At 39.4% G+C, this 72,089-nt stretch overlaps 1 pseudogene; it reads right to left on the reverse strand.

The window, feature by feature from the left end:
- Positions 1–42,754: 42,754 nt before the first annotated feature.
- LOC102431533 lies at positions 42,755–51,643 on the reverse strand (annotated as a pseudogene).
- Positions 51,644–72,089: the final 20,446 nt, after the last annotated feature.

The raw sequence follows: 72,089 nt of genomic DNA on the forward strand, positions 1-72,089 counted from the left end.
GGGGAGAAGGTATTTTTGAGACATAGCACAGGCACCGCAAATAGAAGTCGTGAAGTTGCCAAAAAAAAAAAAAAGCAGGTCTGCTGCCAAACGCCTCCTCCCTTCCCCCCCTCCCCGCCAGCCCCGCCCTTGATCAGCCTGCCCCACCACAATAGGCCTACAGCCCTTCCCTGCGGCTGCCTGCCCCTGATCGTACCCCTCACCTATAGGGGGCAGGGCTGGCCAGCCAATCTCTGCAGCCCCTCCCCCTGCCCGGCCCCACCCTAGATCCACCCCCCCCAATCCTATCATGGGCAGGACTGGCTGGCCAACCTCTCATGGCTTCTCCCCCAAGCCGCTGGCCCCCGATTGGCACCCTCTACCCCATTTGGGGGCGTGGCCGGCCGGCCCACCATCCACAGCCCCTCCCCATGGCTGGCCCCGCCCCCAACAGCCCCCCAACCTCAATCAGGCTGGCAGGGGGCAGTTGATGGCAATCAGGCCAGCAGGGGGGAGGCAGTTGGGGGTGATCAAGCCAGCAGTTGGGGGTGATCAGGCTGGCAGGCAGAGTGGTTGGGGCAATCAGGCATGCAGGCAAGTGAGCAGTTAGGAGCCAGTGGTCCCGAATTGCAAGAGGGATTCCAACTGTTGGTGCGGGATCAAGCCTAAACCTGCAGTCTGACATCCCCCAAGGGGTCCCTGATTGGAGAGGGTGCAGGCCTGGCTGAGGGCCCCCCCCATGCACAGATTTCATGCATTGGGCCTCTAGTTAATATATAAAATAATTAGCTTTCTAAATATAAGTTCCATTTAATAAATGTAAGAGAATTTTCCACATGAAATAAAACAAAAAGATATAATAAAAAACATGAATCTTAATGTAAATTATACTAACATTTCCATCCTCTGCAACAAATCAGGAAATACAAAAAGTCTGCTTTTATTACTTCTATTCAGTATTTCAGTGTTGGTCCTAATCATTATTGAGAGAAACTAAAGATCTAAATAAGTTGACGTATACACTACATCATGGAAAGGAAAAGTCAATGATATAATAAAGCTATAGATTCATTACATTCCCACTCAAAATTACAGTTTAGAGAAATTGATAAGCTGATTTGAAAAATGTAAATGGAAACAAAAATGACCTAGAATACTAAAAAGGTTCTAAAGAAAAAAATTAGGATAACTTGCACTAGCAGAAGTAATGGCAATAGGGATTAAAAATACTGAGAAGACAGAAAAAAAGCTAGGTAGATAGTGGCTGAAGGGACCATGGGAAGGGAAAGTAAAACCCAAGAACCCAACTAGGTGGAGTTACTAAGACACCCCAACTGGGCGGGGAAAGAAGGGTGCACAAGAGAGGCATGAACTTTAAAATATATGGATATTGCTAAGACAGACAGCATGCAGATAAACAGTCACAAGGCAGTAAGGTATATAAACCAATCCCAAGGATGTTGCTAAGGCAAATAAGGAGCTAGTAAGGCTATCTCCACCCAATAAATTAAAAGGTGTGTGCTTCCTTTTGCTGTCTCTCTTCTCCCTGTCATGCAATGGGTTCCTGACATTGGTTCTTGTGGCCCGGGAGCACATCCCTGTGCCCATGTGGCTTATGGTCATGTGGGTCTCTACACATAGACTATTAGACTTTAATTAGCTTGGGTACTAATCTACTCCTGACTGTAACATGTAAAGGAAAGGAAAGGAAGTTCTGGACACTAGCCTGCTCCTGAAACCCCAGGTACACCTTTTCTAGGACTGGCTTCTCTCAATAAACTTTGGTTCCATTAATCTTTTTTGCCCGCGTCTTCATTCTTCAATTTTGTGAGATAAGCACTCAGACTCAAACACCCACATTTTGGTTTCAACACAAAGCTTAATTCTTTCTGTTGAAAACTAAGAGAAGACACCTTTCCTTCTTTCCTTTCCCTTCAGAATTTCCATCTCTGTTTTTTCACATGTATGTGAATCTTTATAATGGCTAAATAAGATTCTTAACTCAGGAATATTTTCACCAGGACCAGAAAGCCAATATTTTGAAATGCAAATATTAAAGTAGATTGTGTCTCTATCTCATAGTTCCTGCAGAAGGGTAAGAGCCTAACTCTGGTAGGTACCTTGGTCCAATTTAAAAATCTATTTCCTGTTGTAAATATATAGATAGAAGTTGTTTCTCCTGGTAATAAAGCCAGTTAACTTTATGGTAATTAGGTGGTCTCTGTAATTACCATAATAAAGTTAGTATAAATTATATGTGACAAGGTGCTGTCAAGTTCTTAATTGAGGACTGTTGATTATCTTAAAAACATATATGTAATGGGTTATATTTGCTTGGCCATATATGGAAGTCAGATTCCTTTTGTTTTAAGCCGTGGGAATGGCACCAGGTGTCTGATCCATGGGGTCAGACTAAAACCTGGGTTCATCAACCTTTGTACTTGAGTTCTGGCTAGGAAAGAATTCACAGTCCAGACCCAAACTTAAGAGAACACTTATTTGGTAAATTACAGAGGTAGCAGAAGTAATTCTTAGAAGAAATGGGCTTAGGAAACAAGTTATAGAGGCAAAGGAAGGGCCCTTGGAGCTTGGGGGTGAGGAAGCTAATGGTAATGTACTTGGAGCAGGGAGGGGAAAGGAAAAGGGAAAGGCATGGGCCTGCTCCCAGGAGGGAAAGTGTACTAGGTCCTCCATCCTAAGGGTTTTAAAGGTGAATATCTTAGGGGAGGTCCCAGGGAGGATATCAATAGAATATTCAGCAGTTTTCCAGGTTCCTTCTTTCAGAGTTATGGTCTCTGCTGATTGATTGTCCTGCACTAGGGCAGGGGGTCATTATTCAATGTAGTTGGTCCTGACATCAGTGGCTGTTTTTGTTGTTTATCTGGGCTGGAGTTGAAATACAACTGAGGCATAGATGTTATCTTTAGGGAGGAAAGGTCAGGGGGGTCCAAACCACATGACAGAAATGCTAGGGGAGGAAATGTCACCCTGGGGCTTGACAGGAAAAAAAGCTTAGAACCACCCTACAATTGATTGTCCCTTGTCAAGCACCTGAGGCCTCCCACCCTGGTGACCTTCTGTACCTGGCCTATCATCCTTACTCTTCTCATGTCTGTCTAACTGCCTATCACAGGTCAGTCCAGTAACATGCAAGATAGTATTTGGAAAAGAGTTGTGGGGGAATCTCTCTTGGAGTCAGGTACTTATCAAACACTAAATTCAGAAACTATTTTTTAAAGCAAGCACAAATTGATTCAGTTTGTTGAGCAATGTATGCCCTAGGGCAGTGGTCAGCAAACTCATTAGTCAACAGAGCCAAATATCAACAGTACAACGATTGAAATTTCTTTTGAGAGCCAAATTTTTTAAACTTAAACTATATAGGTAGGTACATCTGCCCACAAGTTCCTTTAATAATTTTGTGATGTAATTCTGGAGTTGCCACCCTCTTTCTTTGATCTCTTGACTAAGGGAAATTTTCCCCAACACATACATAATTGAATACATTGTTGCTATCGTTATTTCCACCGATATGCTATCAATTAGATTAAGAATAAGAAAATTTTTTTTAATTTTCTTTACTTATCCCTTCTTTGTTGTTCTTTTCTTATGTAGATCCATGTTTTCTTTATTTTAAAGAACTTCTTTTAGAATTTATTGCAAAGCAGGTCTAACAGCAACAAATTTCATAGTTTTTGTTTGTCTAAGAAAATCTATTTTTTTGCCCTAGGTGGTTTGGCTCAGTGGATAGAGCATCTGCCTGTGGACTGAAGGGTCCATCCAGGTTTTGATTCCCACCAAGAGCACATGCCCAGGTTTCAGGCTCAATCTCCAGGAGGGGGCGTGCAGGAGGCAGCCAATCAATGATTCTCTCTCATCATTGATGTTGCTATCTCTCGCTCCCCCTCCCTTCCTCTCTGAAATTAATAAAAATATATTTTAAAAAAGAAAATCTATTTTTTCTTCACTTTTGAAACAAATTTCGCAAGGTATGAAATTCTATGTTGGTGGATTTTTTCTCTCAACATTTTAAATATTTCTCTGCATGCCCTTCTTTGCAGGGTTTCTGAAGATGTTAGATGTTATTCTTACTGGTATTTTTATTTCTCTATAGATAAGGTGTTCGCCCCCATTGCTTCTTTAAGAGATTTTCCTTTCTATTTGATTTTCTGAGGTCAGTCTCTGTTAAAAAGAATTGAGTGCTGTGGTATATTTCAAATAGTTCCTTTTCCCCTCCACCTGTTGGAAGATATTTACCTGTGTGAATATTGTTGAACTCCTAGAGATAAATCTCACAATATTGTGAGGGTTCCATATGACTGAGTCCCCCAGAAATTGTCCAGTTACATTTCAGGCTTTCCTACCCTTCAGCTGGTTCCTATGGCATTTCAGCTCATGAGTCTTTGTTCTGGGAAGCTGTGACTCTATATACACCTGTTTTTCTCTCTAATCTTAGGACAGCAATCTCCCTTTTCTTAAGGATCCAAGAAGAGTTGGTAGTTCTTCAATCTGTTCAGCTTTTTACTTGTTATTAGGACTTACAAGCTCCTTACATTAATATGAAATCCTTCACTTTTTAAATTTTTGAACTTTAATTTAGTCATGATCTCACTCCAACATATTCATCTTGTTAATGCCATGGATGTTTCCATGGAAACCTTTGCAAATACAAAAATGTCATTTGAACAATAAATATTGACCTTTTAAAATACAATGCTGTTGCATTTGTGGAATATAAAGAACATTATAAACGGATGAACAAAATAGATAGAGTCACAGAAGCATCAACAGACTGGTCAAACTACAGCGGGAAGGCAGGGGAAGGTTGACGGGGGTAGCGGGGTAAGAGATCAACTGAAGGACTTGTATGCATGCATATAAGCATAACCAATGGATGCAGGACACTGCGGGGGGGGTGGGGTGGAGTGAGGGCATGTGCCTGGGGGTAGGGGAGGCCAGGGGGAAGTCAATGGGTAAAAAAAAGAGTCATATGTACTACTAATTGTAATACTTTAAACAATAAAATAAAATTTAAAAATAAAAATAAATAAAAAATAAAATTCAGTGCTGATGGGTCTATTTTTTTCTGTACAATCTCATATATATTAGTACTTCGCTATAGTGAAATCCAAAGTTCACTATACTAGAGGGATTCTGAAATTCCAGGCTATTTCTTAGACTGTAGGCTGAATGGCCTCAGTTTGTCATACTTGATGAGGGTTGCCCAAATGACAGACCTAAAGCTGCATCAGCAAAAGTGCTAAGAGAAGAACACTTTTCTTCTAACTGGGGCTTCTGAGTGAGAGATACTGATATAGACAGTGGAAAGAACAGTCATATATTTCCTCCTCATCAGTAAAACTGTACATTTGCATGGTTTGCTCTATGGTATAGGCATCAGGGAATAAAGCAGGAACTGAGAGGCCTCCAGCCTCTCTAACTGAGGATCTTGCATTTGAACATCACTTGTGGGACTGTCAGTGATGACATAGTCCCGTGCCAAATTGGAAGGGCCTATAGCAGTGGTTCCCAAACTTATTTGGCCTACCGCCCCCTTTCCAGAAAAAATATTACTCAGCGCCCCCTGGAAATTAATTTTGTTTAAATTTTAATAGCAATTAAACAGAAAGATATATGTATTAATGTTTCTACCTTTTTCATAAAATATAGTAAAGAAAGGTGTAAATTAGAAACATTGAGCTTTGAAATTATGAAACTATTTATTGAACTCAGAATAGAAAGGTAATACAAAAAAAGTTAAAACAAATGCACCTGTTGCCATCACCGCCCCCCTAGATCGCTGCAGCGCCCACCAGGGGGCGGTAGCGCCCACTTTGGGAATCACTGGCCTATAGGCTGAGGTGGAAGGGAGCTATGGGAATCTGAAACTACAGTTGAAAAAGAATAAGGACTGGTTGATGCTATGGGTGAGGTGAGCACTTCTTGACTGGAAGAATCTGATTTGGTTGCTTTTGTAATAGCTGCTGCTGCTTCCTCAATTTGACTTGTCAATTCTTGAACCAAGTCTTTATTGTTGACTCCGGTAGGTTGAGTTTCAAGGCAAGTTACTTCTGGATAATTTTATCTGGAAACATGGTGTAGCTAAATTGAGCCTCCAGCTGTTAGTGCTTTATATGCATGAATGAGGTACGTTTTGGCTACTTTTTCAATGTTGTGGGAACAGCTGGATTCTGTGGTATCAAGTTCATGCTGGAATCATCCATGTGGTTAAAAAGGTCTGGATGGGGATTCTCTGGAGCCATTTTGTTCATCACAGGTACTGACATCTGGGAAGAAAAGCTGTGATCAACTTTGTTTTGCTGTAGCATGTCAATGCTGCATTCACTCCTGTAGACAAAAGAGTAGGTCTGAGGAGTCCCAGGGGCTCCTTTGTTCATCTGGGCACCAGAGGGCTGCATTGGTAGGTCTGTCATGAATCCCCTTGGAGTACCCATTTTCAAGCCTGCTGGATGTGCCTCTCGACAGTTCTACTTACCTTAAGATTATTTTCAAAGTTTTTAGTGTTGTTGTTTTTTGTAATGTTGAGGATTATCTTTCCTAGTGAAATCTCTATTTCTTTATATAGTATCCATAGGAAACATCTGGGTTTATAAATCATAGAGCTTGATGAGCCTACATAATTAAATCCAGAGACTAAGAGCTGGCTGCATTGATTTGTTCAGTTTAGATACGATAATGAAATTAGGTCTCAATAAAAAATACACACATACACACTCACACACTCACACACAGTTTTCTCTCTTTCCATGCCTAATTTTCATTTTTTTTCTAAAGTTGCAGTAGATTGTATTATTTAAAAATATGATTTAAATATTTTATTTAAATTTTATAATCAAATAATATTGAAAGGGCATTTTCTTAAATTTTTGGATCTGTTCATTGACGAAAATTAAAAAGTAATGAATTGATCATGTTAAATCATAAATTGAATTGAGAGGACTACTGGATTACTTTCTAATAAAAGGCAAAACTTAGTGCTTTATACTTGTTCAAATTGACTCATCTCATAATAATAAATGATAACCAAAATTTAATGAGTGCTGCTTATGCCACTCATAATGTCAAACATCTTAATTAGAGCATCTCATTTAATATTTTCAACAACTCTGTGAGGTATTACTATTTCTTTAGATAACTAAACTGAGATTCAAAAATATTTTCAAAGATCCAAAGTTATACAAATTTTGCGTGGGAAAACTAAGAATTCAGGGAAGGCTGACAGCTCTTAAGGGTGGAGTGGAGCTGGGGAGGTAGAGAGATTGAGCAAAAAATTTTTAAAAAAGAAAGAACTCATGGACATGAACAACAGTGTGGTGACTGGGTGTGGGAGTGAGTGGGTGGAGGTTGAAGAGAGTATAAGGGGGATAAATGGTGATGGAAAAAATAAAATAAAATAAAATAAAATAAAATAAAGGAGGAAAAAAAAAGAATTCAGGGAAGATTTCCTAATTAGAAAGACCAGGTTTGCAATGATCATATTATACTACTTCAATGAGCACATAAACTTTAGAAAGACATTCCTGAGTATAAGTTAATTTTATACTGCACCCTACTTTAGTACCAGACACAATTGTAAAGAAAACTTTTTTAATGTTATATATAATTTATTACTCTCAATATTAATTTAATAGTTTTAATATGTTGTAAAACATTATTTAGGTAGCAATTAAAATGCTAATCAGCATTTCTATAAGTTGCTGTTTTAATCTGATAAAACTAGCAAACACAGTCAAAATAAGTTACTATTTTTTTTACTTTAAATTAACAATTTCCTTATTACTGGCATTTATTTTTAAAGTAAAGCTAAAATATATACTTTTTTAATGAAAAAAAATAATTTAAATTTATGCCAAAAACTGTTTCCAAATACAGGTTCTGTTAAATTTTCTTCTCTTTCTTTCCTAGCTGGCTATTTTTCTAGCATTGCCTTCCTCCTTACATCTTTGTTTCTTCTTCTTTTCTCTCCTTTTTTCTATCTTTATGTCCTATCAATAATTTTTGGTGTTTGAGATTTTGGTAATGTCATGATAGCATTATCCTACATAATCCTATCTAATAATAGACAAACATGGTAATTGACCATACCTTCGCTACACCTCCCATGGGCTAAACAGCTTGATATGCAAATTAACTGCCAACAAAGATGGCGGCTAATTTGCATACTGCAGGCAAATCCCACTGCGTAGCCCTGCCTGGGGCTGGCGGCAGCGCAATCCCTAGCTGCTGGCTGCCCCAGCATGTGATCCTGGCCTGCCATGTGCGGCCCAGGGCGGACGGCAGCACAATCCTGAGCCTCCGCCTGCCCCAGCATGGGATCCGAGCCTGCTGTGTGTGGGGCGGGGCGGGCGGGGCGGGTGTCAGCACTATCTGAGCAGCCGCTGGACCCAGCTTTGGGATCCGGGCCTGCCATCTGTAACCGGGGGAGACGGGGCAGACACCGTGAGATCGGGCGTGCCATCTGCCACCAGGGGAGCGGGCCTAAGCCACCAGGTGGTTATCTCCCAAGGGGTCCCAGACTGTGAGAGGGCAGTCTGGGCTGAGGGACCCCCCCACCCCCCCGCCAGTGCACAAATTTTTGTGCACAGGGCTTCTAGTCCTATATAATAAAAGCATAATATGCAAATCAACCAAACAGCTGAACGACTGGTCGCTATGATGTGCACTGACCACCAGGGGTCAGATGCTCAACACAGAAGCTGGGCTCTGGCTGGGAGCACAGTGGCAGTGTCAGGAGCCTCTCCCGCCTCTGCTGCAGGCAGGTGATAAGGGGTAAGGGGTTCTAGACTGCGAGAGTTTTGGACTGTGAGAGGGATGTCTGTCTGCCAGCTTAGGCAGGTGGACATCCCCTGAGGGGTCCTGGACTGTGAGAGGGTGCAGGCCGGTCTGAGGGCCACCCCCCCACCCCCATGCACCAATCTCATGCACTGGGCCTCTAGTATTTATAATAAAATGCTACGTTCAGAAATAGATATATGCCAGAGGTATATAGTTTTGCTTCATAATATCCCTTAATAACATTAGTATAAACATATTAGTAGTAGTATTCTATCAGATGCTATGAACATGAATATATCATTGCTCTTAAAATTAAATAATAATGCTGCTTACTGTATAGGTAGTTTATGTGCTGTATGAGGCTTACAATATTTCTTACATCAGGACAATGAAAAGGTTTGTTTATGAATAAATAAGGTTGAAAAATATACATTGAATTAAGGACAATAGTTCTTTAAAGGACTATATATCTACTAAAAGTAGTTTATTATTAAGAAAATTTTATAAAGTAATTTCAGTAATTTCTTCATATATCCCTAAGTGTCTGAGATCTGAATTTACAGGCCTATTTTGCTATATTGTATTCCTTTTATCTATATCTGTCATTAAATCTCTTTTCTTAAGCTGTGTTTTTTTTAACTCATCTTTTTCAAAGCTGCAGTCAACCTAATGAAGGCAATATGCCAGCTGATACTTATTCATAGAGCTACTAGAAAAATCATTTAATTGTGTAGCAATAATGCTACTTATGATCTGTCTCCCCAATAGTACTATTCTGAAGCAAAACTAATTACTGACTCTAAATTTCTTGAATAGATGTGATTTCCCAGTACACAAGAAAGTAATACTTGATCCAAAATCAAAAGTCAGCAGCAATTCATTTTTGTAATTATTTGGTTGACACACTTTATAAAATATAGAATTCATTTTTCCAAAAACCTGTCTGTGTGAAAGAATCCCAATAAGTCAGCATCCAAATGCTTCTCTTAGCCTAACTTGATGGCACATTTCAAAAAATAAGATATTTTATTTGAGTATTACTTTTTGGTCTTGAGACAGATCTTTTTAGTTCACAAAGAAGGCACACACACTTTTGATTAACTCTATTTTTGCAATGATTTGTATCTTTTTAGAAGCTAGCTCTACATATCAGAGAAGTTGCATTGGAATTGACACATGCAAAGTTTACTATTAATTACTATTTTGTCTGATTATTTTCAATCAATTACCTAGTAAAGGCTCCTGCATATCTCCATTTGTGGGAAATATTGAAATTATCAAATGCCTTGTGAGTTACAAATCAAACAACTCAACTTGCTTATGGAACAATTTTCAACATAAATAACCTATTTTGTGGTTACACATAAAGAATACTCTATTTTCAGTTTGATGTAAATTTAAATATTTGATAGAAATCACATTTATTAATGGAAATATCACCTTATTCATATATAATCTAATGGTACATATTCTGTTAATTCTAACATTAATGAGAAACATCCTGTGAGATATAAGCTCTGGATCAGACTGCCTTGAAATAATTCCTTGATATTCTATTTTCTAACTTTAAGACCAAAGGTAAGTTACTTAACCTCTCAATGGCTCAGTTTTCTTTTGTATAGAATGGGGATAATAATATTAACCTACTTCATGAGGTTGTTTTGAGGCATGAAAATATTTCTATGCATAATGCACTGGAACAGTGCCTAATATATATTAGGTAGCCATGCATTTGCAATTAGTTATACAGATGGAAATGATCCTATATAATAAGACCCTAATATGCAAATTGACCAAATGGCAGAATGACTGGTTGTTATGATGTGCACTGACCACCAGGGGGCAGATGCTAAATGCAGGAGCTGCTCCCTGGTGGTCAGTGTACTCCCATAGGGGAAGCGCCGCTCAGCCAGAAGCTGGGTTCACAGCTGGTGAGCCTAGCAGCGGTGGCAGGATCCTCTCCCGCCTCCACAGTAGCTCTAAGGACCCCTAGGGGGATGTCTGTCTGCTGAGGGAAGCGGGCTTAAGCCAGCAGGTGGACATTCCCCGAGGGGTCCTGGACTGCAAGAGGGCGCAGGTTGGGCTGAGCCCGCCCCCCATGCACAAATGCCATCCACCAGGCCTCTAGTAAATAATAAGAGTGATTGATCTAGTCAATGGCATCAGGCTACAGTGCCTGACATACAATAAGGGCCACATACTATTTGCTAAATAAAAAATAATTTTGGGAAATGACAAAAAAGTCACCTTAGAAGTAAGAAGCCAATTTTTAGAGAAATGACGCAAGTGTTAATGGCAATGATAAGGAAAAGGTCCTGATCACAACATGAAAGACTAAATTGATAGAATAAACCTAGTTATAAGATCACTAAGAAAGGTATGTAGACAACCAGGAGTCATTATGAGAATCATCATTATGATGATGAAATGGTGTGGGGTAGAAGGAAGACAAGAAATGCAAAGAAGGAGAAGGGCTGTGTATTTAGTTATTGCCATTTTATTTCTCAAAACTGATTTGGAATATCATGTAACTTTATATTTCTCACTCTGAGATGCACTTGTTAGTGCTGAGGTATTACGTTATTGCAGCTATAATGCCAACATCATGTTGAAGCATGAGCAAGGTGCACACTAGAATTAGTTGGGCAAATACAGGGTGGGGCAAAAGTAGGTTTATAGCTGTTTGTATGGAAAATAATACACTAATAAATAAAACAAGAATAAATTCTGGCTTTCACATACTGACTGTAAACCTACTTTTGCCCCACCCTGTATATGGTGATTCTATATCCAGTTAGTTCATGACCAATCAGACCAAAAAAGACAAATAGTAACCTTGCTCTGAAACCAGTTTATTTACAGGATATGATAAGCAAAAAAAATGAAAACAAAAATAAATACACCAGTAAACAATACAAATAGCATTCTTCAATAAAATCCTGACTCATGCTTATAAACTGGGTTTACTTTCCTCGGTGAAGTGTATTTTGTAACTTGAGAAATTACTCCTCTACAGCTCAGAATTCGAAGCAAATGTGAATTGCTGACATTTACCTTTAAATTGCTCTATCAAACAAAGTCACCATTTGACAAATTTACACGGCCTAAACATGTTTAAGAGATTCCCTTTCTGTCCTAGCTGGTTTGGCTTAGTGGACAGAACATTGGGGTCCCGGGTTCAATTCCAGTCAAGGGCACATGCCCAGGTTGCAGGCTCGATCCTCAGTAGGGTGCGTGCAGAAGGCAGCCAATCAATGATTCTCTCTTATCATTGATGTTTCTATCTCTCCCTCTCCCTTCCTCTCTGAAATCAATAAAAAATATTAAAAAAGAGATTCTCTCTGTGAATTATTTATTCTAAAAACAATATATTAAATGCAATAATTCTTCTATCCTCCATCAAAAAAAGGAGGGGGCGAGTTAGTAGAGTGATTGTTTATATCAGCCACAACCATAGTAGATGACAAGGGCAAATCATAAATGCTCTAAGTATATAAAGATAACTATTTGGTAGATACCTTTACATTAAATGGGATTTACTGTGTTGAAGACTCTAACACTGAAAAATATGTAATGTCTGCTTACTAGACTAATCAGCTTTAATTTTCTCAAAAATATTATTTTTCAGAACTATAAAGTAAACCCTCACTCTCTGATATTTTTTAAAAAGTCCATATAAGCATAAACCTGTGTATACATAATCAATATTGATACAGGAAGAGCTTTCTATAAATCAGTTAGCAAGCCAAAGCTGTAAGCTTTGATCAGCTACCATTTTTGCTACATACACTGCCAAAATCCTGTTGCAAAGCCTATCTTTTGACTGGTGGGCAGGATGATCTGCAAACTGAGATACCAGGGGTAGAGTGGGGGACACATGCAAGTAATACTGTATCCCTGCTGTGCTTGGTGTAGAATTTACAGTTCTTGTAATTCTATCCTGTTGGAAAATAGAAGACATTTTATTCTCTATATATTGAATACTCTAATCTTCCTGATTATAATTGGGAGATGATAGTTCAAGGTTTCAGGGAAAAAATGTAAATCACACAAAGTTAATAATGTGTATGTGTGTCAACCATGATTTTTCAATTACTGCTCTCTGCTGGGACAAAAAGCCATCAATCGACTGTGTTCTAATCCAAGAATTAATCCTTTTGCAAATGTTGCTTATTTTCACTAAAGCTTTAAATTACTGGCTATGCTACTAAATTAAAAAATGTTACCATAGTACATAAATTTGTTGCTATTTGTTGCTGTCACAGTAAAGGCAGTTTAAATCATACCAAAAACACATAATTTTAAGTTGTTTATTTAGTTTGATGTTTTCCTTTTGAAGATTCCGTTTACTGGCATTGAGCATCAGACAAAAAATGAATTAAAGTCTTCCTACCAACCAATTATCCATTAGTTCACGCCTTAACAGTACATCTATATCTAAAGATAATTATCCAAACTTCCTAGATCAATGATATTTAAACTTGAAATTTTATACAAATCACCTAGGAATCTGGTTAAAAGGTGGATTCTGATTCACTAGGTCTAGGGTAAGACCTGAGATTCTGTTTGTCTAACAAACTCCTAGGGGACATCAATGCTCCTGGTACTTGAACACACTTTGCTAACCAGTGCCCTAATCCAGATGAAGAAAACATTTGACCATTCTTTTCTAGTAGAATTGGTTAAGGGAGAATGAATATTTTTCTGTGGGGATTTGTTGAAGTCCTAACCCCTAGTGCCTGTGAATGTGACCTTATTTGAAAATAGGATCTTTGCAGACAAAACCAAATTAAGATGAGGCCATTAGGGTGTCTTTATAAGAAGAAGAAAAGCCCATGTGAAGACAGAGACAAAGACTGAAGTGATACAGCTGCAAGCCACAGAACACCAAGGATGCCAGCCATCACCAGCAGCTAGGAAACAGGTATGGAACAGAGTCTCCCTCACGGTGCTCAGAAGAAACCTATACTACTGACACTTTGATCTTGGAATTCTAGCCTTCAGAACTGTGATACAATAAATTTCCATTGTAAGATTAAAATTAATTAATTAATTAAAATACTGGAATTAAGTTTCATCTGGAAAAGATGGCATAGATTCCTTTCTCCTTGTTTCTTTTCATTAGGTGGAAATATTAACCCTGGAAATAATGCAAGACACAATGAAAGGAAAACTCTTAAAGAGGGATTATAGACCAAATTGTATCCCCTGAATATTTGTGTGTGAAACCCTAATCTCCCATCCTATATAATAAAGAGGTAATATGCAAATTAACTCTCATGCCCTCACAAGATGGCTGCCTATGACCAGGCCTGCAGGGGGGTTAGTGAGGTATGACCACACGACTGAACAAGCAGGCTGCATGGGGTGACCAGGCCGGCAGGGGGGTTCATGAGGGGAGCCCAGGCTGGCGGGGGGGGGGGGCAGTAAGGGGCAATCAGGCCAGCATGCAGAAACAGTGAGGGGAAATCGGGCCGGTGGTGGCAGGGGGGGGGAGTTAGGGGTGACCAGGCAGGCAGGTGAGCAATTAGGAGCTAGTGGTCCCGGATTGTGAGAGGGATGTCTGACTGCTGCTGGTTTAGGTACGATCCTGGGGATCAGGCTTAAACTGGCAGTCAGACATCCTCTGAGGGGTCCCGGATTGGAGAGGGTGCAGGCTGGGCTGAGGGGACACCCCCCCCCCACACACACACACTGTGCAGGAATTTCATGCACTGGGCCTCTAGTGTGATTATATTTAGAAATAAGGCATTTAAAGAGGTAAAGTTAAATAACGTTATAAGTTTGAGGACCCAGACTGAAAGTGAACAGGGGAAATCTTCTTCTGAGTGTTTTCCTCCCCCACCAATAGATTTCAGCACTGCCAGGCAACAGTGGCAAAAGGAACCCACAAAAAGTGGCCTTGCCCCATAAACCTTAGTTCTCATGGGCTTGAGAGTACCATCCCATTGAGACATATGAGGATAAGTTCCATCCCAGAAGAGACTGGCTTGTAAGTTGATCTCCTTCCTATAACTTGAGAATCCTCTCCCCGACTTACAGACATCAGGTGGCTGAGAGGAACCAGCAAAGAGGATCACTCCACATAAAGAAATGTGATTTCTTCCTTTCCAATCTGTACGCATTTAAATTTTTACCATTGAATATGATGTTTTTCTGTGGGCTTGTCTTATATGGCCTTTATTAAGTTGAAGAACATTCCTTCTATATTAATTTGTTGACAAATTTTATCATAAAAGATGTTGAATTTTGTCAACTGTACTTTTCTGCTTCTATGAAAACAATCATTACTTTTATCTTATATTGTGCTAATGTGGTATATTAAATTTATTTCTTTGCATATCTTGAACAATCCTTGCATCCTGGTCTAGCATTCTGGCACACAGTGTAGTAGTAGAGCCAGGATCCTGGGATAAAGCAGATGTGTAACTACCACAGTGCCTGTGTCCTGGGGCACTGGCCTACTTGCTGTGGCTGTGGCATCGGTATCTCTGGTGTGGACATGAGCATATTTCCTGTGGAAGCAGGACCTGTATCAGGGGCTTATCATAATGACTACAGCTGTTGGGGGTGGTACATAGCAGCAGCACTAACCTTGGGATGACAAGGGGGAAGTAGTGGCTTGGTCCCAGGAAGTAAGTTTAAGTAGCAGCCTAGGGATTGTGTGTCAAAGTCTCAACTCTGACCCCTTGGGCCAGTCACAGGTCAGCAAAAGCATGACCCCAGTCCTGGTCAGTTAAAGCCACATGTTAGGACTTGGGGAGCTTGGCTCAGAGCAGTGGCAGCACTCCAGGGCAAAGATACTTCAGAGTCATGTCTTGGGACCAGGGGTGGATCTCAGAACAGTAACAGCATGACCTGGCATTAATGGCTCAGATTAGTGACCTAAGACACAGCTGGCTAATGATGGTTTATAGTCACAACCTAGAATAAAGATTGCAACAGCTCAGACAGCAACAATATGGCTGGTTAAAGTGGTAAAAGTGTGACCTGGGACAGGGGCAGGTGGGGCTCAGGGAAGTGAAGATGGCCTAGCAATAGTAGGACAAAGCTGTGATCTGGGGTCAGAGGTGTGGTACAGAGTAGTGGCAACTTTGGTCCCATATATGATATGGTACTACGGCTTCTGATCCCAGAAAGTGGGACAAAGCAGCAACTGTGGCCCCTGAACACAAGCTTCACTACAGTAACAGCTCCAAGTCCAAGTTGTAAGCGCAGTGATGGAGTCTATGTGGTAACTTGGTGAGCTGGTGAGCTGGTATCAGTGTTGGTTAAGACTGGGAGACCTCTGTAGTAAAGGAAGCGAATCAGTCATAGTGGTCAGGTGTGATGGTGTTCTTCTGCTGATTTTTTTACTTTTTGGGTGAAATTCCTATGACAGGATCGCAGCTCGTGCCAAGTCTCTCTTGGCTGGGGGATGGAGTGATGCAGGTTATATGCTTCCTGTACTTCCTATGCAGCCATCATCAATTTTTAAACTCCGCAGGGGTTCTGCTGCTTCTTTGTTGTCCAGAGGTTTCCATGAGCTATTTTCTTTAGTTTTTAGTTATTTGCTTTTTTGTGTATGCATGTGGGAGAGATGAATGTTGGTGCCTCCTAGCGTTTCATATTATTTCTAAGGTTGTGGGCATTTCCTTCTCAATTTGTAAAAGTTCTCACTACATTAATAATATTAAATTTTGTCCATGGTACAAACATTATAATATGTTCATTTGACATTACATTGGAGAGAGAGAGAGAGAGAGAGAGAGAGAGAGAGAGAGAGAGAGAGAGAGAGAGAGAGAGAGAGAGAAAAGCAGGAGAAGTAAATAATAAAGGTTAAAATGAAAATTTTAAAAAAATAGAGAAGAATCAGTGAGGACTCCTGGTTTCTACAGTGAGGCACTTGGAAGTAACCACTCCATTCTAACAAGTATAAAGCTAAACAGACTTAAAATAAACAACTTTTCTTGGATTCATAAGAGAGGGGAGGACACAGTACACACTATTTTCCCCAAGATTGGAGACGCAGACACTATAAGGAGTTGTAGCTTCACAGAGCAGAACCACAAATGGAAACTGCCAAGGGAACTAAAGCCAAGGTAGGAAACCTGAACTGTAATTGATAAATTTTTGGAGGTTTGGTGTGAAGAAATCTGAAAGACAAAAACTTCAAGGGGACCAACTCATACAGGGAGAGAGTCATACAGGAGGTATCAACATTCATCTCTCCCACAATCTATAATAATAAAAGCATCCTATGCTAATTAGACCGGAGAGCTGAACGACCTTCCGGACAACCTTCCAGACAAAGCTGGGGCTGCGAGAGCCAAGCCCTTTGAACGAACTTCATGCATTGGGCCTCTAGTATTTTTATATTTACCTCTAGGAGTTCAGCCAAGTTTCCACAGTAAATATTAGAGAAAAATTCCCTTATGTTTCTGGAAGGTGGAGAGGAAAATATAAATCATTTTGAAATATGCCAGAGTACTCTGTTCTGCTTAACTAGGACTGTACTCAGGGAAAACTAGTTAACTAGAACCTATTTGCTGGAATATTATCAGAGCTTAATTGACCTAGATGACAAGAAATAAACAATTTCAGCTAGGTCTAGGCATACATTTGGGAGCAATAAAATATTCAATTCCAGCCCACAATAGTATCCTTGTCTGATCTAAGGAGGGGAGGATGAGAACCCCAATTTAAGTTCATAGTCCAGATGTATAGACTCAATAAAATATCCTATATAATAAAAGCCCAGTGACCATAATGGCAAAATGACCAGAACAACTGCTCAACCAGTCACTATGAGGTACACTGATCACCTCTTGGTCACTTTCCCCAGCCAGCAGAATCCAATCACCTGATGTGAACAGGGACCCAGGGGTGGGGGGGGGATGCGGGTGGCACCAGGCCAAGGCCCCTGCCCCCCACTGGTCGCACCACATACAGAGGGTGATGTGGTGGGGGTGGGGCTGGCAAGTGGATGGAATGGCCAACCTTTCAGTCCCTCCCCCCAGCTGTCAGGCTCCCATCACCCAATGGCAAATGGGGAACCGGGGTGGGTGGTGGTGGGTGGAACAGCAAAACTCTTGGTTCTTTCCCCCAGCCAGTATGCTCCGATCACCCGATGGTGAATGGGGACCTGGGGGTGGGTGGCAGGGAATGCGGCGGCACCATGCCAAAGCCCCTACACCCTGCTGGTCGCCCCAAACACAGAGGGCAATGTGGTGGGGGTGGGGCAGGTGAGCAAATGGAAGGGCCAACCTCTTGGTCCCTCTCCCTGGCCATCAGGCTCCCATCATCTGATGGTGAATGGGGAACTGGAGTAGGTGGCGGCGGAGGGCGGGGCCAGCTGCTGGCAGCCAGGGAAGATGGCCCTGATTGCAGACTAGGCCTAGGGACCATACCCGTGCACGAATTTTGTGCACTGGGCCTCTAGTAGAGACATAATCATAGAACTATAGAATACCATGCCCTTCTTCCATAAATCACCATCACATTAGTAAAGGCCTATTTATAAACATTCCTTTTACCCAGTAACTGATGTTCGTCTATCAAAAAATAAATAACAAGGATACCAAAAGGCAAAAATAAATAAATATAGATAGATAGATATAGATAGATAGATAGATAGATAGATAAGATATTATAAGCATCAGAACTATACATGCCATAGATGTTGGAATTATCAGACTAGAAATTTAAAACAACTATGATTGCAATACTAAGAATTCATAAAATAGACAGCATGCAAGAATATCTAGGCAATGTAAGAAAAGTTATGAAAAAACCTAAGAAAAATAAATAAATTCTAGAGATAAAAGCACTCTAACTGTAATAGTAATAAATAATGCGTTTGATTGCTTATTATTGTACAGGATATGGCTGAGCTAAGAATCTCTAAGCTAGAGAATATATGAACAGAATCCTCAAAAACCAAAAGGAAAATAACAAATAGTGAATAAAAACAGAATGAAATATTCAAGAACTGAGTGGGACAACTATAAATGTCTAACATATGCATGATAGGAATACCAAAAGGAAAAGAGAGAAAAAAGCAGATGACTGAGAGTTTTCCCAAATTAATGTTAGACATCAAACTACAAATCCAGGAAGTTCAGAGAACACCAAGCAGTGTAAATGACAAAAGCAAACAAACCAAATAAGTAAGTAAGTAAGTAAGTAAGTAAATAAATAAATATACCTGGGTATATTTCCAAAGTACAAAAAATCAAAGATAATATAAAAATATTGAAAGAAACCAGAGATGTGAAAGCATGCTAATTCTATTGCAAAAAATCTTTTAAACTGTTTTTTTTTTTAGAAAAAAGAAAAATATAAGTCAGAAACTTATGTGTTCATAAATTAAGGAAGAACATCAATGAAGGGGTATGTGAAGGTATAACAAATACTTTTTTCTTATTTTAATTTATCTGAGAGAAGTTTGTTCAAAATATTATTAAAAATCTAAGTGAAGTAAATGACAGCAATAATATAATGAATGAAAGAAAATAATTAGAATTTTTTAATTTTTATTTTAAGAAACTTACAGTACCTGTAAAGTGGTATAGTGTTATTTTAAAAATGACTTGGATAAGCTGTAAAAATAAATTGCAAATACTAGAGTAACCAATGAAAAAGAAAAAAAATAGAACTGTTATGCCAAGAAAGAAGAGAAAATTAAATCACATAAAATGCTTAATTGAAAGCTCAGTAGAAGACAATACAAAGAACAGGGACAACAAATACCCAATTGAACTGGGTGGAGGGTGGCAATGGGGGGAAAGCCTGGGGATCTTTAATGCTCTCAACAGTAAAGATTGACAAAACAAATACAAAAAAAGTAGCAATTATGCTAACTATTAATTAAATTATATCACTAATCATTTTGTTCAATGGCCTAAATGCACCATTAAAATCAGATACTATCAGAGAGGATTAAAAAACAATACTGAAATATATGTTGACTCAAAGAAACTTACTTTAAATATAATAATAATGCATATTAAAAGTCAATGCATGGGGAAAATATATCATGTTAACACTAATCAAAAGAAGCAGGAGTAACTATATCAATTTCAGAGAGAGTAGACTTCAAAGGAAGAAAAGTTATTAGAGATAACGAAATACATTACATATTTAGAAAGTGGTCAATTTTCTAAGAAGACAACAATTTGTAATGTGTATACACTTAATAATAGAGCATGAAACTATGTGAAACAAAAACTAATAGAATTGCTAAGAGAAATAGATGAATTCACTATCATAATTGGAGAATTTAACAACCCTCGATCAAAATTGGACAGATCCAGCAGGTATAAATTCAACAAGGACATAGTTGAACTCAATAACATCATCAATCAAATGGATGTAATTGACATCTATAGACTACTTTATCCCAAACCAGCAGCATACACATTTTTCTCAAGCTCAAATGGAATGTCTACAGAGACCGCATTCTCGGCAATAAAACACACCTTAACAGGTTAAAAATAATGGCAAACACACAGTATCTGTCTTTAGACCATAATGAAAGTAAACTAGAAATCAATAACAGAAAGATAATTGGAAAATACAAAAATACTTATAAATAATGCATCGTTTGAAGAGGAAATCTCAAGAGAACTTTTAAAATACTTGAACTAGCCTTGGAACCAAGATGGTGGCATAGGTAAATGCCTGTACTCACCACCTGCCACAACCACATCAAAATTACAACTAAAATATAGAACAACCGTCATTAAGAACCACCTAAAGCTGGCTGAATGGGAAGTCCTACAACTACAGAAGTGAAGAAGAAAGCACATTGAGATTGGTAAGAGGGACGGAAGCAGGGAATGTGGCTGGTCTGACATACATGTGTGCCATTTTTTTTTAATAGGGAGGGAGATAGTCCCTGCAGATGCTGCCTGTGAGGAGCAGAGGGTCCCAGCCCCACAACAGATCCCCAGAGCTGGGAAGAGAAGTCCCCGTAATTTGGGGCTTTAAAACCAGTGGGAATTGTGGCTGAGTGACAGGGAGGCTGTTGGAGACCCAGGTGTCCCTCTTAAGGGGCCAGCACATGAACTTACTTGGACTCACTTCCTCTGCACTCCAGCCCCAGGAGGTGTTGGGTGACCCAGACACATATGGAGAGGAACTGGATTGTCTAGAATTGGGGCAGGAACTCAAGGGTGGCTTTCTTCAAGACAGAGGTGCTCACAGAGGTCATTGTTCTCACACTAGGTCCTCCCCTGTCACAAGATGGAGCCTTATCTGAGACTTCATCAACATGGTGTACACTATTTGCTCCACCCTGGGGATTCCTGAGACAAGACTATGCACCTAGAGTGCCCAGCCCAGGTGACAGGGGAGGCTGAGCCACTGGACCTTACAGGACACCTACAGCACAAGGCCACTCTACCAACTCCAGGAGACATAGAAGTTCTACCCAATACATAGAAACAAACACAAGGAAGCAACCAAAATGTGGAGACAAAGAAACATGTCACAAATGAAAGACATGAAAAAAGCAAACTACTGGATACAGAGTTCAACACCATGATTATAAGGTTACTCAGGGATCTTCATGAGAGCTTCAAGGACTTAGTGAGACTTTCAAGGATCATAGTGAGAATGTCAAAGACATGAAAAAGGACCAGTCAGAAATTAATCATACACTAACTGAAATAATGAATAATTTACAGGGATTCAACAGTAGAGTAAAGGATGCCAAGAATCAAATCCATAATTTGAGATATGAGGAACCAAAAACCATGCAATCAGAAGATCAAAAAGAAAAATAATAATCCAAAAATGTGAAGATAGTGTAAGGAGCTGCTGGGACAACTTCATGCATACCAACATTCTCATTATAAGGATGCCAGAATGAGAAGAGAGAGAGCAAGATAATGAAAACCTATTTGAAGAAATAATGACAGAAAACTTCCCCTACCTGGTGAAAGAAATAGACTTACAAGTCCAGGAAGCACAGAGAGTCCCAAACAAGAATCCAAAGAGGACCACAACTACACAAATCATAATTAAAATGCCAAAGGTTAAAGACAAAGAAAGAATCTTAAAAGGAGTAAGAGAAAAGCATTTAGTACCTACAAGGGAGCACCCATACGACCGTCAGCTGATTTCTCAATGGAAATTTTGCAGGCCAGAAGGGAGGGGCAAGAAATATTCAAAGTGATGAATAGCAAGGATCTACCACCAAGATTATTCTACCCAGCAAAGCTAACTTTTAGAATTGAAAGTGAAATAAAGAGCTTCACCACCAAGATTACTCTACCCAGGAAAGCTAATGTTTAGAGTTGAAGGTCAGATAAAGACAAGAAAAATCTAAAAGGAGTTCTCCACCAAACCAGTATTACATGAAATGTTGAAGTGTATTCCTTAAGAAGAGGAAGAAAAAGAAGAAAAAAAGATAAATATGCCAATAAAATGCCAATAAATACATATCTATCGATAATTGAAACGAAAAATCAAAATAAATGAACAAGAAATCTAGTGAACAAAATAAACTGGTGAATACAATAGAATATGAGGCATGGAAACAGGGAACAGAATGACGAACTCAGAAGGATGCAGTGAGGGGGAGGGTGGGAAGAGATTAACCAAAGATCTTATATCTATCTATCTATCTATCTATCTATCTATCTATCTATCTATCAATAAGTAATATGCAAATGAGGTCAGGACTCCATAAGGATCACGACCAGCTCAGGAGGTGGGGCCTGGCACAGCCCCAAGCCTGAGAGAACAACTCACAGGTGCAGCCAGAGCCTGAGAGATCAACACAGAGGGGCGCCTGCTCCGAACCTCTGAGGCTACCTGCAGCTGGGGACAGGCTCCAAGTGGACACACACACACACACACACACACACACACACACACACACGGCACCTGCTCCGAGCCTCCAAGGGCAGACTGCAGCTTAGGCCTGCTTCCCACGGGGAGCATGCCTAAGCCGTCAGTAGGACATCTCCTCAGGGCTCCCAGACTGTGAGAGGGTGAAGGCTGGGCTGAGTGACCCCCACCCCCCAGTGTATGAATTTCATGTACTGGGCCTCTAGTACTAGTATATGCATTATCTATCAACACAGACAATAGGGTGGTGAAGGTCTGGGGCAGGGGAGAGGGGTGGGAATCATGTAGAGGGGGACAATAGGGTGGAAAAAGAAGGACATATGTAATACTCTCAACAATAAAGATTTTAAAAATAATAAAAATTTGATCTAAATAAAAATGTAAAAAAAATATCAAAGTTTGTGAGATGCAGCAAGAACAGTGTTTAGAGAAAAACATAGAATTTGATGTATTTATTAGAAAGGAATAAAGCTCTAAAATTAATAATCTAGGTTTTCAGGTTAGGAATCTAGGAAAAGATGAGCAAACTAAATTCAAAGTAAGTAGAAAAAATTAAAGCAGAAAGCAATGGTATTGAAGAAAGGAAATAAATAGGTAAAATCAATGAAATTAAAAGTGGTTCTTTAACAAAGATCAATGAAGTTGATAAGCTTCTAGGCAGGATAAACTAGAAAAAAAGAGAAAATACACAAATTACCAATACAGAAAAAAAAAGAATAGACGTCACTACAGATCATATGGACATTAAAACAACAATAAAACAATGCTATCAATATTTCTATGTCCACAATTTTTTTAAATTATATCTTTATTGTTGAAAGTATTACATTTGTCCTCCTTTTTCCCTAATTGACCCCTTCTAGCCCCGCCACCATTCCCCACCAAGGCCTTCACCATCCTATTGTTTATGTCCATGGGTTATGTATATATGCATACAGGTTCTTTAGTAGATCACTTCCCATCCACCCTCTCCTGCCTTCCTTCTGAGATTCCACAATCTGTTCCACAGTTCTATGTCTCTGGATCCATTTTATTAATCAGCTTACTTTGTTTATTAGATTCCACATATGAGTGAGAGAATGTGATACTTGTCTTTCTCTGCCTGACTTACTTCACTTAGCATAATATTCTCCAGATCCGTCCATGCTATCGCAAAAGGGTAAGAGATCATTCCATTTTACTGCTGCCTAGTATTCTATGGTATAAATGTACCACAGCTTTTTTATCCACTCATCTGCTGATGGACACTTGTGCTGTTTCCAGATCTTAGCTATTGTAAAGTATGCTGATCTGAACATAGGAGTGCATACATTCTTTCTGACTAGTGTTTCAGGTTTCTTAAGATATATTTCTAGATGTGGGATCACTGGGTCAAATGGTAGTTCCATATTTAACTTTTTGAGGAAACTCCATACTGTTTTCCATAATGGCTACAACAGTCTGCATTCCCACCAGCAGTGTACTAGGTTCACTTTTCTCCACATCTTGGCCTGTACTTGTCATTTGTAGATTTGGTAATGGTAGTCATTCTAAAAAGAGTGAGGTGATACCTGCATGTCATTTTAATTTTCATCTCCCTGAAGATAAGTGACTTTTAGCATTTTTTCATATGGTTCTTGGCCATCTGCATGTCCACTTTGGAACAGTGTCTATTTATACCCCTTTCCCATTTTTTAATTGGATTATTTGTCTTCCTTTTGTTAAGTTGTATGAGTTCCTTATATATTTTGGATATCAACCCCTTATCAGATGTATCATTGCCAAATATGTTCTCCCATACAGTGGGCTTCCTTTTTGTTTGATGGTTTCTTTTGCTGTGCAGAAGTTTTATTTTGATGTAGTCCCATTTTTTATTTTTCCTTAATTTTCTTTGCACTAGGAGATATATCTGTAAACATATTGCTATAAGTGATATCTGAGATTTTGCTGCTTATGGTTTCTTCTAGGATTTTTTTAAAATATATTTTATTGATTTTTTACAGAGAGGAAGGGAGAGAGATAGAGAGTCAGAAACATCGATGAGAGAGAAACATCGATCAGCCGCCTCCTGCATATCTCCTACTGGAGATGTGCCCGCAACCCAGGTACATGCCCTTGACCGGAATCGAACCTGGGACCTTCCAGTCCGCAGGCCGACGCTCTATCCACTGAGCAAAACCGGTTTCGGCATCTTCTAGGATTTTTATGGTTTCATGTCTTACATTTAAGTCTTTTATCCATTTTGAGTTTATTATTGTGTATGGTGTAACTTGATATCTGGTATTGTGATCCCTCTAACTTTGTTCTTCTTTCTAAAGATTGCTGCAGCTATTTGGGGTCTTTTTTGGTTCCATATAAATTTTGAGAGTATTTGTTCTAGATCTGTGAAATATGCTGTTGTCATTTTGATAGAGATTGCATTGAATCTGTATATTGCTTTGGGTAGTATGGACATTTTAATGAAGGTAATTCTACCTATTCAAGAAGAGGATGTAGTCTTCCACTTGTTTGTATCTTCCTCTATCTCTTTTTTCAACATCCTGTTGTATTCTGAGTATAAGTCTTTTACCTTCTTGGTTAAGTTTATTCCTAAGTATCTTATTTTTTGTTGTTGCAATGGTAAATGGGATTATTTGTTTAGTTTCTCTTTCTGAGAGTTGATTATTGGTGTATAAAAATTCAATTGACTTCTAGATGGTAAGTTTGTATCTGGCTACATTGAAAAATTCATTTATTAAATCTAGTAGCTTTTTGGTGGAATCTTTGAGGTTTTCTATGTACAATATTATGTCATCTGCAAAGAATAAGAGGTTTACTTCCTCCTTCCTATTTTGATGCCTTTTATTTCTTCTTCTTGTCTGATCTCTGTGGCTAGGATTTCCAGTACTATGTTTAATAAGAGTGGTAAAAGCAGATATCACTGTCTTGTTCCTGTTTTTAGGGGAAATGGTTTTAGTTTGTGCCCATTGAGTATGATGTTGGCTGTAGGATTGTCATTTATGACTTTTATTATGTTGAGGTATGATCCTTTTATTCCCACTTTGCTGAGAGATTTTATTGAAAATGGGTATTGGATTTTTTCAAATGCTTTTCTGCATCTATTGATATGATCATGTGGTTTTTGTCTCTCAATTTGTTTATGTGATGTATCATGTGTATTGATTTGCAGATATTGTACCAGCCTTGCATTTCTGGAATAAATCCCACTTGGTCATGGTGTATGATCTTGTACATATATTGTTGGATCTGGTTTGCTAATATTTGTTTGGGATTTTAACATCTAGGTTCATCAGGGTTGTTGGCCCATAAATCTCTTTCTTTGTAGTGTCTTTATCTTATTTTGGAATCAGGATAATACTGGCCTCATCAGCAGAGCTTGGAAGTGTTTCTTCCTATTGGATTTTTTTTTGAATAGTTTGAGGACTATAGGTGTTAGTTCTTCTTTGAATGTTTGGTTTAACTTCCCTATGAAGCCATCTGTGCCTAGGCTGTTGTTTGTTTGGAGTTTTTTGATTACTGCTTCTGTTTCATCAGTTGTTATTGGCCTATTTAGGTTTTCTGATTCTTCCTGATTTAGTTTTGGGAGATTGCATTTTTCTAGGAATTTGTCCATTTCATCCACATTGTCCAGCTTGTTGGCATATAGTTGTTCATAGTATTTTGGTGGTGTCAATTGTTCTTTCACTGCTTTCATATCTGATTTTATTTATTTGTGTCTTCTCCCTTTGTTTCTTGATAAGTCTGGCTAACAGCTCATCAATCTTATTTATCTGTTCAAAGAAACAACTCTTGTTTCTTTGATGTTTTGTATTTTTAAGCCTCTTTTGAGGAGGCTAAAAGGTTAATTCCAATGTAATCCTGATATTGGGGGTGGGTGGGCTATCAATCTGAATCCATGCCAGCAAGCTCAGTGTACATTCTTGATAACCTATAATTAAGTCACTAACTCTTTCCCAGAAACTGGTCTTGCAGAACCTGTTCATGAGGCCATAAAACTGTGAAAAATGCACTGCCCTGGAGGTAGGATTATTAATGCTGGCACCAGGCCAGACCATCAGATATGGCCTGGAGACCCCCAATACCTGGGGGCCTTCTTGCAAGGCCCGCAGAAAGGACAGGAAGCATAATCCATATTTTTAGGACAAAGACCCCAGGAAGATATAAAAGAGAAGCCCCCTGCATGTTACTTTACTCAGATTTGGAAAGTTATTCCCTGAGTCCACTGGCGTAAATAAACAGTGTCACTCCTTTTCTCTAAAACGTTGCTTGGTTTTTCTCTGGTCTTCTGCAACACTATGACGTTTATTGCTACGCTAATCTTTATTATTTCCTTCTTTCACTTTGTGCTTTTCTTGTTTGTCTCTTTATGATTCTCTAAGTTGTAGGGTTAAATAGTTTATTATTAATTTTTCTTGTTCTTTTTGAGGTAGGCCTGTACTGTAGTGCTGTGAACTTCCCTCTCAGGACTGCTTTTGCTGTGCCCAGATATTTTGGGTTGTTGTGCATTCATTTTCATTTGTTTCCAGGAAGTTTTATATTTCCTTCTTGATCTTGTTGTAACCCATTCATTGTTTAATAACATGCTATTTAGCCTCTATGTGTTTGAGTGTTTTTACTGTATTTGATTTCTAATTTTATTCCATTGTGATCTGAGAAGATGTTTGATATGATTTCAATTTTCTTCAACTTGTAGAGACTTTTTGCAACCTAACTTGTGGTCTACATTTGTGAATTACCATGTACACTCAAGAAGAATGTATATTCTGCAGCAACTTTGACATGAAATGTTCTATAAATGTCAATTAAATTCATCTGATCCAGTGTGTCATTTAGAATCACTATTTTCTTGTTAATTTCTTTTCTGGAATATCTATCCAGTGAAGTCAGTGGTAAAGTCTTATAAAATGTTTAAATATACTTAGGTGCTCCTATATTGTGTGCATATATGTTTACCAGGGTTATATCCTCTTGTTGGATCAATACCATTAGTATTATGTAGTGACTTTTGTTGTCTCTTGTAATGGCCTTCATTTTGAAGTCTATTTTGTCAGATATGAGTATTGCTACCCCAGATTTTTTCTATTCTATTTGCATGGACATTTTTTTTCCATTCCTTCACTCTTATCCTGTGTGAGTCTTTTGACATGGGTCTCTTGTAGACAGCATATAATTGGATCATTTTTTTGTATCCATTCAGCGACCCTATGTTTTTTGCTTGGAGCATTTAATCCATTTACATTTGAGGTTACTATTGATAGGTACTTATTTATTGTCATTTTATTTCTTTATATCCATGTTTCTTTCTATATATATTTCCTCTTGTCATTATAGCAGTCCCTTTATCAAAAATGGGTGTTGGATTTTGTCAAATGCTTTTTCTGCATCAATTGATATGACCATGTGTTTTTTTTCTTTCAATTTGTTTATGTGATGTATCACGTTTATTGATTTGCGTATATTGTACCATCCTTGCATCCCTGGGATAAATCCTACTTGATCATGGTGTATGATCTTTCTGATGTACTGCTGGATCCGATTTGCTAAGATTTTGTTGAGGATTTTGGCATCTATGTTCATGAGGGATACTGGCCTGTAATTCTCTTTCATTGTGTTGTCTTTACCTGGTTTTGGTATTAGGGTGATGCTGGCTTCATAGAATGAGCTTGGAAGTGTTCCTTCCTCTTGAATTTTTTGTAGTAGTCTGAGGAGGGTAGGTTTTAGTTCTTCCTTGAATGTTTGGTAAAACTCCCCTGTGAAGCCGTCTGGCCCTGGGCTTTTGTTTGCTGGAAGCTTTTTGATGACTGCTTCAATTTCTTCCATAGTTATTGGCCTGTTGAGATTTTTAGATTCTTCCTGATTGAGTTTTGGAATGTTGTATTTTTCTAGGAATTTGTCCATTTCCTCCAGGTTGTCTAGTTTGTTGGAGTAGAGCTGTCCATAGTATTTTTTAACAATCCTTTGTATTTCTGTGGGGTCTGTTGTTATTTTGCGTCTATCGTTTCTGATTTTGTTTATTTGGGTCCTCTCTCTTTGCTTCTTGGTGAGCCTGGCTAGAGGTTTGTCAATCTTGTTTATCCTTTCAAAGAACCAGCTCTTGGTTTCATTGATTTTCTGTATTATCTTTTTGGTCTCTATGTCATTTATTTCTGCTCTAATCTTTGTTATCTCCTTCCTTCTGCTCACTCTGGGCTTTTCTTATTGCTCTCTTTCTAATTCTTTGAGTTGTAGAGTTAGATGATTTACTACCATTTTTTCTTGCTTTTTGAGATAGGCCTGTAGAGCTATAAACTTCCCTCTCAGGACTGCTTTCATTGTGTCCCATAGGTTTTGGATTGTTGTGTTTTCATTGTCATTAGTTTCCAGGATGTTTTTAATTTCTTCTTTGATCTCATTGGTAACCCAATCAATATTTAATAACATGCTATTCAGCTTCCAAGTGTTTGAGTATTTTGGGTTGTTTTTATTGTAGTTCATTTCTAATATTATGCCATCGTGATCTGAGAAGGTGCTTGGTATGATTTCAATCTTCTTGAATTTGGGGAGACTTTGTTTGTGACCGAATATGTGGTCTATTTTTGAATATGTCTTATGAGCCCGTGAGTAGAATGTATATTCCGTGGCTTTGGGGTGAAGTGTTCTGAAGATGTCAATTAAGTCCATCTGAAGATGTCAATTAAGTCCATCTGATCAAGTGAGTCATTTAGGGTTGCTGTTTCTTTGCTGATTGTTTGTCTAGAGGATTTATCCAGAGATGTCAGTGGTGTATTAAAGTCCCCTACTATGATTGTATTGTTGTTGATCTCTCCTTTGATATCTTCCAGGAGTATTTTTATGTATTTGGATGCTCCTGCATTGGGTGCATAAATGTTTACCAGGGTTATATCTTCTTGTTGTATTGATCCCTTTAGTATTATGAAGTGGCCTTCCTTATCTCTGGTTATGGCCTTCACTTTGAGGTCTATTTTGTCCGATATAAGTATTGCTACCCCAGCTTTCTTTTCCTTTCCATTTGCCTGAAAGATATTTTTCCATCCCTTCACTTTCAGTCTGTGTGAGTCCCTTCTAATGAGGTGGGTCTCTTGTAGACAGCAAATGTATGGGTCGTGTTTTTTTATCCATTCAGCCACTCGATGTCTTTTGGTTGGAGCATTTAGTCCGTTTACGTTTAAAGTTATTATTGAAAGGTACTTGTTTGTAGCCATTTCTTTTTTTGTGTGTGGCTGTTTTCTTTCTGAGCTTTTTATTTCTTCTTTTTACACCAGTCCCTTTAGCATTTCTTGAATTGCTGGCTTGGTGGTGATAAACTCCCTTAGACTTTTTTTTTGTCTGTGAAGCTTCTTATTTCCCCTTCAAATTTGAATGATAGCCTTGCTGGATAGAGTATTCTTGGATTCAGTCCTTTGCTTTGCATCACTTTGTAAATTTCCGTCCATTCTTTTCTGGCCTGATGTGTTTCTGTTGAGAAATCATTTGATAGTCTAATGGGAGATCCCTTGTATGTAACTTTCCGTCTCTCTCTTGCAGCCTTTAAGATTCTCTCTTTGTCCTGAGCACTTGCCATGGTAATTATGATGTGTCTTGGTGTGGGTCTTTTCGGGTTCACCTTGTTTGGGACTCTCTGGGCTTGTGTGACTTTTTTCTTCCCCACCTCAGGGAAGTTTTTTGATATTATTTCTTCGAATAGGTTTTCTAATCCTTGTTCCTCTTTCTGTTGTTCTGGCACCCCTATTATTCGTATGTTGTTTCGCTTCATGTTGTCCCAAAGCTCCCTTAGGCTCTCCTCCTGTCTTTTAATTTTTTTCTCCAATTGCAGTACAGTTTGGGTGTGTTTTGCTTCCTTGTCTTTTAATTCACTAATTCGGTCCTCCGCTTCTCCTAGTCTACTGTTGATGCTTTCAATGGTGTTTTTTATTGCAGCTATATCGCTCTTCATTTCTTGTTGGGTCTTACATAATTTATTGGTTTTTTTCATCTGTTTCTTCTTGCTTCTTGCATAAGCTGTTGATTTTTTCATCTGTTTCTTCTTGCTTCTTGAATAAGTTGTTGACTTTTTCCTCCGTCCGGTGTATGCACTCTACTACCCTTATTCTGAATTCTTTTTCTATTATGTTGCATGCCTCTGTATCAGTTAGCTGCTTTTCTGGCGAGTCCTCCTTTTGTTTCCTTTGGGGGTTTCTTTGCCTACTCATGTTTGATCTCGCTGACATATGTAGATGTTGAGTCGTTTAGTGGCTGCTCCCTGGGTGGCAGGAGCTCCTTGGGTCGTGGTTGCTGCTTGGATGGTTGCGGTAGCAGCTGCTTCCCAGTTGGCAGCAGCTCCTCTGGTGGGTGCTGTTCACAGCTGTGGTGGCTCTTCTGGCTGGTGGGGGGAGGCTTCACATACAGCTGCTGTTCCTCAGACAGAAGTTATGGTGATCAGGAGGCTGCGGTGATCAGGGGGCTGCTGTTGCTTGGATCTGCTGCGTTGATTTAAAGGCACAAAATACAACACAACAAGGCACAACATACCAGGCACTGAACACAAGTATATTCACGATATTAATAACCCCAAATAAAGGTGACCACCCGAATTAAGAGAATTAGGGGATAAGGAAGAAAGAAGAGAAGAAGATAAAAGAGAGAAAAGAAAAGAAAAATAAGAATAAAACAAACATACAGCGACCACGCCATCTTGGGAAACAGAGCTGCTTGAGACTAGGATCCTGGCCTCAGCACCACCTATTCTGATCTCAGAAGCATACCAGGACCCTGCAGCTACTGGGGACAGAGACCTGCGACCACAGCTACAGACCTTCAGACACCAAAAGTTCAGAAATCCCTGCGGCACATCCGTGAGTACCAGAGCCCATCCCCCCTTCCCCCAGGCTCGCGGGCAACGCCAGAGTAACTAACTGATAGACCTACCCCTTGCCGGGGACTCAGCGCTGCAGGAACTTTGGCCTGGAAGTGCGGGAGCACCTTGGAACTGATCCTACGCGCACTGCTGGCTTTGGAGCCCTGGGCTGGGAGCATAAGCGCGCGCACCACCAGGAACTGATCCTAAGCGCACTGCGGGCTTTGGAGCCCTGGGCTGGGAGCATAAGCGTGCACAGCACCAGGAACTAATCCTGCGCGCACTGCTGGCATCGGAGCCCTGGGCTGGGAGCAAAAGCGCGCACACCATCAGGAACTGATCCTACGCACACTGCGGGCTTTGGAGCCCTGGGCTGGGAGCATAAGCGCGCACAGCACCAGGAACTAAGCCTGCGCGCACTGCTGGCTTTGGAGCCCTGGGCTGGGAGCATAAGGGCGCACACCACCAGGAACTGATCCTACGCGCACTGTGGGCTTTGGAGCCCTGGGCTGGGAGCAATCGCGCAAACGGGAGTTTGTCTGCCTAGCACAGGCCCAGGGACCCTATTTCTCAGGGCAGGAGGCAGCACCAAGCACCAGTGACTTGACTGTGTTTCTTATCACCTGCGCCTGAGATCCTGATTTCCTGTGCATTCATACTAAGAGCCGGTGAATCCAATTCCTGGTGCAAGGGCACACAGGGACCCTGATTCTCAAGGTGAGGTCACACGAAGCAACAGAGACTCTGATACTGGACTCTTGGGGAACTCTGACTCCTGGCGCAAGCTAGGGGGCTCTGCTCTGGTTTTCAACACGCTCCAGGGGGGCCTCTATTTCAGCACAGTGCAGGCAGGGTCCCTAATTCTAAGGGCACGTGCGAGGCCACATTGAGTGTTGGCAACACTGACACAGAGCGAGCCTGGTTCCCACCAACCAACAACAACCACACTTCTTAGTGTCAGAGCTCTTCAGTGACACTAGGGTGGTGGGAGCCTCCCACTGCACACGGCTCAGACCCACACAACTCGACCTTTGAAACATCAGGAGATAATCAGAATGAAGAGACGACACAACACCCAGAGGAAAGACAATGAGGAATCACCAAGAAAGGAAATTAATGAAGTTGAAGCATGCAACATGACAGAAAAAGAATTCAGAATAATGGTTGTACAATTCATTCACCGGATGGATGAGAAAATCAACAGCCTATGCAAGAATCAGGAAGAAACAAAAGTAATATAGCTACAATCAAAAACACCATGGAAAGTTTCAACAGCAGACTAGAAGAAGCAGAAGACCGAATTAGTGAATTAGAAGATAAGGCAGAGAAACAAGCTCAATCTGAACAGCAACTGGAGAAAAAAATTAAAAAACAGGAGGAGAGCCTAAGGGAGCTTCGGGACAACATGAAACGAAGTAACATATGCATAATAGGGCTGCAAGAAGGACAAGAAGAGCAGCAAGGATTAGAAAATCTACTTGAAGAAATAATGACAGAAAACTTCCCAGATGTGGGGAAGAAAAAAGTTACACAAGTACAGAGAGTCCCAGGCAAGATGAACCCCAAAAGACCCACACCAAGACACGTCATAATAACGATGGCAAATGTACAAGACAAAGAGAGAATCTTAAAGGCTGCAAGAGAGAAACAGAGAGTTACCTACAAAGGATCCCCCATCAGATTATCAAACGATTTCTCAACAGAAACACATCAGGCCAGAAAAGAATGGACAGAAATTTACAAAGTGATGCAAAGCAAAGGACTGAATCCAAGAATACTCTATCCAGCAAGGCTATCATTCAAAATTGAAGGGGAAATAAGAAGCTTCACAGACAAAAAAAGTCTAAGGGAGTTCATCACCACCAAGCCAGCAATGCAAGAAATGCTAAAGGGACTGGTGTAAAAAGAAGAAATAAAAAGCCCAGAAAGAAAGCAGCCACAAAAAAATAGAAATGGCTACAAACAAGTACCTTTCAATAATAACTTTAAATGTAAATGGACTAAATGGTCCAATCAAAAGACATCCAGTGGCTGAATGGATAAAAAAACATGACCCATACATTTGCTGTCTACAAGAGACCCACCTCATTAGAAGGGACTCACACAGACTGAAAGTGAAGGGATGGAAAAATATCTTTCAGGCAAATGGAAATGAAAAGAAAGCTGGGGTAGCAATACTTATATCTGACAAAATACATCTCAAAGTGAAGGCCATAACCAGAGATAAGGAAGGCCACTTCATAATACTAAAGGGATCAATACAACAAGAGGATATAACCCTGATAAACATATATGCACCCAATGCAGGAGCACCCACATACATAAGAAAACTCCTGGAAGATATCAGGGGAGAGATTGACAACAATACAATCATGGTAGCGGACTTTAATACACCACTGACATCACTGGATAAATCCGCTAGACAAAAACTCAGCAAAGAAACAGCAATCCTAAATGACTCACTAGATCAGATGGACTTAATTGACATCTTCAGAACACTACACCCCACAGCTGCGGAATATACATTCCTCTCAGGTGCTCATGGGACATATTCAAAAATAGACCACATATTGGGTCACAAGCAAAGTCTCCACAAATTCAAGAAGATTGAGATCATAAAAAGCATCTTCTCAGACCATGATGGCATAATGTTAGAAATAAACTACAATAAAAACAACCCAAAATACTCAAACACTTGGAAGCTGAATAGCATGTTATTAAATATTGATTGGGTTACCAATGAGATCAAAGAAGAAATTAAAAACATCCTGGACACTAATGACAATGAAAACACAACAATCCAAAACCTCTGGGACACAATGAAAGCAGTCCTAAGAGGGAAGTTTATAGCTCTACAGGCCTATCTCAAAAAACAAGAAAAATGGTAGTTAATCATCTAACTCTACAACTCAAAGAATTAGAAAGAGAGCAACAAGAAAACCCCAGAGTGAGCAGAATGAAGGAGATAATAAAGATTAGAGCAGAAATCAATGAAATAGAGACCAAAAAAACAATACAGAAAATCAATGATACCAAGAGCTGGTTCTTTGAAAGGATAAACAAGATTGACAAACCCCTAGCCAGGCTCACCAAGAAGCAAAGAGAAAGGTCCCAAATAAACCAAATCAGAAATGATAGAGGCGAAATAACAACAGACCCCACAGAAATACAAATGATTGTTAAACAATACTACGGACAACTCTACTCCAACAAACTAGACAACCTGGAGGAAATGGACAAATTCCTAGAAAAATACAACATTCCAAAACTCAATCAGGAAGAATCTAAAAATCTCAATAGGCCAATAACTATGGAAGAAATTGAAGCAGTTATCAAAAAGCTTCCAGCAAACAAAAGCCCAGGACCAGACGGCTTCTCAGGGGAGTTTTACCAAACTTTCAAGGAAGAATTAAACCTATCCTCCTCAGATTAGTACAAAAAGTTCAAGAGGATGGAACACTTCCAAACACATTCTATGAAGCTAGCATCACCCTAATACCAAAACCAGGTAAAGACAACACAATGAAAGAGAATTACAGGCCAGTATCCCTCATGAACATAGATGCCAAAATCCTCAACAAAATCTTAGCAAATCAGATCCAGCAGTACATCAGAAGGATCATACACCATGACCAAGTAGGATTTATCCCAGGGATGCAAGGATGGTACAACATCCGTAAATCAATAAACGTAATACATCACATAAACAAATTGAAAGAAAAAAACCACATGGTCATATCAATTGATGCAGAAAAAGCATTTGACAAAATCCAACACCCATTTTTGATAAAAACTCTCAGCAAAGTGGGAATAGAAGGATCATACCTCAACATAATAAAAGCCATATATGACAGGCCCACAGCCAACATCATACTCAATGGTCAAAAACTAACACCATTTCCCCTAAGAACAGGAACAAGACAGGGATGCCCACTCTCACCACTCCTGTTCAACATAGTCCTGGAAGTATTGGCCATTGCAATTAGACAAGAAGAAGAAATAAAAGGCATCCAAATTGGAAAAGAGGAAGTAAAACTGTCCTTATTTGCAGACGACATGATATTATACATACAAAACCCTAGAGACTCCATCAAAAAACTACTAGACTTAATACATGAATTTGGCAATGTAGCAGGATACAAAATTAACCCCAAGAAATCCGAGGCATTTCTATACACCAATAGTGAACTTTCAGAAAGAGAGATTAGAAACACAATCCCATTTACCATCGCACCAAAAAAATTAAGATACCTAGGAATAAACTTAACTAAAGAGGTAAAAGACCTCTACTCAGAAATCTACAGGATGTTGAAAAAAGAGATAGAGGAAGACATAAAGAGATGGAAGAACATACCATGTTCTTGGATTGGTAGAATCAACATCATTAAAATGTCCATACTACCCAAAGCAATCTATAAATTCAACGCACTTCCCATTAAAATACCAATGGCCTTCTTCAAAGATCTAGAATGAACTCTCCAAAAATTCATCTGGAATAAAAAAAGACCCTGAATAGCTGCAGCGATCCTGAGAAAAAACAAAGTAGGTGGGATCTCAATGCCAGATATCAAGCTGTATTACAAAGCCACTGTTCTCAAAACTGCCTGGTACTGGCACAAGAACAGACATATAGATCAGTGGAATAGAATAGATAGTCCAGAAATTAGCCCGAACCAATATGCTCAATTAATTTTTGACAAAGGAGGCATGAACATACAATGGAGCCAAGATAGTCTCTTCAATAAATGGTGTTGGGAAAATTGGACAGATATATGCAAGAAAATGAAACTAGACCACCAACTTACACCATACACAAGAATAAACTCAAAATGGATAAAGGACTTAAATATACGACAGGAAACCATAAAAATTCTAGAAGAATACAAAGGCAACAAAATCTCAGACATATGCCAAAGTAATTTCTTCAATGATACAGCTCCTAGGGCAGTTGAAACTAAAGAGAAAATGAACAAATGGGACTACATCAAAATAAAAAGCTTCTGCACAGCAAAAGAAAACATCAACAAAACAACAAGAAAACCCACCTCGTGGGAAAACGTATTTGCCAACGTCATATCTAATAAGGGCTTAATCTCCAAAATTTATAGGGAACTCATACAACTTAACAAAAAGAAGATAAACAATCCAATCAAAAAATGGGCAAAGGATCTAAATAGACACCTTTCAAAAGAGGACATTCAGAAAGCCAAGAGACATATGAAAACATGCTCAAAGTCACTAATCATCCGAGAGATGCAAATCAAAACAACAATGAGGTACCATCTCACACCTGTCAGAATGGCCATCATCAACAAATCAACAAACGACAAGTGCTGGAGAGGATGTGGAGAAAAAGGAACACTTGTGCACTGCTGGTGGGAATGCCGACTGGTGCAGCCACTATGGAAGACAGTATGGAGTTTCCTCAAAAAGCTGGAAATGGAGCTCCCATTTGACCCTGTGATCCCACTTCTAGGAATATATCCCAAGAAACCAGAAACACCAATCAGAAAGGATATATGCACCCCTATGTTCATAGCAGCACAATTCACCATAGCTAAGATCTGGAAACAGCCTAAGTGCCCATCAGTAGATGAATGGATTAGAAAGCAGTGGTACATCTACACGATGGAATACTATGCTGCTGTAAAAAAGAAGGAACTCTTACCATTTGCAACAGCATGGATGGAACTGGAGAGCATTATGCTAAGTGAAATAAGCCAGTCAATGAAGGAAAAATACCACATGATCTCACTCATTCATGGATAATAAAGACCATTACAAACTTTTGAACAATAATAGATACAGAGGCAGAGCTGCCTCAAACTGATTGTCAAACTGCAGTGGGAAGGCCAGGGAGGGTTGGGGGACAGGAGGGAGGGGAGTAAGAGAGCAACCTAAGGACTTGTATGCATCCATATAAGCATAACTAATGGACATAAGACACTGGGAGGTAAGGGAGGGCAGGGGTTTGTCAAGGGCGGGGGGGAAAAAAGGACACTTATGTAATACCCTTTGTAATACTTTTAGCGAAAAATTAAAAAAAAAGAATAAAACAAACAAAAAAGGAGTGCAAAAATAGAATTGGGAAAAAAGAGGGGGGAAATAAAGAGTAGTGGGGAAGAGACTATTTGTATGAGGAGCAAACTCCAATAGAACTGCCACTAATCTCAACAAATTCCAGCAACAGATCCCTGAAGATGAATGCAACCTACAAACCACCAATAATATCAAGAGGGGCAAGGGAAAACAGAAGCACAAAAATAACTCGGGGGGCGAGGGGGAATGGAGGGAAGGGAAAAACCAGCAGAAAATAAAAATTAAAAAGAAAAAGCAAAACAACCTCACAACCAGTCCTAAAAAAGAAAAAGAAAAAACACAAAACAAAACAAACAAATAAAAAAAAACCCCAATATATTCAACAATCAAGAAAACAATAGAAAGATAAGAGAAAAAAAATGTTTGGAAAGTGAAGAAGGATAAAGAATAGGTGTATAAGGATTTAGAGCAGTGGATTGGAAATAGGATATATAAGTAGGGTGGAATTAGACAGGGGGTAAAAGGACATAATTGGGGAAATCTAAAGCAGGAATAGGGTAAGAGAAACAGGACACCAAATGGGGAAAAGTGAGGAAGAGGGTTTTAGCAAAGAGGTGAAATTGAGATAGGGAAAATTAATGCTAAAGGAACGATGAAAATAGAATGGAGAACACTAATCCCAAAAGAAAATAAAGAGAAAATAAAATGGCACTTTAAAAAATGGTAAAATGGTAGCAGTAATAATACTGGTTAAAAATAAAAATGTAGTAATTGAAAGGGTAAAATCAGGTGATGGAAAAAGAAGAAAAAGAAAAAAAAATTGGTTTCTTAGTAAAAAGGCGAAAAAAGAAAAAAAAAAGAAAAAATTTGCAGTAGTGATGGTCTTTTGGTTCTTCTACTCTTCAGCCTGGTTTGCCTTAGTCCTGCCAGGTAATTAGGAGAGTGTTGAATTTCCCTGCGTTACACTGTTCCTCCGTGTTGTAAATCATAGTCCTGATTTTAAAGCAGGCCGTATTTGTGATCCAGTCTGCCTTAATTTGTATTCACCTAAGAGTCAGTTTGTGGCTCAGCCTCTGGGTGGCAGTGTTTTTGGGTTGGCCTCTGAGGCTATACAGCTTCTCTATCCTTTTTTAATCCTTACCCTGCTCTGTGTTGTTGGTGGGACTGAAAGTCCCTCTATAGGCCAGACCCTGGTAACCCCCAGGGACTAATCAGCTTGTTTTAATCCTTTATCTCATACAGGGTGGAATCTGGGTGTGGCTGTGCTCCTTGCCTGGGGGGCTGGGGGGAGGAATTCCACCCTCTGGAGAGAATGGCTGCCCCAGTCCTGGGCCCAGGGGTGTCTCAGCACTCAATTCGCTGCCACCTCCCCCGGCTCCCCCTCTCTCCTCAGCCTCTCCCCAGATTCCACTCGTCCACACCTTCGCCCTCTCTTCAGCACAGGTGAGTGTCTGTATCCGAACTGTCCTATGAGCAGGGTTCAGTGAAAACAAATAAACAAACAAACGCCGCCGGCCGCGGAAACGCTCCTCTCTTACCGGTCTGGGAAACGCTCCTCTCTTACCAGCACTGCATGATCTGGGAAACGCTCCTCTCTTATGGGCACTGCATGGTCTGGTCAGTTCCTCAGGATTCCCCCTTTAGTCTCAGTTTTCTGCAATCACAAAATCCAAATCTCAAATCTCCCGGCGCCCGCAAACCCGCGGAACTTCTTTCTCCGGTCAGGGTCTGTGTCTGTCCCAAGAGACGCGGCTGTCTGCCATGTGGTCTCCCTCCGACCCTCTGGGCTCAGATCTGGCAAACTTTCCTGCCCAGATCCCTGGTTTTTAACCTTTCCAGGGGAGCTCTGCCCTTCCCGGCTGCAAACCGTCTCACCAGCTGAGTAAATTCACCAATTCGGGGTGGGTGTTATTAGTTTCAGCTGCTTACTCCCTTTGCTCCGGGACAAGACCTGGGACGCGTCTGCCTATATCGCCGCCATCTTGCTTCTCCACAGCAGTCCCTTTAGCATTTCTTGCAGTCCTGGTTTGGTGGTAATAAACTCCTTTAGGTTTTTATTTGTCTGGGAAGCTTTTATTTCACTATTTTAAATGATAACCTTGCTGGACATAGTGATCTTGGTTTCAGATCTTTGGTTTTCATTACCTTGAATACTTCATGCCATTCTCTTCAGGACTGTAGAATTTATGATGAGAAATCAGCTGTCAGCATTATGGGAGCTCCTTTATAGGTAACAAATAGCTTTTTTCTTGTAGCCTTTAAGATTCCCTCTTTGTCTTTAATTTTTGGCATTTCAATTATGATGTGTCTGGGAGCATGTTTGGGTTCTTCTTGCTTGGGATTCTCTGTGCCTCCTGAACTTGTGTAACTTTTTCCTTCAATAGGTTAGGAAAGTTTTCTGCCATTATTTCTTCAAACACATTCTCTTTCCCTTGCTCACTCTCTTCCCCTTCTGGCACACTTATTATGTGGATATTTTTAAGGTCCATGTTGTCCCCCCAGCTCACTTAAGCTGTCCTCTTGTTTTTTCATTGTTTTTTCTTTTTGGATCTCTGATTGAGTGATTTTTTTCTAACTTGTCTTCTAATTCACTGATCTGATCCTCAGCTTCCCCTAATCTGTTTTTTATGTCTTCCAATGTGTTCTTTATTAGGTCTATGTCATTCTGTATTTCTGACTGGTCTTTTTTTCACAGTTATTATATTTTTTCTAACTGTTAAGCATCATTGCCATCATTATTCTAAACTCTATAGCTGGTGACTTTTTTTTATCTCCATTTAGTTTAGCTCTTTTTCTGGATAATTCTCTGATTCTTTCATTTGTAGGTTATTTTTTGTGTCCCCATTTTGGCTACCTGTTTTGGTTTGTCTCTATATATTAGTTAGATATGCTATGACTCACAGCCTCTAGGGCAGGACAATGTCAGATGCTGTTTGTGACTGGCCGTGTATCCTGTTTAGAACTATCAGCATTCCACAGCTTATGGCTCCCTCTGCTAGGGCTGGGTGTCTTTGTAAAGGACCAAGTTATGCTCTAGGGACTGCTTTTCCAAGCCCCAGGCTCAGAAGGAGATCAGGCAAAGACTCAAAACCAACAGAGTTCCACCTCTGCCTGTAGTTTTATTGTTATTCTCAAAGTCTTAAATTGCCTAATGTTATAGACCACAGGGTGGGGTGAGAAGTCTTCCAAAAAGGTGGGGTAACTGCCTTCCCTCCAGGCAAAAACCACCTGGATAGCAAATGTCTGTGTAAAAAAAGATGTTTTCTGCAACTTGAGGGGATAATTCAGCACAGAAAAACTGAATGTCTGCCATCCAATCTCCAACCTCAGAGCCCCCAACCCTGGAGTCTACTCACACAGCTCCATTCCATTCTTCCCTCCCTCTGTCAGAGCCCAAGATAAGTGGCTGCACACAAAATTTTGTGTGTGGACCCTTTGATAGGGTGCCTGCATTTCCAAGAATCTCTCCATGGCAGAGAACAACCCTGTGCTTTTCACAGCGAGATGTTCTTTGGGTTCCTTTCTCAGTTCTGTTTTTCTGGGCTTCGGAGCCCAGCTTGGGGTCTAGACCACAGAGTTGTCAGTGGGAACTTCCCACAGCTTAGATATTCCTCCAGACATTTCATTGCTGTCTGTGGGTGCCTGGCCAGCCCTTTCATGCCTCCACACTTCCTACTAGTCTCTATGTGGTTTCCACTTTCTGTCCTTGGTTATCATGGTTCTCTCCAGCTAGTCTTCATTTGATTTTTCCAGCTGTTTTGTTTTGTTTGTTTTTTCTTCTGTATTTTGGTTGTATTTCTAGTTTGGTCCTAAGAGAGTGTCACTGTACTTTCCACTTAGTCTACCACCATTTTTAATTTTCTCCTGTCCACAAATTTGATAACCTCAATGAAATTATTCAATTCCTTGAAAGACACAATTTGCCAAAACTCAAACAAGAAGAAACAGATAATTTTAATGGGTCTCTATCTATTAAAGAAATGGAATCAGTGATAAATAACCTTCCAAACAGAAACCCCTAGGCCCACTGGTGAATTCTTCCAATTATCTAAGGAAGAAATTGTATCAATTTCCTTGCATGTCTTTCAGAAGCTAGAAACAGAGAGAATATTCCTTAATCCATTCTATGAGGACAGCACTACTTTAATAACAAAACCTGATAAAGACATTATAAAACAACAACTAAATACCAATAATTTTCATAAACACAGATGTAAAATTCCTCTATAAAATGTTAATACATTAACTGCAAAAATATAAAAATATTTATTCACCACAACAAAGTAGGCTTTAGTCTAGGTCTGCAAGGCTGTGTCAAAATTCAAAAACCAATTAGTTGAATTCATCACATTGACAGGCTAAAAAAGGAAAAAAAATCATATGATCATATCAATCGATACAGAAAATGCATTTGAAAAAATCTAACACTCATTCATGACAAAAACTCTCAGTAAACTAGGAATAAAAAGGAGCTTCCTCAACTTGATTAAGAATACTCATTAAAAAATACAGAAAATAATGTGCTTAATGGTGAGAAATTTGAATCATTACCACTAACATCAGGAAAAAGACAAGGATGTTTTTTCTAAGTGTTCCCTTCATCATTGTACTGGAAGTACTAGCTAATGCAAAAAAAGTAAGAAAATAAAATAAAAGGTATACAGATTGAGAACAAAAAGACATCATGGCATGATAATTTTGTCTAAATTCAGAAAAAATTCACAATCAAGCAATTATAGCAATGTTGCAGGATACAAGATTAATATAAAAAACAATCATTTTCCTATTTATCAGCAATGTAAAAGTAGATTTTATTATTAAAAATATAGTACCATTTACATTACCATGTAAAAACAAAATACTTAGGCACAAATTTACCAAAATATGTATAAGATTATATAAAAAATCTACAAAATTCTGGTGATAAAACTAAAGAACAAATATAGAGATATTTCATATTCATAGATAGACTCAATATTATCAGCATGTCAATTCTTTCCAACTTGATATACATATAGCTTTAATGCAATCTCAAACAAAATCTCAGCAAGATTTCTTTCTTTTTTTTTCCACAAACTAGAGATATAAACCTTTATTTCACAACTTTGCTATAGTTCACTTTCTAATAGGACATGCACTGAGGACACAGTTTAAAATTCTGGGAAAGCAGATGCTGGGTGTCTTCCAGGCAGGAGCAAAGACATGGTCACTCCAGGGCCGATGCATTCCTGAGGCTCTCAGGCAGCAAGGACCAGATGTTCCAGTGTCATCCAACCCCAGTTTTACTTAGAGCTACCCTCCTTTTTTGGGGCCATCAGTCCTCATTTCATGCCAAATTTTCACTAGAGCCTCCCTGTTCTTCCAAATGAGTTCATGACCATAAGTAATATACCATATTCCAAAGAGAGCTCCCCCAAGATGTGCTTCATGATCAAAACATGTCCATCCCAGGATCATTCCTGCTATATCCTTATCAATAATGGCTTTTAGGGCATTCCCTGTGGCAAACGTGAACATTGGAAGAGAGATAATGGCGAGCATCCCTTCTGGGATCTTAGTGCAGACAGCTGCAAGGACCATCATGATTGCGCCTGATGCTCCAAGTGATGGTCCATGTCTTCCTGTAGGCACTTTACACACATAACTGAAAAAATTGGAAATAACACCTGAAGATAAGTACACCACCATGAACTGCTCTTGACCCAGGATATTCACTATGCTGGAGGAGAAGTACCACAAAACATACATGTTTGTTGCATATGAAACAAGGAGAAATGACTGAATGTAGACATCAAAATTGGAGAACAAAGGTCCTTTGAGGCTGGACTGGATGTGAAATATCTGATCATTCCCCGCTGTAAAGAAGGTGCTCTCCATAAACAGAATACAAAAGCATTTACAGCTAAAATACCTATCAACAGTCCGCTGGCCATCACTTAGGTTATTCCACCACTAAGAAAAAAGGCATTACAAGAGTCTGAATAGGATATGGAGAAGGTTAAAAGACTGTTTCTTCTACAGGAGGAATCAAAGCATTTCTCTTGTATGCTTCACTGTGGGAAGCCACCCCTTGCCAATATTCTCAGTGTACCAAGGAATGCGGAAGGCCAATGGATCTTGAGCTTTAGAAGGGCTGACACTAAGCACTAATTGTTGTGTTGAGATAGTGGTGTCTCAAGGCAATTCCCTAACCTGATAATCCTTTTACTGTTTACCAAACTTTACCTTTGATATGCCTTTATGCATTGCTAAAGGGCAAATGTGTATTCAAGAGAAAAGATGGCAACTGGCAAGAAGGTAGTGAGGGAGAGTGTGTGTGTGAGAGAGGGAGGGAGCAATAGAGGAGTGTGTGGACATGTGTGGTGTGTGTGTGTGAACTAGGGACAGTTAGATCCTGTAGGTCTTCCAGGCAGCTGCCAAACCAGGCAGTCTTAGAAGGTGAAACCCCACTGCCACCACAAACACACTAGGGAGGACACTGCTGTCACAGAAACCACACCATTTTGAATAACAGAACTGATTTAGACTAGGATCCTAACCTTGCCACCACCCAATCTGGTCTCAGATGCAAACTGGAACCCTACAGCCACTTGGGACAAAGACCTGTGACCACAGCTGCAGACCCACGGACATCAAGACTCCAGGCATCCCAGTGGTGGATTTCTGTGAGTCACAGAGCCCATTCCCTTCCATACTGGCTTGCTGCAGTGGCATAGAAACTGCTAGACCTGCTCCGCACAAGCAGGTCTCCTGCTCACACAGGGTGGCTGTGCTACCTGAATGTGAGCCTGGGTGCGCAGACACAGAGAGTTTGTTCCCTGCAGTGCACATTTGCATGACCTGACCCCATGCCCACACAGGGAGGCTGCACTAACTGAATTTGAGCCTGGGCGTGCAGACACAGTGAGTCTGCTTCCTGCAGCGTGCACCCACATAACCAGACACCATGCCCATACAGAGTGGCTGTGCTACCTGAATGTGAGCCTGTGTACATGGACACAGGGAATCGGTTTCCCACAGCACACACTTGTGTGACCAGACCTCAGGCCCACACAGGGCAGCTGTGCCACCTGACTTTGATTCTCGGTGAGTGCACAAGGAAGTCTGTTTCCTGCAGTGCAGGAATGGACGTCCTGCCAACACAGGGCAGCTATGCAACCTGGTCCCCCAAGCAGACTGGGGATCCTGATTCTCCACACAAGAGGCAGCACAGAGCACTAGTGACTTTGTTTCTCATTGCCTGCGCACGGGATCCCTGATTCTGAGGACACGCACACTAAGAGCCAGTGATTCCAATGCTCAGCATATGAGCACACAGGGACCCTGATTCTTGGCGCGAGGCTTCACCAAGCGACAGGGACTCCAATACTCTATTCTCAGCATGGGCACAGGGGGACACTGACTCCTGGCATGTGCTAAGGAACTCTGATTTTTGGCACACCCCAGCAGGGTCTCTTTTTCAGCATGGCGCAGGTGGGGTCCCTGATTCTAGGTGCATGCATGAGGCCAAAATGAGCACCAGTGATTCTAATCCTGGGCAAGCGTGGTTCCCACATACCCACGGCAGCTACATGTCTTGGTGTTGGAGCTCTTCAGCAACACTTAGGGGGTGCAAAGCTCCCACTGCACATGGCTCAGCCCCCACAACTCGATGATTGGACCTTCTGGTGATAGTTAGAATGGGAATACAATGAAACAATCCCCAGAGGAAAGAAAAATAGGAATCTCCAAGAAAAGAAATAAGTGAAACAGAAGCATGCAACATGACAGAAAAAGAATTCAGAGCAATGGACCTAGAGTTCATAAACCAGATGGACGAGAAAATCAACAACCTATGCAAAAATCAGGAAGAAATCAAAAGTGATATAGCTACAATAAAAAAATGCCATGGAAGGTTTCAACAGTAGACTAGAAGAAGCAGAGGTTCGAATTAGTGGGTTAGAGGATAAGGTAGAGAAACAAGCCCAATCTGAACAGCAACTGGAGAAAAAAACTAAAAAGAAGAAGAGCCTAAGGAAGCTTGGGACAACACGGAACAATGTAACATACATGTAATAGGGGTGCCAGAAGGACAAGAAGAGCAGCAAGGATTAGAGAATATATTTGAGGAAATAATGACAGAAAACTTCCCTGATATGGGGAAGAAAAAAGTTACACAAGTACAGGGAGTCCCAAGCAAGATGAATCCCAAAAGATCCACACCAAGACACGTCATAATTACAATAGCAAATGTTAACAACAAAGAGAGAATCTTTAAGGCTGTAAGAAAGAGACAGAGAGGTACTTACAAAGGATACACCATCAGATTATCAAATAATTTCTGAACAGAAACACATCAAGCTAGAAGAGAATGGAATGAAGTATACAAAGTGAAGCAAAGCAAAGGACTGAATCCAAGAATACTCTATCCAGCAAGACCAGGGGTCCTCAAACTACGGCCCGTGGGCCACATGCGGCACGCCAAAAACATTTATCCGGCCTGCCAGGTGTTTTTGCAGCCACTGCCTGTTGCTTAGCAGCCGACTAGTTTTTTTTTAAACTATAGTCCGGCCCTCCAACGGTCTGAGGGACAGTGAACTGGCCCCCTGTTTAAAAAGTTTGAGGATCCTTGAGCAAGACTATCAATCAAAATTGAAGAAGAAATCAGGAGCTTTGCAGATAAAAAAGGGCTAAGGGAGTTTGTCACTACCAAGCCAGTGATGCAAGAAATGCTAAAGTGCTGGCGTCCAACCCCAGCAGGTCCAGGGGTCCCCAAAGGTGTGGACAGAGTTGGCGAAGAAGGAATGACACAGAGACAGCCTTCAGTTGATCAGCAGCCTAGCCAGGATCTTCAGCCAAGTTCTGGTCAGGACCTCCAGCGAAGTTCTGGTTAGGATCTCCAGCCAAGTTCTGTAGCAAGGTTCTGTCCAGGATCTTTTGCCATGTACTCTCACTAGATTCTCTCTTTAGGTTCTGTCTCTAGGTTCTGTGTCTAGGTTCTGTGTAGGATCTCCAGCCAAGTCCTGTCTCTAGGTCCTATCAATTTCTATTCCAAAGGTTAGGGTGTTTCTTATCTCCATTCCAGGGAGTAAAGATTATGTAGCTTAAGTGTGATTGTTCTTAGTTAAAGTGATTAACTACCCACCTGGCACTTAGTTAAGGGGTTTTATCTCCTCCCTAACTTCAGGGGAAAATCCCTACCTGGGGAAACAACCTTTCTCGGAGAGGTGACCTTGGTTAAAACACATAGCGCTAAGGGGAGCAAACATATTAAGAACAGTATGCTATATACGCCAGGTCCCTTGAAACATATGCTGTGCAGACGTTTCTTCTCTGCAGCGACTGTGTCAAGCAGCAAGGATGGACCGGCTCCCGGCACTAAAGGGAATGCTGTAAAAAAGAAGAAATATAAATGTAGGAAGGAACACAGGCATAAAGTACAGAAATGGCTACAAACAAGTACCTATCAATAATAACATTAAACATAAATGGATTAAATGCTCCAATCAAAAGACACCAAATGAGTGAATGGATAAGAAAACATGACCCATATATGTGCTGTCTACAAGAGACCCACATCAGAACAAGGGACTCACACAGAGTGAAAGGATGGAAATATATCTATTAGGCAAATGGAAATGAAAAATAAAGCTGGGGTAACAATATTTATATCTGACCAAATAGACCTCAAAGTGAAGAACATAAGACAAAAGGAGGGCCACTTCATAATTCTAAAGGGATCAATACAACAAAAGGATAAAACTCTGGTAAACATTTATGCACACAATGCAAGAGCAGCCAAATACATTAAAGAAAAAAACCTTCTGGAAGATATCAGGGAAGAGATTGACAGAAACACAATCATAGTAGGAGACTTTAATACCCCATTAACGTCACTAGATAAATCCTCTAGACAAAAAAAAAAAAATCAGCAAAGAAACTTCAATCCTAAATGAATCACTAGATCAGATGGACTTAATTTTCATCTTCAGAACATTCCACCCCAAAACTACAGAGTGCACATTCTTCTCAAGTGCACATGGGACATTTTCAAAGATAGACCACATATTGGGACACAGGCAAAGTCTCTCCAAATTCAAGAGGATTGAAATAATATCAAGCATCTTCTCAGATCACAATGCCATAACATTAGAAATCAACTAGAGTAAAAACAATCACAGAAATTAAAACACTTTGAGGCTGAATAGCATACTATTAAACAACAAGTGGGTTACGAAAGAGATCAAAGAAGAAATAAAAAACATCCTGGAAACAAAAGACAATGAAAACACAACAATCCAAAATCTCTGGGGCACAGTGAAAGCAATCCTGAGAGGGAAGTTCATAGCATTACAGGCCTACCTAAACACACACACACACACACACACACACACAAAAAAAAAAAAAAACTGGTAATAAACCATCTAACTCTGCAACTTGAAGAATTAGAAAGAGAGCAACAAGAAATGTTCAGTGAGAGAAGAAGGAAGAAAATAATAAAGATCAGAGCAGAGCCCTAACCGGTTTGGCTCAGTGGATAGAGTGTCTGCCTGCGGACTCAAGGGTCCCGGGTTCGATTCGGGTCAAGGGCATGTACCTTGGTTGCGGGCACATACCCAGTAGGGAGTGTGCAGGAGGCAGCTGATCGATGTTTCTCTCTCATCAATGTTTCTAACTCTCTATCCCTCCCCTTTCCTCTCTGTAAAAAATCAATGAGATATGAAAAAAAAGATCAGAGCAGAAATAAATGACATAGAGACAAAAAACAAACAAACAAACAAACAAACAAACAAAAACAATACAAAAGATCAATGAAACCAAGAACTGGTGCTTTGAAAGGATAAACAAGATTGATGAACCTCTAGCCAGGCTCACCAAAAAGCAAAGAGAGAGGTGAAATAACAACAGACCCCACAGAAATATGAAGAATATTTAAAAAAATACTATGAGCAACTCTATTCCAACAAACTGGTCAACCTAGAAAAAATGGACATATTCCTAGGAAAATACGACCTCCTGAAACTCAAAGAGGAGGAATAAAAAAATCTGAGTAGGCTGATAACTATGGAGATTGAAGCAGTAATTAAAAAACTTCCTACAAACAAAAGACCTGGACCAGACGGTGTCCCAGGAGAGTTTTATCAAACATTCAAAGAAGAAATAAAAGGTATTTTCCTCAAAAAGTTCAAGAGGAAGGAGCACTTTCAAGCTTTCTACAAAGCCAGCATTACCCTAATCCCAAAATCAGATAAAGACAATACAAAGAAAGAGAATTACAGACCAATATATCACATGAATATAGACACCAAAATTCTAAACAACATTCTAGCAAATCAAATCCAGCATTACATTAGAAAGATAATGGACCATGGCCAAGTGGGATTTATTCCTTGGATGTAAGGAAGGTACAATATTTGCATACCAATATATGTGGTACATCACAAAAACAAATTGAGAGATAAAAACCATATAATCATATCCACTGATGCAGAAAAAGCATTTGAGAAAATTCAACACCCTTTCTTGATAAAAGCTATCAGCAAGGTGAGAATAGAAGGATTATACTTCAACATAATAAAAACCATATATGACAAACCCACAGATAACATCATACTCAATGGTCAAAAACTAAAAACAATTCTCCTAAAAACAGGAACAATACAGGGATCCCCACTCTCACCACTCCTGTTTGACATAGTAGTGGAAGTACTAGCCATTGTAATCATACAAGAAGAAGAAGTAAAATGCATCCAAATTGGAAAAGAAATATGTAAAACTGTCCTTATTTGCAGATGGCATGATATTGTACATGGAATACCCCAAAGACTCCATCAAAAAAGTACTACACTTAATGAATGAATTTGGAAATGTAGCAGGATAAAAAATTAACACCCAGAAGTTTATGGTTTTTCTATACACCCATAATGAATTCACAGAAAGAGAAATTTAAAAAGCAATCCCATTTATCATTGCAATAAAAAAAATTAGGACAACTAAGAATAAACTTAACCAAGGAGATAAAGGACCTGTATTCATAAAATTTCAGGATGCTGAAAAAAAAGAGATAGAGGAAGACTTGAACAAATGGAAGAATATACCATGTTCATGGATTGGTAAAATCAACATTATTAAAATGTCCATACTACCCAAAACAATCTATAAATTCAGTGCAATCCCCTTTAAAACACCAATGGAATACTTCAAAGACCTAGAACAAATTCTACAAAAATTCATCTGGAATAGAAAGAAAAAGACCCTGAATAGCTGCATCAATCTTGAGAAAGAAGAACAATGTTGGAGGGATCACAATACCAGATATGAAGCTATAGTACAAAGCCATTGTTCTCAAAACTGCTTGGTACTGGCACAAGTACAGACATATAGACCAGTGGAACAGAACAGAGAACCCAGAAATTGACACAAGCCATTATGCTCAATTAATATTTGACAAAGGAGGCAACAGCATAAAGTGGAGTCAAGACAGTCTCTTCAATAAATGGTGTTGGGAAAACTGGACAGATATTTGCAAAAAAATGAAACTAGATCACCAACTTACACAATACACAAAAATAAACTCAAAATGGATAAAGGACTTAAACCTAAGATGGGAAACCATAAAAATCTTTGAAGAAGCCATAGACAGCAAAATAGGAGACATCTGTCATAGCAATATCTTTACCGATACAGCTCCTAGGGCAATGGAAGCTAAGAAGAAAATAAACAAATGGGGTTACATAAAAATAAAATGCTTCTGCAGAGCAAAAAGTCCATCAAAAAAACGAAAAGGGAGCCCACTGTATGGGAGAACATATTTTCCAATGCTATCTCCGATAAGGTTTTAATCTCGAAAGTTTATAGTGAACTCATACAACTTAACAAAAGGAAGATAAACAATCCAATCAAAAAATAGGCAGAGGACCTAAATAAACACTTTTCAAAAGAGGACATTCAGAAAGCCAAGAGACATATGAAAGCATGGTCAAAGTCGCTAATCATCTAAGAGATGCAAATCAAAACAACAATGAGGTACCACCTCACACCTGTCAGAATGGCTATTATCAACAAATCAACAAATGCCTAGTGCTGGAGAGGATGCAGAGAAAATGGAGCCCTCTTTCACTGCTGGTGGGAATGCAGACTGGTGCAGCCACTGTGGAAAACATTATGGTGTTTTCTTAAAAAATTAAAAATGGAACTGCCATTTGACCCAGTAATACCACTTCTAGGAATATATCCCAAGAAAACAGAAACACCAGTCAGAAAGGATATATGCACCCCTATATTCATAGTAGCACAATTTATAATAGCTAAGATTTGGAAGCAGCCTAAGTGCCCACCAGCAGGTGAGTGGATTAGAAAACTGTGGTACATCTCCACAATGGAATACTACACTGCTATAAAAAAGAAGGAATTCTTACCATTTGCAACAGCATGGATGGACCTGGAGAGCATTATGCTAAGTGAAATAAGCCTGTCAGTAAAAGAAAAATACCACATGATCTCACTCATTTATGGATAATAAAGAACATTATAAACTGAATAACAGAAATAGATACAGAGACAGAGAAGCATCAAACAGAATGTCAAACTACAGAGAGAAGGGTGGGGAGGGTTGTGGGGGGAGGTAAGAGATCAACCGAAGGACTTGTATGTATCCATATAAGCATTACGAATGGATGCGAGACACTGAGTAGGGGTTGAGGGCATGTGCTGGGGTTAGGGGAGGCCGGAGGAAGGTCAATGGGGGGAAAAGGGAGACATAGGTGTTACTATTTGTAATACTTTAAGCAATAAAATTAAATTTAAAATGTAAATAAATAGCGAACCAGGGCTGAAGTTGGTGTGTCTCTTCAAGAAAGAGGCTCCCCCTGGCCCTCAATGCCTTCTAAATTCATATTTCTTGTATAGTATTTTCATTTGTGTGTTGGCCCCTCCTTCAGATCCTGAACCCCACCACGAAGGTCGTGGCACTTCACCACTTATTCCTGTGTCTGATTTTCCAGGTTCAGCCTTCCTGGTTGCTTTTCGGAATCCACATTTTTGCTGAGTAAAAAAGTTAACCAGCATCCATGCAGCTGTGGCCGGGCCAGGGATGCAGGGAGCTCCTCATAGCTGTGGACGCCCCCATCTCCCCCCAACCCCCGTCACAGCCCACGCCTGGCCATAGCAGCAGCCTTTCTGTGTCCAGCCTTGCCACACCATCTTCCCCCCAGCAAGCTTTCTTAATGGATATTGACAAACTAGCCCAGATCAGCCAACACAATATTAAAGCAAAAGAACAAAGTTGGAGGACTAACACTCACCGACTTCAAGACTTAACTATAAAGCTAAGTAATAAAAAAGTGTGACATTAGTGAAAGAATAGACAAATAGAAAATGGAACAGAAAAGTGAGCCCAGAAATAGGCTCATACAAAATAGTCATCTGAACTTTGACAAAGAACTAAAGGCAATACAATGAAGCAATGAGAATAATTTCAATGAATGGTGCTGTAACAACTGGACAGTCACTTGCCAAAAAAATTCTAAATATAGGCTTTGCATCTCTTGCAACAATTAACTCAAAGTGGATGGCAGACCTAAATGTAAAATGTGAAATTATACAACTCCTAGAAGTTAATGTTGGAGAAACCCAAATGATTTAGGGTATTTTTGAGACACAACAAAGGCACAATCCATAAATAATTAATTGATAAGCTGGACTTCATTAAAAACTTCTCTATTTAAAAAAAAATAAAAAAATAAAAAATTCTCTGTTTTTTTTTAAATTGCTATGATAATGAATAGATAATCCACAGAATGGGGTAAATATTAGCAAAAGACACATCTGATAAAAGAATGATATTAAAAATATATATATACTAGGGGCCGAGTGCACAAAATTCGTGCACTGGGGGGGTGTCCCTCAGCCCAGCCTGCCCCCTCTCACATACTGGGAGCCCTCAGGGGATGTCCTACTGACGGCTTAGGCCCACTCCCCGATCCCCTTGGGAAGCAGGCCTAAGCCGCAGTCTCGCCTCCCTTTTTGAGAGGCGACCGGGCTGATCAGGGGAAGGCACCAGCCACTGCCAGTCACCACAAGCCACCAAGGTGTTTTCATCAACACGGACTCCAGTCCCTTCATCATGAAAAAATGACAACTTTCTTTAGGCATTTTCAAGATGTGTCTTTCATAGGATATGACATTTCTTTCTTTCTTTTTTTTTTATCCTCACCTGAGAATATGTTTCCATTGATTTTTAGAGAATGTGGAAGAGAAAGGGAAAGACAGAGAGAAACATCAAAGTGAGAGGAACACTTTGATTGGTTGCCTCCTGCATGAGCCCTGACCTGGGCTCTGGCCAGAGAGGAGCCTGCAACCTAGGTACATGCTCTTGGTAAGAATTGAACCCAGACCCTGCGGTAGGCAGGCCGAGGCATTATCAACTGAGCCAAACCAGCTAGGGCAGGATATGATATTTCTTAGCCCTCCAGCAGCGGACCTTCATTTTTTTTCTCCAGGAGTGTGGTGGAAAAACCCTAGATCACCTTTTTGGATTCTTATTACCCAAGTTACTAAGAATATTACCAGTGGCATACAGGGAGCTTAGCCAATGAGCGGTCAGAAAAGGTGTTTCCTCTGTAGTTCACTCCGATTGCCAGCTCCACCCCTTCCCAGGCCTACAGCCTCTGGCCGAGGCTTTAGGCCGGGGCAGGGGACCCCCAGACCCCTCCGATCACTGACTCCACCCCTGCCCAGGCCTACACCCTCTGGTCGAGGCTTCAGGCATGGGCAGTGGACCCCCAGACCCCTCCGATCGTCAGCTCTGCCCCTGGCTCAGGCCTTTCCTAGGCTGCTTAGTGCCCACACAGGGCCTACCTCGGAGTGACCAATGTGCCGATGATGTTCCCGGGACCCAGGCCATTGGGCACCTATGTATGCAAATTAACCACCATCTTTGTTGGGTTATTTTGCATACTCATCCGATTGGCTGGTGGGTATAGCGGAGGGACGGTCAATTTATATGTTTCTCTTTTATTAGGTAAGATATCCTCTTAAAACGCAATATTAAGAAAAGAAACAACCTGATTAAAAAATGGGTCCACAACGTTAACAGACATCACACTAAAGATTTACAGATGGCAAATAAGAATTTAAAAAGATTCTCCAGATCATTTCATCAGGAAAACAAAAATTAAAACAACTTTGAAATACCACTATGCATCTATAAGAATGATAAAATCCCAAACACTGTCAACATCAATTGCTGGTAAGAATGTGGGGCAACATAAACTCTCATCCATTTCTAATGGAAATGCCAAATGGCAGAGTGACTTTGGGAGAGTTTGGAAATTTCATGTGAAGTCAAACATACTCTTCCAATGTAATCCAGTAATTGCATTCCTTGATATTTTCCCAAAGGGCTGAAACATGTCTATGCAAAAGTGTGTGCACAGATGTTTATAGCAGTTTTATTCACTATTGCCAAAACTTAAAAGCAACCAAGTTGTTCTTCAATAAATGAATATAAAAACTGTTATAACCTGATAATGGATTATTTTTCAGTTAACAAAAGAAATGAGCTTTCAAGCCATGCAAAGGCATGGAAGAACCTTAAATGTATAGTACCAAGGAAAGAAGTAAATTGGAAATTTTTTTATGATTCCAACTATATGACATTCTGGAAAAGATAAACTACAAAGACAGTAAAATATCAGTGTTTTCCAAGGGTTTTTTTGTGGGAGGGATGAATTGGCAGAGCACAGAGGAGGTCAGCAAAAGTACTCTGTATTATACAATAAGGATGGATATATATCCTTATACATTTGTCCAAACCTATAGAATATACAACACCAACAGTAAATTCTAATATAAACTGTGAACTTTGGGTTATTCTGATGTGTCAGTGTTCATCAATTATAACCAACTAGTGGCCCAGTGCACAAAATTCATGCACATTGAAAGGGAATTAATTAGAGGAAATATTTTAATATTGCTATTTGCCCTTTCTCTATAATAAAAGTGTCAGAGATGAAAGAAAATTAGTAAAATGTATATGAAAATCTTCCTCCTGTCAGAGTCTGGGGCATGCCGCAGGACCCAGAGTCAAGTCCCTGTCCACCCAGGTGGACCTAGAAATTGCGCGAGACCCAGATTTGGCTGGCTCCACCCCCATTGGGTGAGTTCCAGACCTGGCTGGCCCCACCCCCGTCAAGCCCTGCCAGGCAGGGGTGGGGGGGCTCAGCCTCAGATCCCCTGCCCTGGCCTGGTGCCACACAGCCTCAGGTCCATGCTGATCGCTCATTACAGCTCGTTACAGGAATCCCACCTCCGCTGTGGGCACAGCCATCTTTTGTTATGGGAACCCTGCCTCCGCTGTGGGCACAGACATCTTGTGATGGTGTGATGGAGTGAGGATCAATTTGCATATTACTTATTTATTATATAGGATGGACCACTCTGTTGAGGGATGTTGATAACAGGGAAGGCTATGCATTGGTGGGGCTTGAGGATATGGGGTATTTCTATATCTTTCCCTCAAATTTTGGTGAAACTATAACTACTCTAAAGTAAGGTCTTAGGAAAAGATTATGTATAATACAAAGCAAGATACTAAAAATTAGATAGCATGATTATTCTAAACACCTTAGAATCTTTTGGCACACTAGCACTCATTGCATTAATTCAATTTAAAATCTTTTAAAAAATAAATAAAACCAAAAGTTGGTTCTTTGAGATAAACATAGTTGTCAATTCCTTGGCTAGACTTACCAAGACAAAAAGAAGGGTGACTTAAATTAATAAAATCAGGAATAAAAGAGAAGTCATTAACATTGATCATACAGGATAAGGTGGCATTACTGTATAATTCTACCAAACATTTAAAGAATAAGCAGTAAACAACATTTATGGGAAAATAGAAGAGGATAAAATTATGTTCATCTTATTATATAAGGCCTGATGCCAAAATTAGATAAATCCATAACTAGAGAATAAAACAAAACTATAGGCCAATATACCTTATTAATATAGGTGCAAAATCCTCAATGGAATATTACCAAACAAAATCCAGCAGTATATAAAGAAAAGTCTATATACTATAACCAAATGAGATTTAAATCAATTTAAGAATATTTAATATTATTGCAATAAAGGACAAAACCTCATGATCATCCCAATAAATGAAGGAAAAATATTGAAATATATAAACACCGGTCTATGATTTAAAAGTCTTAAATTCTGGATGCAAGTTAATTTCCTCAACCTGATACAGTACATCTATGTAAAACTCACAGTTAACATCATAATTAAGTTGAAAGAATAAAGGCTTTATCTCTAAAAATCTAAAATGAGACAAGCATGCCTGCCTTTACCACTTCTATTCAACATTATTCAGGAGGTTATAGCCAAGGCAATTAGGTAAAAAATAGAATGAAAGCTATGCAAAATGGAAGCAAAGAAATAAAACTATATTTGAAGATGAGTTCATCTTGTTTATAGAAATTCTAAGGAATCACATTTTTAAGAAAAGACTAAAATTAATAATTACATTCAACAAAGTTGCAGGATGAAAGATTGACATACAAAACTCAATTGTACTTTAATACACTAGTAATGAACAATTCAAAATTGTAATTAAGAAAACAATTCCTTTTACAACAGGATAAAAATACTCAGAAATAAATGTAATGAAACAACTGCAAGACTTGTACATTAAAAAGTACAACATATTGTTAAATTTAATTGAAATAAACCTAAATAAATGGAAAGATCTTTATGAATTGGAAGACATAATATTATTAAGGTGACAATAGTTCCCAAATAGAACTAAAAAATCAACACAATCCCTATCAAAATCCCTTCTATTTTTTTTGAAATTGACATTATAATACTAAAATTTATATGGAAATGCAATGTGTCCAGAATAGCAACAAAAATCTTGAGAATACAACACCAATTTGGGGAGATTCAAACATTTTTAATTTAATTTAATTTATTTTTTTAATTAAATCTTTATTGTTCAGATTATTACAGTTGTTCCTCTTTTTCCTCCATAGCTCCCCTCCACCCGGTTCCCACCCTACCCTCCGCCCTCACCCCCTGCCACTGTCCTCATCCATAGGTGTACGATTTTTGTTCAGTCTCTTCCCGCATCCCCCACACCCCTTTCCCCCCCAAGCATAGTCCACTCTCTTTCTATTCCCCTGATTCTATTATAATCACCAGTTTATTCTGTTCATCAGATTATTTATTCACTTGATTTTTAGATTCACTTGTTGATAGATGTGTATTTATTGTTCATAATTTGTATCTTTACTTTTTTCTTCTTCTTCCTCTTCTTAAAGGATACCTTTCAGCATTTCATATAATACTGGTTTAGTGGTGATGAACTCCTTTAGCTTTTTCTTATCTGTGAAGCTCTTTATCTGACCTTCAATTCTGAATGATAGCTTTGCTGGATAAAGTAATCTTGGTTGTAGGTTCTTGGCATTCATCACTTTGAATATTTCTTGCCACTCCCTTCTGGCCTGCAAAGTTTCTGTTGAGAAATCAACTGACAGTCGTATGAGTACTCTCTTGTAGGTAACTGACTGTCTTTCTCTTGCCGCTTTTAAGATTCTCTCTTTGTCTTTTGCTCTTGGCATTTTAATGATGATGTGTCTTGGTGTGGTCCTCTTTGGATTCCTTTTGTTTGGGGTTCTCTGCGCTTCCTGGACTTGTAAGTCTATTTCTTTCACCACGTAGGAGAAGTTTTCTGTCATTATTTCTTCAAATAGGTTTTCAATATCTTGCTCTCTCTCTTCTTCTGGCACCCCTATAATTTGGATGTTGGGACGCTTGAAGCTGTCCCAGAGGCTCCTTACACTATCTTAGTATTTTTGGATTCTTTTTTCATTTTGCTTTTCCGGTTGGGTGTTTTTTGCTTCTTCGTATTTCAAATCTTTGACTTGATTCTTGCGATCCTCTAGTCTGCTGTTGGGAGTCTGTATAATATTCTTTATTTCAGTCAGTGTATGCTTAATTTCTAGTTGGTCCTTTATCACAACCTCGAGGGTCTCACTAGATTTCTTGAGGGTCTCATTAAGTTTATCGGCGGTTTCTAGAAAATTCTTGAAAAACCATAAAAGTGTGGTTTTGAACTCTATATCCAGTAGTTTGCTTTCCTCCATTTCTGTCATTTGTGTCCTGTTTCTTCGTCTCTGCATTTTTTTATGCTTCGCTGTGTTGATAGAGTGGCTTTCTGTGCTAGGTGTCCTATAGGACCCAGTGGCTCAGACTCCCCAATTTTACCTGAGGTAGACACTCTTGGTGCACCCCCTTGTGGGCTTTGTGCACAGTCTTGTTGTAGTTAAGCCTTGATTGTTGTAGGTAACACTGGGAAGGATTGGCCTCCAGGCCAATTGGCTATGAGAAACAGCTGTGTCTGCAGTGGGAGAACTTCTGTGCTGGAGACACCCCTCCAGGGCAAGACTTGCTTCAATGGGGTTTTGGTGCTCAATGAGTCTGCCCCCTGAGTGTGTCCTTTATGGTCCCACTCTGACCACCAGGCACACTGGCTCCTGGATCTCTAAGGAGGTGCTAATCTAGCCTCTGCCTGAGGCTATCCAGCAGGAGCCAGCTGTGACACAATGCAAGTTGCCCTGGGGTCTTGAGCCAGCTGCAGTTTGTTAGGTAATTATCAGATTGCAAAGGACCAGGCCTTTCATATGCAAAAGCCTCCGTGCAGGGTTTGGGGGGGGGCGGGCGGGGTCCCAGGGGATCAACAGGGCGGAGCAAGCAGTTATGGCTGCTCTCAGTCCTGCCCTCAGAAGCCCTGCTTCTCAGTGTCCCGGTAATCACTGCAAGCACCCCCAAGAGAAAACTGCCCTCAAGTTCCGACAGATGCCAGACAGTCCAGTTTCTCCCGTATGAGTCTGGGTCCCCAGAGACTCTCCTGGAACTGGAGCTCAGAGCTTGAGACTCCTTCCCGATTGAAAAAGACAACCGTGTCCTCAGCCGCCAGCCCTCTCCGCATGCACCTCTGTACCTCTGTATTTTACTTCCGCACCGCACCTCCTCTGAGTCTCGGTATGTTTTTCTCTTTCCTTCTAGTTGTACAATTTCCACTCACCCAGCCTTCCTGTGGTTCTGGATGATGTCCATTCAGTCTTTTAGTTGTATTTTTGAAGTGGTTGTGTGAGGCAGCAATCTCCGCTGTTTACCTATGCCGCCATCTTGGTTTCCTCCTTTTTTTAATTTTAGAACTTACTACAAAGCTACCACAGTCATGATACTGTGGTACTAGCATAAAGATAGATCAAATGGAAATTTGTTTTTGAAATGAGAATAAATTTTCACTGTCTATGTAAGATGAATCTAATTCCAGAGTTTACTTTAGTGGAGATTTTGATTGACTTTCTCCAATATAATATGTCTTCAGTGTCTCAAACTGTCAGTCTGGCACTCTATCCAAACAAAATATTATTTTCAGGGGAAAATCTGAGAGCAAAAATAAAGCAAGACTGTAGAATTGTGTTTCAGTTTGTGTAAATGATCTAACCTCCTATTAGTCACTTGAGTCTGGAATGGTAGCTTTAGCAAATTTCTTACTCCATTACCTTGTTAAAAATACAAACAGTTGTATAACTTTCAGCCAGTTTATTTTTTAAAAAACTAGTTTAATTTATTTCAGAGAGAAAAGGAGAGGGAGAGAGAGGTAGAAACATCAATGATAAGAGAGAATCATTGATCGGCTGCCTCCTGAACACTCCATACTGGGGATCCAGCTTGCAACCCGGGCTTGTGCCCTGACCAGTAATTGAACTGTGACCTCTTGGTTTTTAGGTCGATGCTCAACCACTGAGCCACACTGGCCAGGCGTTAGCCAGTGGATTTTTGACAAAAGTTTCCAAAATAATTCATTGAGCAAGCAAACCTAATAAAAAAAATGGGCAAGAGATTTGAGCAGACACTTCACTAAGGCAGGTGTAAAAGTGGATAATTAACATTTTAAAATTTGTCAGTATCATTTCTCATGAGAAAAATGAAAATTACAATTAAAATGAGATGCCATTTTACATTCATTAAAACGGCTATAATAAGTAGTGCAAACAATAATACATGTTGGCAAGGATATAAAGAAAGAGAAAACTCATATATTGAGACTGTATGTGATACAGCCACTTTGAAAAATACTTTGAGGTTCTTAAACATTTAAACTACAATGCCCATACTGCTTAATTCTTTTCTTAGACCTCACTCAAGAGAAATATTTCTACACAGAGACTTGCACTTGCATCTTTATAGCAGCATTATTCATTATTTTCCCAATCTAGAAACAACCTAAGTGCCTTTTAATCGAGTAGATAGCCAAATGTATGTTCATACAATTGAATACTGTTCAGCAATAAAAAAGGAACAAAGTATTGACACATGCTGTCATGGAAGAACTTCAAAAACGATATGCTAAGTGAAAGAAGCTAGATTCAAGAGACCACATATTGTAGGATTCCATTTACTAGTATATAAAACTAGAGGCCCAGTGCACGAATTCATGCACCACTGGGGTCCCTCAGCCTGGCCTGCGAGATTGGGATGAAACTGGCTCTCCGACATCCCCCAAGGGGTCCTGGATTGTGAGGGGGCGCAGGCCATGTAGAGGGGCCCCACTCTTGCACGATCAGGCTGGGGAGGGATGCGGGAGGTTGGCCAGTCAGGGAAGGACCATAGGAGGGCTCCAGGGCATGTCCAGCTGCAACCAAGCAGCAAGCTAACCTACCAATCAGAGTGTCTGACCCCTGGTGGTCAGTGCACATCATATCAAGCTGTTGAGTGGCTTTAGCGTATCATTAGCATATTATGCTTTGATTGATTGAATGGCCAACTGGATGAACGGACATTTAGCATATTAGGCTTCTATTATATAGGATGTTCAGAAATTTACAGAAACATAAAATACATTAGAGGTTGCCTGTGTTTGGAAATATAATAGGGATTAATTGTAAAAGGGTTTGAAAAATTTCATTGGATGGACAAAAAGATTCTACAACAGGTTTATGATGATGGTTTAATAACTCAGTAAAGTTTTAAAAATATTTAAGTGCATATTTTAAATTGATTAATTTTATAATATGCAAAATATAGTTTAATAATGTTGTTAGAAATAGAATGAAACCTCCCACAATAATTGTACATTTATCCAATTTTAGACAGTTTAAAGCTATATTACATGATGTATACAAACAGCTTCTTGTGGCTGGACCCTCTTTCTGTCTTTCCTCTTTCTCTAGTAATGTTACTTGGTATAAAGTGTACTTTTACTGCCCTGACCAGTTTGGCTCAGTGGCTGGAGCATCGGCCTGTGGACTGAAGGGTCCCAGGTTCGGTTCCGGTCAAGGGCATGTACCTTGGTTGCGGGCACATCCCCAGTGGGGGGTATGCAGGAGGCAGCTGATCAATGTTTCTCTCTCATCAATGTTTTTAACTCTCTATCCCTCTCCCTTAATCTCTGTAAAAAATCAATAAAATATATTTTAAAGTGTACTTTTACTGAAGTTATAACAATACTCTATTTATTTTCATTAATTATTGCATGGATATATGATATTCCATTATTTTATTGTCAAAATTCCTGTTTCCTTATATTTAAGATGAGTTTCTTGTGTGCAGCCATCTCCTTCATAATGGTGTTTTGGTAAGAAAAAAAAGGCTATAAATGCTACTGTGATCTCATAAGGTTATAATGGAGCTAAAAAACTATCACCTAGTGACATTGTAGCTGTGGTAATGACATAGTGTAATACATTGCTCCCATGTTTGTGGTGATGCTAATGTAAACAAACGTACTGCACTGCCACTCATAAAAAAGCATAGCCCATACAATTATGTACACTACATAATACTTGATAATGATAATAAATCACTATGTAACTAGTTTATGCTACACTTTTTAATTATTTTCTTTTATATTATTTATTTTGGAAGCATGTAGTTTATTTATTTACTCAGTAGATATGGTTTCAATATGATTTTATTATTATTTTAGAATGTACTCTTTTCTACTGATAAAAAATACATTTGTTGTAAAATAATATTCTGTGTTATGGCAGCAGCAGCCTTGCACATCTTATGCTTACTCCATCTCTTGATTGCATCATTTTCTTTTATGGGCTATTTAAACTCATGTTGTTTTTAGAGTACTATGTTATAAGGCTTGTAGTGAAAGAGCAATAGGTTGTACCATAAAGCCTAGGTGTGTAGTAGGCTATACCATCTAAGTGTATGTAAGTGCACTCTATGATGTTCTCACAACGAGAAAATCACCTACAGATGCATTTCTCAGAAGTTATCCCCATTGTTAGACTGCACATTATTATAGTTGATTTTTTTCCTAATGTGGTGATCTGCTCTTTGTCTTTAATTGGAGTTTTTAGATTATTTTCATGTGTCTTAATTACCTAAAATTTAGGTTTACATCTACCATCTTACTATTTATTTTTTGTTGGTCCTACATGTATTATATTCCTTTTTTCTCCTTCTTTATTTCATTTCTTTTCAATGTTTTTATTTTCTACTTTTCATTTATATCAGCTTTCTAATCATTTAGTCTTTTGCTATTTATTTAGTGGTCACCTTAGTAATTACAATAATTCTTGAATTATTAAAGCCCAGAAGACATATTAGTGTGTTTACCAATTTCCAAAAAATGAAAGGATTTTAAACTTCTTCAAATACATTTAATTACCTATTTTTTGTGACATTATGGTCAAATATTTATATATTTATATATTTTAGCACCTGTAAGGCAGTTTTAACATTGGTTCTCACCCTAGCCAGTTTGGCTCAGTGGATAGAGCATTGGCCTGTGGACTGAAGGGTCCCAGTTTTGATTCCAGTCAAGGGCACATGCCTGTGTTGTGGGCTCGGTCCAATGTGCAGGAGGCAGCCAATCAATGATTCCTTCTCATCATTGATGTTTCTATCTCTCTCTTCCTCCCCTTCCTATCTGAAATCAATAAAAGTATATTAAAAAAACAACAACATTGGTTCTCAGTCCACTTTCTGATTATTTCACCATATTCGTAGTTTTTCCAGAGAACTTATAGTGAAAACTGTATTTAAAGCTCCTTAAGATCTTCAGAATTTGTCTTTCTCTTTTTTCCTTCATCTGATCTCTTCCATTTGTGTCTGTCATCAATCTACTATAACTCATAATACAGAATTCCTGGTATTTTACTAGTATTGTGAAAGATCATAAGTAAAATTCTGTTTTTTTTTAATTTGGTTTTGTTTGTTATCCTAATTGCTCAACTGATTGTTAGGCTTTTTGAGGAGATTAAAACATTTATGTTGTTACCTCCACTTTGCCCAAACCAGACAGGTTTACTTTTTTATCTCAATTTTAATTGTATTAACCCACACCTTGTAAAAGAAGACAAAAAACAGCAATATAAAATATTAAGTGGTCATATACCCTACTCAAATGAGAGTAATATGCAGTATGATAAAGCCCATGTCCTTTAACATGTTTTGATTACTGCTTTATTTTTATGTTACTTTATTAAAATCCAAGTTGATTTATAAAAGTGTTACTCTTTTTATGCTTGATTGTTTAATAGCCTTTGCAGCAAAGCATGAGAGAGCATGCCTAATTTGAGGTTATGTGAAAGATATGTTAAACACAAGTTAAACCAGTGTCAATATTGAATTTTAAGTACATATTAATCTCCTCTCTGTCTCAATACTTTAGACAAATTCATTGCAATGTATCCTACAAAAACATTTTTACTCCACGTCAAGCTGAGATTTTCTTTTTCTGAACCACAAAATTGCTAATTGTGTTGGAGTGTAAATCCGCTATCTAAAGAAAGGGTAGTAGTTATGAATTGAGAAAAATCTCATTATAGTTTCCTAAATTTATCATTAGTACATTAAGTGTCATGGCATTTTGACATTTTATTTAGTCCCACCATAGATATGTTCTGGGACTCCACACAACTCAACAAATGTACCAACACTTGTGTGAGAACCTACTCCACAGTATGCAAATGCTTAGGGATTTATTTTACAACTAAGTCAAAATATAAGGTTTCCAACGTATGAACTGTTTTTTTCAAATGCATATTTCCTAAAAATTGTATTTTGCATAACATATAGATATAATATAGTGACTTTACTTTCTATTGGGTAAGTTCTAAAAGTAACTAAGCTATGTACTTGACAAATACTTTGTAATAAGAGCTTACCCAGCTACTATGAGTAAATACATTTCTTGAGTACATTGCTCTCTATATCCAATATTCTGCAAATATACATGTTTGTCATTATAAACTGATTATCTTAATAGAGAACATATGCTGTCAAGTTCAGAGCAATGCCATTTTAATAAGTCCCAAAGTACCCAACTGGTTAATTAAATATCAAATAATTTCTAAAATCACTAAGTGACAGAGAATTAATTGATATTATAATTTTCTGTCCTTATATTCTTTTATATTAATAAAATCTCTAAAACTGTATGTGAAAGAATAAAATAAATAAAATAAATAAAATATAGGTTGTTATTAATAATAGTAATAATAATAATAATAATAATAATATAGCTCTTATTTTCATACTAGAGTCTGGGTGCACGACATTCATGCACTCAGAGGTGGGGGGGTCCCCTCAGCCCGGTCTGCACCCTTTAGCAGTCTGGGAGCCATTGGGGGATGTCTGACTGACAGCTTAGGCCCAGAGGAGTGGGCCTAAAGCCATCAGTCGGACATCCTTAGAGCTGCCACCGCTGCACTCACCAGCCATCAGCCTGGCTTGTGGCTGAGCAGTGCTACCCCTGTGGGAGCGCACTCACCACCAGGGGGCAGCTCCTGCATTGAGTGTATGGCCCCTGGTGGTCAGTGTGCCTCATAGCGACAGATCATTCCACCGTTTGGTAGATTTGCATATTAGCCTTTTATTATATAGGATATTTTATTTACCTATTGTCCTGATCATCTTAGGTCTTTTGAAAGAAACACTTTCATCAATTTATAATAACTGTATTTTATTAAAATAATTTAAAGTTTTAGTTCTTAAATTTACAGTTCAAGTAGGAAATTAGAAAATCTATCTAATAATACTATAAAATTTACTGTTTTAGAAATATGTAATATGTGATATGGTGTATGCTCTATATGTACATACAGTTCAGCATGTTTTCTAAATTATACATTTTTTTTAGAAGAAGCTTGAAGTCAGAGCTGTACTGAACTTACCAGGAACAGCGGGTAGATATTGTTATTAGAATGTAACTAAGAAGTCATATTTATAAAGCAATCAAACGGCTATTTGCTGACTGACAGGAAAAATCATGTATTATATGTAGATGATAAGTACTCTATCCTATATAATAAAAAGCTAATATGCAAATGGTCATCACACCCTCACACCGTCATGCTGTAACAGCTCAGACATTCAACACTGGGGAGAAAGGAATGAGGACCAGCCAGGCTGTGGCCCAGGAAAGGGACAAGCCAAACACCAGTGGCTGCACTTGCACCTGCAACCCAGGAGAGGGACAATCTGCACACCCTACAGTTCTCACGGTCCTGGGCGCCAGTAGTTGTGTCTGCACCTGCATCTGCACCTGTGGCCTGGGAGAGGGACAAGCTGCCTGCTCCATGGTCCCAGGCGCCAGCACCAGCGGCTGTGGCCAGGGCAAAGCCACCCACCCATGGTCCCCTGTGGCTGCGGCTGGCCCGGGTCCTGGGTGCCTGCAGCTGGCCAGAGGGAGGGAATCCTGGGTCCTGGGTGCAGAGTGAGGCAGAGGCAGTTAGGGGCAATAAGGCCAGTAGGGGAGCAGTTAGGGGCAATCAGGCAGGCAGGCAGGCAGGCAGGCAGTGTTGGTTAGGTACTATCAGGCAGGCAGAGGGCTTAGGGGCGATCAGACGGACTGGCAGACTAGCAGTTTGAAGCCAGTGGTTCTAGATTGTGAGTGGAAGTCAGGCATCCCCAAAGGGGTCCTGGATTGGAGAGGATGCAGGTCGGGCTGAGGGAACCCCCATACATGAATTTCATGCACTGGGCCTCTAGTCCTATATAATAAAAGCCTAGGTGGCATCATGCCTTCATGAGGCACCCTTGTGTGAAGCCCTCACACTACGCCCTTGCACAACGTTGTCATGAGATGGCCGCCACAAGATGGCAGCCACAAGATGATCGCCACAAGATGGCTGCCCTCACGTTGTCACCAGATAGCCGCCACAAGATGGCCACCACAAAATAGCCACCACAAATGGCCACCACAAGATGGCCAGCAGGAGAGAGCAGTAGTGGGCAATTAGGCTGGCAGGGGAGGGCAGTTGGGGGCAACCAGGCCAGCAAGGGAGGGCAGTTGGGGGCAAGATTAGGCCAGGAGGGGAAGGCAGTTGGGGGCGATCAGGCTGGCAGGGATCAGGCCAAACCAGCAGTCGGACATCCCCTGAGGGGTCCCAGATTAGAGAGGGCGCAGGCCTGGCTGAGGGATGCCCCCCCCATGCACAAATTTTGTGCATCGGGTCTCTAGTATATATATTAAACCCCCCCATGCACAAATTTTGTGCATCGGGTCTCTAGTATATATATTAAACCCTAAGCGACTGTTCTACTGCTTGATCGCTCGACTGGTCAACTGATAGCTATGATGCACACTGACAACCAGGGGGAAGACACTCAACACAGGAGCTGTCCCCTGGTGCTCACTGTGCTCCCACAGTGGGAGCATGGCTCAGCTGACCAACAGGCTCCAGATTCCATGGCTGGTGAACACAGCTGTAGTGGTGGCAGTGGTGTGAGCCTATCCTGCAGACAATCCCCCTGTGTGCCCTTCCTCCATCTGGACTGAGACTGGGACTGGTACTGGCATTGGGACTAACTGGGCATGAGCCCACGGCCACTTCTTGGTCATGGGTGCACGGATATTGTCCTAGGATGGACGCATGGACACTGCAGCAGAGCAGCTGTGAGCCTACCAAGTGGTGCTGGAGACAGGTGCAGTGGGGCCAGGATGAGCGGAAGCAGCCTGGCACCTGGCCTGGGCACAAACTCCTCCCTGGCCACCTGCTGCTTCATGGTTTCGGCCAATCTCCTGCAGGCCAGGCTGAGGTACCCCACTGGTGCACGAATCTGTACACCAAGCCCCTAGTATATATCATAAATATAACTGTATTTCAGCCTACTTTTATTAGGAACCTGACAAATTAGTCAGAGATTATTACTGGGAAAGAGTCAAGATAGTGATGGCCAGAAAACTATTTGAGGAAAACAAAATATCTCAGCAAATACCAAAAATGACTCCTACAGAAAAGAAGAAAGTCTAAAAAACCCAGAGGGAATAGTTTACAACTATCACAGATTTGGAAAAATGGTAGTAATCTTGGGTAAAAGAAAGTAGCGTATAGCTCGTCCCTTTGTATTTTTATGCAATCATGGATATCAAATTATAAATATGACATCCTAGGGTTCAAGCATAAAGATAAAAAATTTATGTAGGCTTTTGTTGAAAGATTATATGTAATATCAACAATTGTACTTATGTAACAGAAACTCCAAAAGAATCCATTAAAAACAGATGAGGTAAAGGTCATTCTGAGACAGTAATTTTAATGTTCACATTCAGGTTATGAATCTACATTTGAAATAGATATTATTTAACATTAATTAAGTTCATATTTAGTTAATTTTATAGAAAAAGTTTCAACATGCCAAGCTTAAATTCCAGATGGTTTTAATAGCGATGGTGGCTGAAAGAAACATACCAGTATAGGCAATATTCTATAAAATAAAACATCTGGAGAATTCATAAAAAATACACTAGCATGGGTAAAACATAATCAAGTTCTAAATTATGTCATGCACACTACATACAAAGGACTTCATAAACAAGAGTCTACATTCAAAAAATGCTTCAACAACACTTTTACCATCCCTTGTAGAATTTTACAGTTTAGAAAGCTTGTTATTTCTTCCACCAACTTTAAACATTCTTCCATTGTACATCCGCACTTTGCAATACCTCAAGTTCTAATTCTGTTAAGTGACAAGATGACTGCTTAACTGTGTTTTGAGGATTCTCTGAGTGGTAAAAGGAGTTCACCTATATAATTTGAGCATGTGAAATATTAAATAAGGGAACAAATATCTACATACATGCACATAAAATGCACATGCACATATACATTAACACATAGGAATGAATGGTGTACATTGGTTTTATAAAGTGTTGAACTTGATCAGTAAAATATACCATCACTGATTGTATATTTTCTACTTTTCTGTAATTAGATAAATAAAAACATGTGGATCATTAGAAAGCTCATGTATAAATCAAAATATATATAATTATTAGCATATGAAAATGTTAAAATTTGAATTTAGTGGATGAAGGTTGCTTTATTTCAAAAATAATGATGGCACACGTGAATATGACCTGGATAAAAATATGAATGTTTAGTTATACACAAAAATAATTTTTTAGATTATTAAGTTTTTCAATATGAAAATGTAATAAAAATAAAATATCAGAGAAAAACTTGGGACACTATGTATTATAGTTTAAAATATAATGATTTACCTAGAAATTATAAATTCTATATAAATCCATATACTTAGACTATTTAATAATATTTATATTTTATTAGCCACAAAAAATGTAAAATAGTACAATAATATAGGATTCATATGAAGTATAATTTATAACTATGATGTGGTGGATTTCAAAATTAGTAACAAAACAAAATAATATTACTCAAAAACTTCAAAAAAATCGCTAAAATCTCTCATGGTTTAAAAGTATTACTAGTATTTACAAGATAATAATCATGATAATCATTAACAATAATCATGATAATATATATTATTAATAATATATTAATAATCATAATATCAAAATATATAAGACAAAATAAAAATTATTCCCAAGGTCAAATTCACAGTTTTAAATAATGTCAGTATTATTTATTAAAGAATAAAACAAAATATTAAATCAGGAACTTAGATTATAGACAGTATAATATAGGTAAAGGTAATGAGGGCAATAATTAATAAATATAACTAGATAAATGAGAAAATAGATGGTATAAGCACAGGTATAGATTATAAGTAACTAAAAATATTTCATTGAGAAAAATTAAGAACACAACCAAATATCTAGTCCTATATAATAAAGAGGTAATATGCAAATTGACCATCACTCCAACACACAAGATGGCCGTCCCCATGTGGACACAAGATAGCCAGCAGGGGAGGGCACATCGGGAGGGACCAGGCCTGCAGGGGAGGGCAGTTAGGGGTGGCCAGGCCAGCAAGGGAGGGCAGTTGTGGGCGATCAGGCCTGCAGGGGAGGGCAGTTGTGGGCGATCAGGCCAGCAAGGGAGGGCAGTTGTGGGGGACCAGGCCTTCAAGGGAGGGCAGTTGGAAGGGAAAAGGCCTGCAGGGGAGGGCAGTTGGGGGTGACCAGGCCTGCAGGGAAGGCAGTTGGGGGGGGCAGGCCTGTAGGGGAGGGTAGTTAGGGGTGACCAGGCTTGTAGGGGAGGGAAGTTGGGGGTGACCAGACCTTATGGGAGGGCTGTTGGGGGCAAAAAGGCCTGCAGGGGAGGGCAGTTGGGGGTGAGCAGGCCAGTAGGGGAGGGAAGTTAAGGCTACCAGACTTGCAAGGGAGGGCAGTTAGGTGTTACTGGACCAGCAGGGGAGAACCGTTGGGGCAGTAGTTCTCAACCTGTGGGTCATGACCCCTTTGGGGGTCAAACGACCCTTTCACAGGGGTCACCCAAGACCATCCTGCATATCAGATATTTACATTACGATTCATAACAGTAGCAACATTACAGTTATGAAGTAGCAACGAAAATAATTTTATGGTTGGGTCACAACATGAGGAACTGTATTTAAAAGGCCAGAAGGTTGAGAACCACTGAGTTGGGGGCAACCAGGCCTGCAGGGGAGGACAGTTAGGGGCAATAGGGCCGGCAGAGGAGCAGTTAGGCGTCCATCAGGCTGGCAGGGGAGTGGTTAGGGGGTGATCAGACTGGCAGGCAGAAGCGGTTATAGGGGCAATCAGGCAGGCAGACAGGTGAGCAGTTGGGAGCCAGCTGTCCTGGATTGTGAGAGGGATGTCCGACTGCCCACTTAGGCCCGATCCCACTGTGCACGAATTTCGTGCACCAGGCCTCTAGTTAATTTTATAAAGAGAGGAAAGAAAAGCATCCAATATCAGGGATGAAAACAGTATATTATAGATGAGTGTCATTATTTTTATTTTAAGAATGCTATTCAAACATGTAAAACTAAGTAAAATTTTAAAATAAAATTCATATTACTGATGTAGATTCAAAAATAATTACTCAGACAATGAATTAACATTACTGCTGGAATCAGATTATTTGTTGCTAATCTACATTAATATTTATAAACATAAGTAAGCATAGAATATAATTTTTTACAGAGGGGAAAATCAAGTGGTACTATAGAATTACAGTTCTAGAGCTATAATAAAGAGGTGCCTGAATATAATTGCTTAAAGATGCTTTGTTCAATCTTATGGTAAAGATTGAAAGAGTGATGTTCATAATGGTGTTGCACTCTGTTCTGTGTTAATTCAGAGACCCTGATTCCTTTCATTTTGTTGTCCCTCCTATTAGGGTGTTGTCCTCATCTGCATGATTAAAGCTGAGTCACAGAGCTATCCATGCTCCAGATAATGTAAAGTATCCTTCACACCTGTAGCAGAAACCTCAAAATAACACTCAACCAAATGGACAAAATCAAATAAAAAGCCTACATAATTTTATCTTCATAATATGAGAGATGTCACAATCTATTTGAAGTATGAGTTTAGCCCTAACTGGTTTGGCTCAGTGGATAGAGGATCAGCCTGCGGACTGAAAGGTCCCAGGTTCGATTCCGGTCAAGGGCATGTACCTTGGTTGCGGGCACATCCCCAGTAGGGGGTGTGCAGGAGGCAGCTGATTGATGTTTCTCTCTCACCAATGTTTCTAACTCTCTATCCCTTTCCCTTCCTCTCTGTAAAAAATCAATAAAATATATTTTAAAAAAAAGAAGTATGAGTTTAATTTGAAAGAGAATTACACATAAATATACAAACACAATAAAATTCCACATAAAATACAGAACATTTTGAAATTATAGTTTGTAAAATACCACTGAAATTTCATAATACAAATCTGAAAATATTATAATAAAATTAACCATAAATCGGTAGGTACTTTGTGAATAAATTAATAAAACATTCTTGAGGATCATAATACCAATATGATCAAAAGACTTGAGTATATGAGGAGCCCTTCCAATTTCCTGAATGGAAAATGTGAATAGATATATGTTAAATATAAAAGGGAATAAAGAAAAAAAATCCTGTGTATTTGTTTTATTCTCTTTGGGCTGTGATAAAACAAATACCACAAACTTAAAAACAGCAGAAATTTACAGCTTACAGTCCTGAAAGCTGAAAGTACAAAATCTGCATGGTCAGGTGAGAGCCCTCTTTCATTATATCTGAACATGGTGGAAGAGTCAAAGGAGCTCACTTAGGTAGGTTTTATTTATTTATTTATCTATTTATTTATTTTAAATATATTTTTATTGATTTCAGAGAGGAAGGGAGAGGGAGAGAGAGATAGAAACATCAATGATGAAAAGGAATCATTGATCGGATGGCTCCTGCCTGCCCCACACTGGGGACTGAGACCACAAACCGGGCATGTGCCCCAACTGAGAATAGAACCATGAACTTCTGGTTCATAGGTCGATGCTCAACCACTGAGCCATGTTGGCCAGGCTAAGATTCTTTTATAGGAACATTTATCTCATTTATGAGGGCTCCACCTTCATGACCTAATCTCTTGCCAAAAGTCCCAGCTATAAACACCATCATTTTGGCATTAGGATTTCAACATGTGGACATTCAGACCATAGCAGTATTGTATTTAACAAGTTGTCTGCTATAAATCTGTGTTATTTTTATAAGTAAAAATATAACATGTTCAAATTAAGTTTAATTTCTTATGAGTAAATAATCATGCATACTTTTATGAGACTGTAGGAAACTAAAGGATTCTACTGGACTTTCTGACCAAAAACTACAATCATTTTTTAGCCAAGAAAATAAGCCCTAAGTATTTAGTTTCTATGATACATGAATGGTACTATTCCCCATGTTAGATATATACCACCTCATCAAGTGGCCATGTTCTTTTTCTCTTGTTCCCTGATCACACCTAGTCATCAAAGTGGGGAAAAAACTTGCTAGGGTTTTAGTTGATGATGGTCAATAGTTGAGAACTTGCCTAATGATATTTACACATAAATTGAAAACATAAGCAAAGCAAAATGGCCTTCAGCTATCCACTACAAGCATTTCTTGAAGGGGGTGGGGGTATTAGGAATAGGTAAATATTTTGAAACAGTTGGGCTTTTCAAATTCTCTAAATTTAGTTTTAGATAATCATATTCATAGTTTATGTATCAAGTACTGCAATGGAATATCTAGAAATGTCTTAAAATATCAAGGGTTGAATCATTTCAATAAAAGTTATGATCCCTTTTATAACAATGATAACACTCCAACCTTTTCTCTTGCTATCCAGAGCAACAATAAATCTATATTTCAGAAATACTGACAATCCTATATAATAAAAGGCTAATATGCAAATTGTCC

The sequence above is a fragment of the Myotis lucifugus genome, unplaced genomic scaffold (assembly GCF_000147115.1).
Source record: "Myotis lucifugus unplaced genomic scaffold, Myoluc2.0 scaffold_13, whole genome shotgun sequence".
Classification (NCBI taxonomy): Eukaryota; Metazoa; Chordata; class Mammalia; order Chiroptera; family Vespertilionidae; genus Myotis; species Myotis lucifugus.